Raw genomic sequence first — 63,554 nt, 5'->3', positions numbered from 1 at the left:
GTCAGGAGGCCAGACTGGACTCTCAGCCTGTGGGTCTGGGTGCTCAGCGGGAAAGTTCTGGGAGAAAACCACCCCACTCTGAGGAAAGCCAGTGGCCTAAGGTAAGTGCTATTAGAAGGAAGCAGGGGATAAATAATAGTAGGGAAAAGAGCAAAAGGGGAAACGAGTTGTCTGGGAGCTTGTCGTGGTTGCCCAGAACCAACGTGTCCAGCCACGGTTTTTGCATCACCTTGGACAAGGTCTGAATATTGTGACCTCCTCATGAGTTCCCATCCACTGGAAACTTTGAGCCTTCGCATCAACACATGTTTTATATGTATGTGTGCTTGTGTGTGCATCTGCCACAGCAGTCTTTTCTAGCATTAAAAATATTGCACTCAAAAATGTTTGTCTTCTGTTTTTACATCCCCCTTCCTTTCTGAATTTGGCCTTTCCCCACTCCCTTAACCAGAGAGCCACACCTTGTAACAGAATAAAAGGGGGAAGGGGGAGCAGTGCAGCAAAACTAGCCCACTCTTCAGCTGGGCCGATGCAATGTGCCCTCTTCATTGGCCCCCCTCAGCAGGGAGTGACCCACCAGCACATAGCGCTTCTCTCATAACCATCTTTCATCTTTGATAATGTACGTACCTAGAAGAGGAAACTGGTTGGGGGAGATAAAGAGCCTGCCTTGAAGCTAGGAGGGCACTTCAGGCAAATCTTAAAACTAAGAGGTAGCATCTGTATGGGTTGAGAGCTTCCTCACTCAGGAGTTATCTAGATGGGTGAAATCACGTCTAGGCAGGAAGGGGGAAGAGGCAGGAAGACCTGAGTACAACAAATCCAACCTCAGACGCTTCCAGGTTGTGTGATCCTGGACAAATTACTTAACCTCTGACAAAAAGATCCATGATCCACTGGAGAAGGAAATGGCAAACCACTCCAATATCTTTGCGAAGAAAACCCCATGGGACAACTAACTGGTCCATGGGGTCACAAAGAGTGAGCACAAGTAAATCAAAAAATGGTGTGTGTGTGTAAACACAATACAATAGATCAACAAATTACATATATATATGTATGTATATACATGCTATATAATATACATGAACACATACATATACGTCTTCCCAGTTAGAATCTAAAGCCCCCGAGGGAAGAGCTTTCACTGTCTTTATAGCTCTGGTACTTAGCACATCTCCCATAAAGTAGACAATAAGTGTTGCCATTGACTGATATCCTATATGATACACCCTCCCTACCCCTCACTGTACCAGCCTGTGGTCCTGGCTTTGTCTAGAATTTCCTGCAGTTTCTCAGGCCTTTGGATCTTTTCAAAACCCTGTTGATAGGATTTTGAGAGAGCATGTTTAGTTGCATCAATTAGAGCCTGTTCCCTGCAGGGCAACGGGGAAGAAAGTGAGTCCCTTTGGTCAGGAAGCCATGGGCTTTGCCAACTTCTGCCCATTCTACCAGGTCCATACGAGAGGAATGCACTACTGCTCACCAGATTAAGTAGCTCATCATGCATACTCCAGGGGACATATGGTGAATATTTCTTCTCATGGTATGGATGGCAGTCCAACCACATCTCATCCCAAGGGGGAGAAAGGATTTCCCAGGCATAGGATATAAGTAGCTCAAGCAAAGACATACACATCAGGAACATTAGCTTGGCTCAAGCTTATCTCCAGTAGAAGTGAGTTGTTTTAAGCTGGGAGGGTGCAATGATCCCAGGCTGAAAAAGGACCTTAAAAACCAGGTTGAGGAAGGAGAGGTCTAGAGAAAGGATCTGTGATTTCAATAATAATAGGGGATTCCCCTTACCTATGTGACCTGGTAACTTCCCTGCAACTTTTAGTCTAACACAGCTACCTAGAACAGGGGTGGGGATCCTGTGCTTTCAAGGCCACATGTGGCCCTCTAGGTCCTCAAGTGTGGCCCTCTGACTGAATCCAAACTTCACAGAACAAATTGCTTAATAAAAAGATTTGTTTTATACGCCTTCCATACATTCTTATTTGATCCTAATGACCCTACAAGGTGACAGCTCTGATTATTTCCATGTTATAGACAAGGAAACAGGTTGGGAGAGATGGAGAGACCTGCCCTCACACAGCTTATATTTCTGCATAGCATGCATAGTTCACACTTATGGAGCCCTTTAAGGTTTGCCTAGTACTTTGCAAACATTTTCTCATTGGTAGCAGATGGAGGCAGGTTGTACATCAGGTTCTAGTTCTAGAACACAAAGGGACCCCAGAGATTATTTAGTTAAAAACCTTTATTTTGCCAATGAGCAACCTGAGATCCTTGGGAGGTTATAAGCAACCCCCAAAGTCAAAGTACCAGAGGCAAGATTTCAGTCTAGGTCATCTGACCCTGGGGCTACACGCTGTTCACTACAATGCGGCAAGTATTTATTAAGCACCTACTATGTGCTTGGCACTATGCTGAGCGTGGTAGATATGAGCAAAACCAATCCTAAGGAGCTCACAGTCTAATCAGGAAATCAACATGAAAACAGCTCTGTATATACAGGAGATGAGTGCAGTGAGGGAGGAGGTGGGCAACAGGGTCAAGGAGGTGGGACCCCAAAAGAAGGCCCCCAAAGCATATGTCATTGGACTTGCTTGATGTGTTAGATTTCCTGAACTGCTATTTCCCCCCCTCTTTCTTTTTTTAATAATAAAAAAAAAATTCTGCAAAGAAAAAAACCAGTGGATTTAACTATGGATAGGTCATTGGTGACTTCGGGCAAGCAGTCTGGGCAACTTCAACTCCTATGTTTCTCATTCTGGTCTCTGCCTAGACTTTGTCATTGAATATAAGGTCTTTTTTTGAGAATCAGGGCTACTAAACCTCTTGTCTTTGCAACCCCCACACCAGCTACCAAGGGAGGTGATAAATACCTGGATTGATCTGATTCATTATCCCCTGAGCATTCATTGGGAACCAAGAGGAGATACAGTCCTGGCTCCCAAACCATATGCATTGAAAGGGACTGATGCAAACCTCCACCTCGAACTGATAGCATCAACACAGCCTTCTTTCTCTGTTCCATTTTTAAATCTCTTTGCAACCTTGCCTGGATCCATCTTTGCTACTTCATCATATGTTATTTCCTCTCCTACATTCTACAATTCTAACTGGTCTCTCTCACATGCCGCTTAGCTTACCTTCATGCTTTGGAATTGGCCATCTTTCTTGTCTGGAATGTTCTACCACCTCCCTTGTAACTCAGCTTCCCCAGCTTCCCCCAAGTCTCAGCTTTGTGTCCACGTTCTGTAGGAGGCCCTTCTCAGTCCCTCATTCTGCTTAGCGCCTTCTGAGATCACTTTCCCTTCACAGTGTCTGTATCTTGTATGTACCATCTTTGACATGTCTTCCCCCAGTTAGAATGTGAGTCCCCTTGAGGGCAGGAACTGCTGTCTCCTGAGCTCTTACCCCAGTGCCTAGCGCACTCTAGGTGTTTAATAAATGTTTGTTAACTAATTGTTTTCCTCCTGGACACAACTCAAGCCACGCCTTCTGCTTGAAGCATTTCCCGATTCCACAACGGTGTGCGCCCTAGACTAGCTTGTATTTTTTATTTACTCTGTTCATTGTATTTAATCTCACAGTCTTTTATTTATATTCTCTTGTATCTATTCTTCTTATTTTTCTAAGGACATGTACTTATATACATATGAATTTACCTACATCTATACACACATGCGTATACACACATATATACATATATACACATACATATGTATATGGGTAGAGATGTCTATGATCTTGTCTCCCATCATTAGAATTTAAGTTTCTTGCAAGCAGGGATGGTTTCATTCATTTGTGTCCCCTGGACCTACCACCATTCCTGGCACAGAGTATGGTCTTAATAAATACTTGATGATTGGTTAATTGATTGAGGGAACTCAATACTGCTGCATGAGGCGGGTCACATTAATATCCACCAGTCAGGGAGTCAGTAAGTCTGAGTTCTACTCCATTTCTGTTCTGAGTTTTCTGTATGACCTTGGGTGAGTCTCTCCCTGTCTGGGTTTCACTTCTCTTCATCTGTAAAAGGAGGGGTGTGAACTGGATGTTCCAGGGTCCCTTTCAACAATCAACCATCAATAGTGTTTCTTCTAAGCAAGCACTTTGGATCTAAGGATCAAATGTTGTTTTTGAAAATCATGTAGACTCTGCCTTCAGGGGGCTTACCTTCTCAGTTCTGTGATCTATGACAACATGCATTTATTAAGCACTTCCTGTATGCCAGGCTGTAGGGATACAGAGGATGGCAAAACACATTTAGGGTTAGTCTACAGTCTAATGAGGGTCACAACATGAAAACCACCCAGGGACAACAACAGACAAAATAAAGTGGAGAGAATCAACAGAGGGAAGACGCTAAGGCTTCTTGCAGATGGAGGACATTTAGCTGGAACTTCAATAATAGTAATATAGTCTTGCTTTCAAGGAGCTTATATTCTACCTGAATGCTTTATGAAGGGAATAGGCTTTTGTGGGAGGGCAGAGGGTTAAAGTAAAAGCCATTACTTTGTGTTGGATGGAGCGGTGTTTAAGCTAAGAGGCAAACCAACATAGCTTTAACATCCTTCCAACCAAAGCAGGCACACCCCTCATGGTGCTCTTCAAAACCCACAAAATACCAGCTTTGCTCTTACCTCAGGAGCCATGCTATTTCATCCAGCAACAGTTGAAAAACAAGGCTTTGACCTCAACCTAAACAACTCCATCTTCTGGACCGTTGGATTGATGCCATTTCCCCACTACCCATCACTCCCAGTTGAGTTGAAGAAATAGAAAGCTGTTAAGGTCTCATGGTGCCCATTCAGGGTAGCTTCCCCTACTTTGACCAGTTCTGGGGGCCACTCCTAACTGTTGGCACCATCTAGTGAATTGTCAGTAAATTCACAGATGGATTTTGGTGATCTTGTGATTAAACCACAGGGAGCTGCTTTGGAGCTTACTGTACTCTTCTCTAAGGATGGAACCTTTCAAGGAAAGAGGGAAGCAGTTGCCCCTATACATACTGATCAGAAGCTCACACAAAGCCAGGAGACAAAGAAGTGACCTTTGATTTCACTACAGAGAAAAGGGGGGAATCTATTAGAGTCTGTCCCAGGAGGACAGGACTAGTGGAAAGCACACAGAATTTGGAGTCAGAGAGCCTCGATTTGAACCAGCTCTGACACCTAACCAGCTGTGTGACTGGGCAAATAATAATGATAATACAGCTAACGTTTAGACAGCCCCTATTATGTGCCAAGCACTGTACTAAGCACTTTGCAATCATTCTCTCATTTGTCCTCAGCAACCTTGGGAGGAAAGTTGGCCTTCCAGCAGTCACAGATCTAGAGCACATTGAGAGGGCCTCACATCCAAGTTTCCACACTCAGAATAAACCATCAGATAAATGGGGGGAAGGGGAGAAGCTTCAGGGACCACACTGACAGATTCTTCTGAAGTTGCAAGTCAAAGATTAGAACTTCAAGCTGTGTGAAAACACCTGTGAATCATAGACTTAATTTATTTTTCTGCCCCTACTGAGGATGTGTTTGTGTATATGTGTGCTATGAGTGTGAGAAGACACCACCTCAGGATAAAAGAGAGTGAACATTGCCACAGTTCATTATATGAAATGCTAAAAATGTTACCTTTGGGGCACATGCATAAACGTATTATATCCTGCCTTTTCCCCATTTCCAAATTTTGGCAAGTGGTATTTGTGAGCATCCCATCTTATAGCTCCAAATGGAAACCCTCGTTAATTCATGAGGTTGTTGACATCAACGGTCATTTGTACTGAGCCGTGTTTCTGCGATGGTGGGCATCATCAGCTCAGAAAATTCGGTTCATCAGAATATTTCATTTTCTGACCATACTGATGAACTGCAGAATTTCCTACGTGTATCTGTTCATTTCATTTGTCCATATTTTAAGAAAAGAAACACTTTCTCAGCAACTCTGCTCTGGTAATTAGCTGACTCATAGCTGCCAACTTTGTTTGTCTTGTTACACTGAAATCTCCTTGACTGCTTCTTAAATTTCCCATCGTTCCTTACCACTGGGCGCTGCCACAAAGAGATGAGTTTCTATGGTAAAAGCGCCAACAGCCCCCAGTGCTGTTCCACCCTATTATTATTACTGTGGGTTTTTGTTGTTGTTAAATATAGTAACTATAGCCTCACAATTCAAGCCAGAATCCTTTTGTCATCTCATCCTTCTTCAAATCGACCATTTTCTCATTGCGGGACATTTGTAATACAAACATGAGTTAATTTAAACCTGACCTCAGTCTCCTAGGATCACAGAATCTTGGAGCCCAAAGAGCCTTCAGACTATCTAGTTCAAACCATACCAGAATAGAAGTCCCCTGTATGACTTCCCGTATAAGTGTATCTAGGCTCTACTTGCACACCTCTGCTGATAGGGAGCTCACTCCCCTGGGAGGCAATCCATTACACTTTGAGAGAACTCTCATTATTAAGATGGTTTTCCTAGTGTGAAACCCATCTCTTGTCCCTAGCTCTGCCCTTTGGACCAACCAGGACAAGTCTACATGACAGCCCTTCAAAGCCTGGAAGACCCACCCCATTCTTCAAGTTAAACATCCCAAATCTTTCAACTCCAGTCTCTTTACCATCCTCTTCACCCTACCCTGAACCTGCTTGAGATGTTTGCTCTCTTTTCTAAAATGTGGCTCTCAGAACTGAATACGGTCTGCCCAGACCGGATTGCAATGGAACTATCACCTCTATTGCTTCTCATCCTTCTGGAGCAGCATGAAGTTTCCATGAGCTTTTCTGTTACTGTGCCATTTCTTTGGCTCCATTGGAGCTTCCAGATTGCTAAATTCTCTGGATCATTTCTTTTTCAGATGAGTTGGTCTGTAGCTATCCTTTCTCCTTCTTATACTTGGGAAGCTATGTCCAAGTATAGGTCATTTATTCCTATTCTATTTCATTTTGTGAAGTCAATCTTATCATTCTAACCTGATGAGTGAAATCTTTCTGGATCCTAGCACAATCACCCAACATGACACGTAATCTGTGGAATTCATACTATTCCCTCATCCAAGGCATGGACTCAAAATGTCAAATAGCACAGAACCAAGGACAGATCCCTGAAGTCATTCAGCAATTGATAGGCATCCTTTTAATTTCCAATTCTTTGCCACCATGACAAAAGCTGCTATAAATAGTTTTACACATGTAAGTCTTTTTCCCTCTTTTGTAATTTCTTTGGGATACAGACTTGGTAGGGGTTTTGCTAGATCAAAGTATATGGACAGTTTTGTAGCCTTTTGGGCATAGTTCCAAATTGTTCTCCAGAATGGTTGGATCCATTCACAACTCCACCAACAATGCATTAGTGTCCCAATTTTCCCACATCTTCTCCAACATTTATCATTTTCCTTTTCTGTAATATTAGCTAAACTGATAGGTGTGAGGTAGGACCTCAGAACTGCTTTAATTTGCATTTCTCTAATCAGTGGTGATTTAGAACCTATTTTCACATGTCTATGGATAGCCTTAATTTCTTCTGCTGAAAACTGCCTGTTCATATCCTTTGGGGAATGACTTGTATTCTTATAAATTTGACTCAGTTCTCTATATATTTTAGAAATGAGGCCCTTCTTCAGAGATACTAGCTGTAAAAATTGTTTCCCAGCTTTATATTGGTTGTATTCTAATCTTGGTTGCATTGGCTTTGTTTGTGCAAAATCTTTTTAATTTAATGTAATCAAAATTATCCATTTTGCATTTCATAATGTTCTGGCTCTTGTTTGGTCATAAATTCTTCCCTTCTCCATAAATCTGACAGATAAACTATTCCTTGCTTTCCTAATTTTGTTTATGGTATCACCCTTTATGTCTAAATCATGTACCCATGTCAATCTTATCTTAATACATAGTGCAAGATGTTGGTCTATGCCTAGTTTCTGCCATACTGGTTTCCAGTTTTCCCAGCAATTTTTGTCAGCTAGTGAGTTCTTGTCCCAGAAGCTGGGGTCTTTGAGTTTATCAAACACTAGATTACTCTGATCACTTACCACTGTGTCTTGTGTACCTATTCTATTTCACTGATCCACTACTCTATTTCTAAGCTAGTCTCAGATAGCTTTGATGATTATCACTTTATAATGTAGTTTGAGATCTAGTATGACTAGGGCACCTTCCTTTGCATTTTTTTTTTTATTAATTCCCTTGATGTTCTTGCCCTTTTGTTTTGCCAGATGAATTTTGTTGTTATTTTTTCTAGCTCTATAAAACAACTTTGGGTAATTTGATTGGTATGGCATTAATAATTAAATTAATTTAGGTAGAATTGTAATTTTTATTATATTGGCTTGGCCTACCCATGAGCAGTTGATTTTTTCCATTTGTTTAGATCTCACTTTATTTGTATGAAAAGTGTTTTGTAATTGTGTTCATGTAGTTTCTGAATTTGTCTTGGCAGGTAGACTCCCAAGTATTTTATATTGTCTACACTTACCCATCCTTTTTTTAAAATTAATTAATTTATTTTTAGTTTTCAACATTCACTTTCACAAGATTTTGAGCTCCAAATTTTCTCCCATCTCTCCCCTCTGCCCACCCTAAGACAGCATGCATTCTGATTACCATTTCCCTCAATCTGCCCTCCTTTCTATCATACCTCTCCTTTCTCTTATTCCCTTTCCCTCTATTTTCTTGTAGGGCAAGATAGATTTTTATACCCCATTGCCTATATGTCTTATTTTCCGGTTGCATGTAAAAACAATCTTTAACATTCATTTTTAAAACTTTGAGTTCCATCTACTCTTCCTTCCTTCCTTCCTTCCTTCCTTCCTTCCTTCCTTCCTTCCTTCCTTCCTTCCTTCCTTCCTTCCTTCCTTCCTTCCTTCCCACCCATCCCCTCTGAGAAGGCAAGCAATTCAATATGGGTTATACATGTGTAGTTACACAAAACACTTCCATAACAGTCATATCATGAAAGACTAACTATGTTTCCCTTCATCCTATCTTGCCCCCCATTTATTCTATTCTCTTTTGACCCTATCCCTCCTCAAAAGTGTTTACTTCTAATTACCCCCTCCTCCCATTTGCCCTCTCTTCTATCATTCCCCCAAACCCACATATCCCCTTCCCCCCTACTTTCCTGTAGTGTAAGATAGATTTTCATACCAAATTGAGTGTGCATATTATTCCCTCCTTAAGCCAAAAGTGATGAGAGTAAGGTTCACTCTTTCCCTCTTACCTTCCCTACTTTTCCCTTCCATGGAAAAAGCTTTTTCTTGCCTCTTTTATATGAGATAGTTTGCCTCATTCTATTTCTCCCTTTCTCCTTCCAATATATTCTTCTCTCACCCCTTTAATTTTACTTTTTTTAGATATCATCCCTTCCTATTCAACTCACCCTGTGCCCTCTGTCTATATGTATATAATCCCTCCAAGTACACTAATACTGAGAAAAATCTCAAGAATTACAAACAAGATCTTTTCGTGTAGGAATGTAAACAGTTCAACTTTAGTAAGTCCCTTATGATTTCTCTTTCCTGTTTACCATGCTTCTCTTGATTCTTGCATTTGAAAGTCAAATTTTCTAATCACCTCTGGTCTTTTCATCAAGAATGCTTGAAAGTCCTCTATTTCATTGAATGACCATTTTTCCCCTGAAGTATTATACTCAGTTTTACTGGGTAGGTGATTCTTGATTTTAATCCTAGTTCCTTTGACTTCTGGAATATCATATTCCAAGTCCTGTGATCCCTTGATTTGGAAACTGCTAGATCTTGTGTTGTCCTGATTTTATTTCCACAATACTCAAATTATTTCTTTCTGGCTACTTGCAATATTTTCTCCTTGACCTGGGAGCTCTGGAATTGGGCTACAATATTCCTAGGAGTTTTCCTTTTGGAATCTCTTGCAGGAAGCGATTGGTGGATTCTTTCAATATCTATTTTACCCTCTGGCCCTACAATATCAGGGCAGTTTTCCTTGATAATTTCTTAAAAGATGATGTCTAGGCTCTTTTTTGGATCATGGCTTTCAGGTAGTCCCATAATTTTGAAACTGTCTCTCCTGGATCTATTTTCCAGGTCAATTGTTTTTCCAATGAGATATTTCACGTGGTCTGCTATTTTTTCATTCCTTTGGCTTTGTTTTGTAATTTCTTGATTTTCATAAAGTCATTAGCTTCCATCTGCTCCATTCTAATCTTTAAGGAATTATTTTCTTTAGTGAGCTTTTGAACTTCCTTTTCCATCTGGGCCAATTCTGCTTTTTAGGGTATTCTTCTCCTCATTGGCTTTTTGGATCTCTTTGGCCATTTAGATTAGTCTATTTTTTTAAAGTGTTATTTTCTTCAGCATTTTTTTTTGTTTACTTTAGCAAGCAGTTGACTCTTTTTTCATGATTTTCTTGCGTGATGCATTTCTCTTCCCAATTTTTTCTTTCCTTCTCTTACTTGATTTTCAAAATCCTTTTTGGTCTCTTCCATGGCCTGAGACCAATTCATATTTTTCTTGGAGACTTTGGATGGAGGAGCTTTGACTTTGTTGTCTTCTGTTTGTGTACTTTGGTCTTCCTTATCACCAAAGTAAGATTCTATAGTCTGATTCTTTTTCTAGCTTTTGCTCATTTCCCCAGCCATTTACTTGACTTTTGAACTCTTTGTCAAGGTAGTTCTCTGCTTCCAGTGGGGGGGGGGGGGTGTATATATATATATACCACAATCTGTGGGCCTAGAGCTCCAGAAACAGTGGCTGCCACTGCCCTGCTGCTGCTGGGGGCTCCTCCTCAATGTACTCTTCCACCCTCTCTGCTGCCCTGGGGCTGTGGCCAGACCACTCTACTCTCACAGAGGTCCCACAGGTTTTTTCCACTGACCTTCCAATTTGTCCTTAGCATTTTGGGGTCATGAAGTCTGGAAACCACCACAGGTGTGAGAGATTCAGTCCCCCCAAGGCCTGCTCAGTTCCCTTCTGTGCCAGCACAGCCCACACTAGACTGCATTCTGCTCCCAGCCTGGCACTATAGACACTTCTTGGTGACCTTCCAGGCTGCCTTGGGCTAGAGATTCACTTCACTCCATCATTCTGTGGGTTCTGCAGTGTTGCTACTCCTCCATCTTTGCCTCTTCTCTCCATTCTTTTTTTTTATTAACACTTTTTTATTGATATCTCATTGTATCAACTGCATTTCCAAAAGTATCCTTCTCTATACCCTGCCCAGAGAGTCATTTTTTTTTTGTAAGAAAAAAGAAAAAAGGTGGGTGGGGGAGGGAGCAGTTCAATAAAATAGACAACTCATCAGCTGACTCAAATAGTATACAAAATGCTCTACACCTATAGCACAACGTCTCTGCAAAGAAGGGAAAGAATACATTTTCTTCTTTCGTTTTTAAGGACAAGCTCAATGCTTTGGTGGTGTAGTTGGTGGTTTCCATTTGTATGATTATAGTCATTGGGGTTTTTTCTCTGCTGACTCCACTCTGCATCACTTTGTGTAAGTCTCCCCACGCTTCTCTAAACTTTTCGTAGACCTCATTTCTTAAGGAACAGTAATAGTTCGTTGAATTCACGTACCACAGCTTCTCCATTCCCCAACTGATGGGCATCTACTTTATTTCTAGGCTTTGCTACTATAAAAAAAAAAGTGTTGCTATAACTATTTTGATTTACATAGGACCTTTCTTTCTCTCTTTGACCTGTTTGAGGCATATGCCTAGTAGTGGGATGTCTGGGGCACAACCCAATCCATATCAGCCCTAACAGGTGACTTCTTCCTTTTCTGAGCGTTCATAGACGAGCCTTTCAGTAATCCATTTCTGCATTTTGCTGGGATTCAAGCTCACTAAAGAAAACCTAAAGAATTGAATAGCTATTAATTCTCTCTTTTATCCTTTATCACCATTCCATCCACCCTTTGATTAAGCTCCTCTTTCTTTAATCATCCTCTTGCTACCAGCAGAGCTCAAATTCATCAACCTCCATTCTGAGCTTTCGCCCTCATGACACCATTCTTACAGCATCCTACTCTCCTTTGGTATTCTTCGTTTATTGCATACCTTGGCTTCCATCTTCCGTACTTTTCTTGTTAGATGCCATTATTCTCCTTTAGAAGATTCCTGACTTGCTTTTCAATGGAATTGCTTACACTCTTTGTGTCTTTAGGATTTCATTCTTAAGGGTTTCCCATCCTTCCTGGACCAACTTCCCCTCTAGAATTTCAGGCCATGGAGAATATCCTTTCTTTAAACTCAAGCTGGAATGTGCTTGGCTTTCCTCTACCTATCAAAACTCTAAGAAGGCATGGTCTCTTTCTCCTAAAGTTCCCATCATTTCTACTTCATTAATGAGTTCCTCCTTATTAGCTGGGATCAGCTTCAGACTCACAAATTTCCTTTTACCTTTTGAAGAATAAAATTAAAACAAGTGAAAAATTTATTTGTGGCCTTTTTATTAGGAAAAGATTAATATATTTGCATAGTCAGAGACCCTCATCCCTGTGAGGCCATGTCTCAGTATGAGATCTGTGACGCTTCCCAATTCATCATCCATTTCCTCTATCTGGCTTGGAGGTGTATAGTATAATATTTCTGTTTCTTTTTTCTTTCAGTCTCTCCTGAATGCTCTCTACTACACTTCTCTCCTCAGGTGCCTGGATTTCTTCTCGTGAGCATATTTTTGTAAGATACAATGTTACCCTCTTTTGTCTACTTTGTTGCTTTGCAATGTTACAGCTCTTTAGAGGTCCCACCAAGTCTCCATGCTATGATGTGGGATTTGCCTTCTTGAATTAGAATCTCTAGATCATCTTGTTTACTACATTATGTGTATATATGTATATGAAAAAGGAGGAGTGAGAAAGAGATAGAGGAGAAACAGAATGGGAGACAGTGAAAAGAGAAAGAGAATAGACTGTTAAGAATTAGGATATACAATATATTCAGACATGTGTGTATGTGTGTGTAGAGAGAGAGAGACATAGAAAAATATGAAAACCAACAATACTGACAAAAAGTCATTGGTCATTTCTTGACCAGGTGTGAGTGCCAATAAATCTGTCCCTGGTCCCAGCACATGCCTTAGCTCTCCTAAGTAAGCTGTACGCTGCAGGTTGAACATCCCATAAATCTTAACCTAAAGGAACGCACTTTTTTTGTGTGCCTATTGAGTTGATCCCACCATGTCATCCACAGCTTCCCCTTCTCTGTTGCTCTGCAAGGTGATGATATCCAACAAACTATTATAGGCCTGAGAAAGCTCCTCAAGTTTCCTTTCCATCTCCTGAGCCTGCTCCCTAAGTTCTTCTGCCATCTCAGCCTTGGCCCCCTCCAGTAAATGGTGCAGATCATGTATGAAGGTAATCATGTCCACCAGAACCAGTGCACCTGCTGAAATGGCGCTCACCATCCTGGAGCCTTTGGTCATGGCTAGGGCTGTACCACCAAAGGCTTTCTCCACCTTTTGGGCACTCTGAGTTGAGAGGTTGCCAGTAGTCATGAAATTTTTGGCAGTCCTAGTTAAACAGGGATTGGCTTTGGCCAAGCGGAAGGCATGGATGTTCTTTTTTATTTCTTCCATAACTTGGTTACCCATAGAAACACACTTCTGAGCGACAGAAACAACATGGGGTGCCTCCCTACACAACACTGCCACAGCCGCTTGTCCCCTGGTCCCCTTGTAGTTGCTCACTCGCTCTCTTGCTGCTGAATTCCTGGCACGTTCAATGACGCTTGAGGAAAGGCTAGTCATGGAAGCTACTGCCCCCAAGCCAATCCCAGAAGCTGAGAGGATCAAGCTTCCTCCTGCTGTGATTGGCACAAGAGCCAAGCCCAGGATGCTCATGACACCAGAGAGGACACTGGCGGAACCTGCTATCACATTGGTGATGGCGCATTTCTTGTGGGTCCTGTCAATTTGGTCTGCAGCAGCATGGAGGCCTTGGATACGCTCCTCTAGTTCTGTCTTCTTCTCAGGAAACTCTTTCAGAAAGATTTTGTCCTCAGCTGAGAGACTGTCATCTTGCAAAATGATGTCACCAAACAGCTTGTCTCCATGTAATCCACACAGGGTCTCATAGAGTGCATTAGCTTCTGCCCTATGAATGATTGATGATGATATTAATAATAATAGCTAACATTTATGTAGTACTTATTATGTGCCAGGACTGTGCTAAGCACTTTGCAACCACCCTGGAAAGTGGATGCTATTATAATCTCCATTTTACAGATAAGGAAACTGAGGCAAATAGTGGGTAAGTGACTTGCCCAGGGTCACACAACTAAGAAGTATCTGAGACTGGATTTGAACTCAGGTCTTCTAACTCCAAGCCTGGCATGTTATACCTCAGGAGTTGCCTCGCTGCCCAAATAACAAAATAAATTGCATTTCTATACTCAGATCATAGAATTTCAGAGCATAAAAGAAGTCTGTCAGAAATGGAAATCCTCTTGAGTCCTGGGCATTGGAGGCACCATGGAACAGGGGAAAGTGCACTTGACTGATATGCTGAAATTCCAATTTGGACCTCTTCAATCAATGGATCAGGTATTCATTAAGCCTCAACCATGTGTCAGGCATTATGCTAGGTGCTTCTACAAAAACAAACAAAAGTCCCTGTCCTCAGGAAGGTTATAATCCACTAGAATTCCCTTCTCTGATTTTCAGGTTTCTCATCTGTGAAGCGATGTGGTAGGATTAAATGAATGTTAAGGCCCCTTCCATCTCTAAACCAATGATCCTCTTCATGAAAGGCAGAGTGCTGGCCACTGGGGGAAGGAAAATACAATCCCTGCCCTCAGGTCTAATAAGGAGAATTCTGAAAGCTAAAGGGGTTGATCTTTAGGGCTTCCTTCCAAGTTCCCCAATTTCAAATAATTGATTTTTGGAAGAAGAAGTCAATTCTATGTGCCTGAGCAAAAAGAAGATTGCTTCCTTGGGGGGGGGGGGGGAGCATGAGGTAGGGAATGGGGACCTGGTATCCTTCTTGTTAAGGACCTCAGACCAGACCAAGGAGGTGGGGAGAAGGGTACTTTCCCTCTTTTTTTATGCTAAGCTCTGAACTCTATCCTAGCTCAAACTTTCTACAGCACAGAGCCCCCAGTACAGATATTTAAGAAATGTTTGCTGCCTTGAATTGAATGAAAACCTCTGAAAGGTTCAGCCTGATCCCCAAGTCCACTCAGCCTTCCACTGAAGACTACTTTTAGCTGAGGCACTCTCTTGGGGTACACAGAGCTCCCCATTTCACTTCTACCTTCATATCCCCATCACCTGGCACATATCGCAGAGGAACCGGATCAGTAATGGCACCAATATGGAGTCCCATCATGAGGAAATTCCTTATGCCAGTGCAAGTTGATACCTTCTCTATGTAGACTCAGAGGATTGCCTAAAGAGCACTGAGAGGGAAATGATTTGCCCAGGGCCACAGAGACAGCATTGTGAGAGGTGGAACTTTTTATGTATTTTGTATGGACTGATTTATGTGCACCTCATTTCCCTGACAGAATGTAAACTTTGTGAAAGGCAGGGCCAATTCACTTTTGTCTTTGTATCCTCAGTCTCTAGCAAATAGTAGGTGCTTAATAAATGCACATTGATTTGAATTAAATTCAGCTCTCTCTGTTGTGAAGTGATCTCTAGACTTTCTCTCTCTCTCTTTCTCTCTTCCTCTCTCTCTCTCTGTCACACACACATACACACACACACACACACACACACATTCTGCTTTTCTCTGTCTGTATTTCATGGTCTCTGTCCCTCTCTATCTCTGTCTCTATGTTTTTCTTCTTTCTTCTTCCCTCCCCCCTCTTCTTTCTAGCATTGTCTTCCTTTGTATCTGAACTTTATTCTTGGTCTACATTGATGTGACATCATGACCCTGGTAACTCTCTTCAGCAACTGAGATTAGTGTGGTAATTAATAATATCATTCTTGAACAAGAATGACTGCTTTTTATCAATGACTAGGGAATGAGCAGATGGATGGTTATCCAATTGGCAATGAACATGAAGATAGGAGGGAGAGATAACATGTGAGATGCCAGAGTCTGGATATAATTTATAGGATCATAGATTTAGAATTTAAAAGGTCCTTAGGTACCATCAAATTCAACCCAATCTTTTTTATAGATGAAGGAATTGAGTCTGGAAGAGTTAAATGACTTTTCCAGGGTCACACATTGAGTAAATGTTTGAGACAAGATTTGAACTCAGGTCTTCCTGCCTCCAAGGCCCAGTGTTCTATCCACTGTGCCACCTTAGTAGAGGCACATAGTAGATATGCAATAAGTGACTGATTGATTGATGGTGTTGGGTCATCAAGTGCCTCTCCAAACATGAGTTTAAAACTTTCTATTGTTATAAAGTCCATTGTCGACCTGTGATCAACTCAATTGTTGAACCTCTTCATGCTTGGCTGTCCTTGGACAGCAGATAGAGAGTCTTCACATAACCAATGTATATCTGGCTTGAAAAAGTCCTGCTGGAGCTCATGCTCTGTTGATATAATATCTAAGGACCCAGAGTCACTGCCACCCTGTGCCATGGCATTGGACAAGGGTGCAGTGAGGTGGGTTGGGATCCTGGACAGTATCACTCATGGTCAGTGACAGAGAGAAAAATTATTGCATTCTTTGCCCCGATCAGAAATCTGAGACACTGTGCTACCTTGTGCTACTTCATTATGGAAAAGAAGCTGACCAAGATGGCGAGACACCATATCATTCAATGACTGTTTCTGGAGAAAAGAAGACTCTGATCCCTCTGAACTCTGCCATTCCATGTTCCAAGGCCCCTCCCAACCCTGACATTCCCTGTTCTAAGGCCCTTCCCAACTCAGCATTCTATGTTCTTAGATCCCTTCTAGCTCTGATATTACATGTTCTAAAGACATAAAAGTTATTTTTAAGTATGTAAGGATTTATCATGCAGAAAAAGAATTAAACTTATTCTCTATGGCCCTAGAGGACAGAAGAACACTGGAAAGAACAGTGGAAAGAACAGTCCACTAGTTCTTTGACCTGGACAAATCACTTACCTTCCCTGGGCCTCAGTTTCCTCATCTGTAAAATGAGGGGGTGATATAACCTCTAAAATCCTTTCTAGTTCTAAACCTATGACCTCTAACTTCCATGAGTCTCAGTTTCCTCATCTGTAAAGTGAAGATAATGATAGCATCTATCTCCCAGAGTCATTGTAAGGATAAAATGAGATATTTGGAAAACTTTTTGCAAACCTTAAAGCACTCTAAAAATGAGCTATTATTAGTGCTGATTAGTGCTATGGAACCTAGGAACCCAAGTTGAACAAAAGGGCGCCAGTAGGAGTTCATGGCATGCCTGATGGTGACACCTACTGAAAAATTGTGAGATTGCATCCTAGTTTGATGAGACACTACAAAAATTCAGGCAAAAGGAAAAGGATAGATACATTAATTACAGATCTTTAGTGTTGCAAGGCTCCTTGGAGGTCCTGAAGGCCAACTCTCTCATTCTGCAGGTAAGGAAACTGAGATTGAGAGAGAAGACGTGACTTCTCCACCACCACAAGTAGCAGAGGTAGCATTCGAATTCAGGCCTTCAAACTGTGGTGCATTTCTACTGAATCAGACTTCTTTTACTACATGATGTTTTCTGTAAGCTGTAGTGGGTCACATATGAAGCCACTCAACCTCAGTCATCCAATGGGATACCCCACTGAACACATCATTACAAAGCTCTTCCTGGTCCACCTTTCTTCCCGCAAGCTTGAGAACGTTTTCATTTAAACCATGATATAACTCTGAAGCCTTTGGATGGCTTGAGCTTCAGATTTTGGGGTTACTTGCCTCACCACTCTGAGCCTCAGTTTCTACGTCTATCAAATGGGCATAGTAACACTTATAGCAACTGCCTCACAGGGTTGTTATGAGACTTCGATGTAATAATGTATGTAAAGAGCTTTACAAGAGCTTTAGAGTACTATAGAAATGACAGCTTTGTGTGCCATGGTCACCATTATTCATCAAAGTCAGAAAGAACAGTCTAGAAAAACTGTCATTCAGTCTACCTACAATGTATGTGTACAGCCCTAAGCTCACTGGGCACTGGGGAGCTATAAGATGATTAAGTCACAGTCCCTTCCCTAGAGTCCTAAGAGCTAGTGCTGAGGGAACTTTAAAAGGTCATCTAGTCCACCCTCTCCTTTCACAGACGAGGCCACTGAGTCCAAGAGAATGGACTCAGGTCCATACCCAATGTAATGCAGATAGGAAGTAGTAGATATGGCAGAGGGGATTCCAAGCCAAGTCTTCTGACTAAATCCAGTGCTCTTTCCCCTAACCCAGGCTTTACCACTGAGATCTCAGTCTAGTGAAGAGGGCAGCTTCCCAGGTAGGAAGTCCCCCAATGAGCCTCCTTAGGGACACCAACACCCTGGGCCAGTCACCTCTTTGAGATAGAATCAGCAAAGAATCTCTCCCAAGCTTCATCTTCAGAGAGCTCATTCTGACTCAGCTCTTTCATGCTTTTGGAGTCTGGCATATCCTCATGGATGGCAGATAGAAGGCAGTTGATTTCTAGTGGATGAGGAAAAAAATGGTCAGAGGTCTTGCTTTCTTCTGATCCTTACTGTCTTGGTAACGTTGACCAAGACCTGGCCGACTCTCAGTGTCTTCAACTATGAAATGGGACAGTACTTCTAATACCTATTTATATTTCTCAAGATTGTTGTGAGGAAAGTGTTCTGTAAACCCTAAGGATTGATGGTAATTTAAGCTGTCATTATCCATCATTCAATCTTTCAAGACTTCAGTTACTCAAGTTGCAAAATGAGGGAGTTGGAGTAAATGCTTTCTAAAGCCCCTCTCCCCTCTGACATTCCATGTTCTAAGGGTCCCTCCCACCTCAGATATTCCATATTTTAAAATCCCTCACAACTCTGACATTCCCTATTCTAAGATACCTCCCAGTTCTAACATTACCTGTTCTAAGGGTCCCTCCCAGCTCTAACACTTTGTGATCCAAGGGTTCCTCCCACCTCAGACATTCCATATTTTAAAACCCCTCCCAACTCTGACATTTTGTGATTCTGTGACTGGGTCCAGAGTGGTACCTCTCAGGGCAGAGACTCTGTGGTCTCAAAAAATTTTGGAACCTTGGATTTGAATGTTATCTCTGACCTCTGCCAGCTGTGTGGCCCTGATCAAGTCACTGGACATGTCTGAGTCTGGCTTTCCTAACATATAAACCAGGGGAAATAAGACTTGCTCTCTCTCCCTCCCAGAGTTGTAATGCAAGTGTTTTGTAAACCTTGGAGCCCTGAGAAATGAGAGCATGGTCTCCAGGGAACTCTCAGGATAATAGCTCTGGTTCTGCTAGTGCTCCAAGGTTTACAAAACACTTGCATCACAACTCTGGGAGGGAGGGAGAGCAAATATTGTTTTCCCTGGTTTATATGTTAGGAGAGCCAGACCCAGCCATATCCAGCAACTTGCCCAAGGCCACACAACTGGCAGAGGTCAGAGATAGCATTTGAATCCATGTTTCCAGAGTTCTTTCTGCCACACTGACATCTAATGAGTGATGATGATACTGAGGGCCAGATCTGTGTGACTTGACATCTCTAGGTCTCAGTTTCCTCATCTGTCAGACAAGAAGTTTGTACGATTTAAAGCTCTAAAACTCCTGTCAGTATAGAAAAAGGAAGTATTTGGTACTTGGGTTTTTTGTTTTGTTTTGTTTTGTTTTTTTGAGTAAAGGGCAAAGTTTGCTAGAGGGATGTGGTGTCCATCCATCACAAAGAGCCTGAGCCTGTTTCCCCATCTGCAAAAATGCGTGGGTTGACTCTGAGGTCCCTGAAAGCCTTAGAGCTATATCTGTGATCCTGTTAAAACTCTAAGCCCTATTTTCCTATCCCCCCAATTCCTCCTCCCCTCGTAGTTCAGAGTTCCTCTCCTTGTGGAGAGCCTTTCCCCCTGGAGGAATCCCTAAACAAAATTAGCTGATTTGGGAATCAAAGGTACGGGTTTCAAATCTTGCCTTTGCCACCTACTCCCTGTGTGACCTTATCCAAGTCACTTCAGTATTCTAAACCTCACTTTCCTCTTATTTAAATAATGGGGTCTGACTAGAGCACCTCTGAGATCCCTTCTAGTTCTAGGGTTTTATGGGAGGCTGGTCTTTGGGGACCCTTATCAGCTCCTTCTCCATCCTCCTGCCCTCCTCAGGGCACTGATTCTGCTATGTGTCTGTCCCCTAGGACCTTGACCTTAGCAATGCCTACTGGCATGATCTGATAGAGCTTCACACATGCTGAGTTCATAGGAGACCTTTGACTAGACATTGTAAGTCCCTGTGAGCCCCCTGGAGGTGGGGCCCATGAGATCAAGACTTTAAATATATATAAGTACTAAGATGTTCTAATTTCTAATACAGCAAATATCTAGAGTTACAACTCACATAGAGAAAAATTCTGGGGCAGAGTTCTCAATAATTTTTAAGCATGTAAAGGGGACCTGAGACCAAAATATCTGAGAGCCTCTAGAGTCCAGCATGACTGAGTTTTCTTAGATGAGTGAGAGGCCATACGGCCATACAGATTTCTGGCTGAGATAGATATTCCTCAAGCCCAGGGAAAGGGGCAGGAGGGGAGCTTTGGAGATTTTCATAACTGGACTGAGAATTCTAGCTATTTCCTTGTCTGGGGTGGGATATATATTGTATCTTCAAAGAAAAATGGAAGCAGGGAATAATTCATTTTCATTTTTGTAATCTCAGAACCTTGCACAGAGCCTCACACAAGGGAAATCCTTCTACATGCCCGTTGAAGTAAATTAGTTGAAATGAAGTGGATCTTTCCAAGAGTGACATTCAGACACCATTCTCCCCCATCCAAACTCTCCTGCCATTTTTTCAATCCATGTGGAGACTGAGTGACTAGAACAGGTAAACCCAGGGCTATAGGCTGATGACCTTTATTTCCAGAACTTGATAATGCTAAATCATTCTAGATTTGGACTATTGCAAGTCTCGATAATGTTCAATTATCCTGGGTCTGGGTAATGTGGAATTATTTCAAGTATGGATAATGTTGAACTATTTCAGCTCTGGATAATACTGAGTCCCAAATCTGGATAATGCTGAATTATCCCAGTTCTGGGAAATGTTGAATCATTTCAGGTCTGGATAATGTTGAATTATTTCAAGTCTGGATAATGTTGAACTATTCTACTTTTGGGTAATGCTAAATGATCCCAGATCTGGATAATACTGAGCCACCTTGAGAAAAGGAAAGTGATACCTTGTTTGCATTTCCAGAACTTTTGAGTAATGGTATCCAGAAGGTGTTCCATTATTTTTTTCCTGTGTAGCTTGACTAAGTGAGTTGAGGATGAAAGAAATGATATTTCTCCCTTTAAACAAAGAAAACAGAAAACAAAGATTAGGAGTAGAATCTGTTAAGGAAAGTATGTTTATATATGTATGTGTGTGTACATTTGTATATGAATGTGTATATATCCATATCTATATGTAAATATGTCCATACTTAACTGAAGCCTTTGGTGGGGATGAGAAAACAAAGTAAAAAGCGTTCAGCAAAGAATAAAAGAAAACTTACAAGAAAGCAAAGTAAAGATGGACAGCTCACAGCACAGCACATACTATTTATTAGTGCAGGCTTTCTTGAAATGGAAATTTCACAGTTTTTTTCTTTTCTAATTTTATGTTTAAGTTGTAATATTTAAGTATGTTTCCTTTCTTATTATGCATTTAAGTTTTAGTATTTAAGTCTAAAATTTAAAACAAGGTAAAAAATTTAAAAACCCAGACCTTTTAAAGTCTCTAATATATGAATAGGTGTGTCCCAGAAATTGATTCATAAGATAGTTGTTGGAACTTGAAGTATATTTTCCTTTAGCAAGAATGTTACAAAGGTTCGATTCCCAGACTAGCCCCCCAAATCCATATAACAAGTCCTTCTTTGAGACATTATCATAGTTTGTGGGCAGCTAGGTGGTGCAGTGGATAGAGCACCAGTACAGGAGTCAGGAGGAGCTGAGTTTATATCTCACCTCAGACACTTGACACTCACTAGCTATGTGACCTTGGGCAAGTCACTTAACCCCAATTGCCTCATCCTGGGTCATCTCCAGTCATCCTGATGAATATCTGGTCACTGGATTCAGATGGTTCTGGAGGAGAAGTGAGGCTGGTGACCTGCACAGCCCTCCCTCACTCAAAACAAAGTCAAGTGCAAGTCATGTCATTATTTCTCTGATGGCATGGTCTTCTTTGGCAATGAAGGATGAACACACACTTCATAGTTTGTAAGTGACACTAGGTAATCAAAGTCCCTTTCAGTAGAACATAAGCCCTGACAGGGCTGGTTCAGATACTAGCTTGACAGAAAGCAAATGTTTCCATTATCCACTGACCAGCCTAAATTTGGGAAGGTTCATGTTCAGGTTAGCCACCTTTGGTCCTAATAACTCATGAATAAGAAATAATATGGCACTAAGCAATTAGGATCTACTCCACAAAACGAATAACAAAATTTAATGAAAAAAAGAAAAAAGTACATAGATATATAGAAATATAGCACCTAGGTGGTACAGTGGTTAGAGTGCTGGACCAGTACGAAAGACCTGAGTTCAAATGTGACCTTAGTAGCTATGTAACTCTAGGCAAATCGCCTGTAGTCTTTCTGCCTCAATTTCCTCATCTGTAAAATGGGGGTGATAATAATAGCACCTCCTTCCCAGGGTCATACTGTAGTCCATATACTTTATTTGATTTTATTTTAAATTATTTTTATTGATGCCTCTTGTTTTGATAGCCCAATCATTTTTAAAATACTCCCCTTCATCCAATCCCCAAAAGGAACCTTCTCTTGTAATAAAGAAAGATAGTTAAACCAAAACACCCAGCATGTGACAGGGTCTGGCAACGTATGCAGCCTTCTGCCCTGGTTGTTCCCCACCTGTTTACAAAGAGGAGTGAGATTGACCTGTTTTGTTTTTCATTCTTTAGAACCATTCTGGGTTTTTTCAAATTCTCAGTGTCCAGTTCCCTTCTCTAATCTTTTCATTTACACGGTTACAGCAATTATTTTAAAGCAGTCCTCTCACTTTATAGATGAGAAATCCAAAGCTAGGACAGGGGAACCAGTCACACAAGGAGGAAGCAGCAGAGGTGGGCTTCAGGTTGGGATCGCGTGACTCCAGATCTGCAGCTCTTGCAGCTGGGGCTGTGGTTCTCAAAGTAAGGAATCATGGGATCTTGAGGGTCATCTGGTCACATATTTCTCTTGTGCCTTGGAACCATAGATCTTAGATCAGGAAGGGACCTCAGGCCCCTAGTTCAAGCTCCTAATTTTACATCGGTGGAAACTGAGGCAAAGGTAGGTGAAATGACTTATATAAGGATTTGAACTCAGATCTTCTGACTTCAGATTCATATGCTCTAGGACTCTTGTTGTATCGTCTTAGATAGGAGGGGGTTGGTGTTGTTGGGTGGTATGTCTAGCTGGGGAGGAGAAGAGGGTAGATGGGGAGGGGAATTGGAGAAGGGGAAAGAAGGGGAAGAGAAGGGAGAAGAGGGGAGGGGAAGAGGGAGAAAAGCAAAAGAAGGGGAAGACAGATGAGAGAAGGGGCAAGGGGAAGGGCTGGGAGAAGGTGTGGAAAGAAGAAAGGGAGGAGAGAGGGAAGGAAAAGGGGAGAGAAGGGGAGGAGAGGTGAGAGGAGGGGAAGGGTAGGGAAGAGAGGGGCAGTGGTAGGGGAAGGAGGGGGAAGAGGAAAGAAGGGAAGGAGAGGGGAGGAGAAGGGAAGAGAGAGGAGGAAACAGAAGGATAGGGAAAAGCAGGGGAATGGAGCAGAGAAATGACGAAGGGGAAGGAAAAAAGGAGGGGAGGCAGTAAAAAGAGAAGGAGGAGAGAAAGGAAAGGGGCCCCACTTGGGGCAGAGCTCTCAGGTGCCGGGGGTGGCTTAGAAGTTGGTGGGACCAGTGCCAGCTCCTGAAGCCTGAAGCCCCAAACCTGTTCCTCTAGGTGTGGGAGCAAGGGCATCTCTGTTTACAAAGCCTGCAGAGAGAGCTCGAGCTCAGTCCCCTGGGGGCTGCCTCTGGAATGTCTCTGGGGCTAGAGCTAGGGCTAGCCTAGGAAGGCCTAGATGGTTTGGTTCAGGAACTAGGAGAAATGACATCCGAAACTGTGACACCCAGAAAGCCTCCCTTCCCGCTGCTGGCAGCAGGCATAGTTTCTGCCCTTCCTGGCTTCCGAGGCTTTCCACAGCCTGGTACCATCTGGCCTGTTTGATCTGACCTGTCTCTTGCAGGGATAGGGCGCTGAGCTCAAGGTCAGGAACATTCTAAAGGGTTGGACTAGACCATCTGAGTCCCCACCAGTGCTAAGTCAATTGGCAAGCATTCACTGTGCTGTGTGCAGGGGATACAGAGACGGACATTCAACAATCCTTGCCCTCAACAATCTTCTATTCCTTTGAGGAGACAACAGGCACATCTATAAGTAGTTAGGAATTGGGGTCAGGACACAACTGTGAGTTCTTTGGTATAATAGTGATAATAGCTAACAGTTCTCTATGGCTTTAAGGTTGGCAAAGTTCTTTAAATATGTTCGTGTTTGAGTTTTCTAATGCCCCTGGGATATGGGTGCTATTATCATCCCCATTTTATAGAGGAGGAAACTGAGAAAGCTGAGAAACGAGAAGTGACTTGCCCAGAAACACAGAGCTAGCACGTGTCCGAGTTAAGATTTGAACTGATGCCTTCCTGACTTAAGCTGACACTCCATCCACTGTGCCAGGGGGGGTATCTTAAGCCATTGATTGAGAAAATGCAGAATGACAACAAATTACTCTAATTCCAGGGTTCTAGGTGGTTTTTTTGTTAGGTTTTGACCCAGTCCTAGTCTCAGGGAGCTGTCTGGGCCACTAAGGGGTCAGATGCTTTGCTCAGGGTCCCCCAGACAGTAAATATCAGCTGGCACTCAATGCGCACGCGCACACACACACACACACACACACACACACACACACACACACACACACACACACACACACACACACACACACACACACACACACACACACACACACACACACCACCATCAGCACCAGCAGCCTCACAAGCCCCAGCTGACTTCTCTCTCCATTAGACCTCATTCTGCTCCTATACAGGCATTGTTAATTCCATGTTATTGATGAACAGATTTGAGAGGCACAGAACTTCCTAACTGCAGGTCTAGAGCTCTATCCATCCCCTCTTTCTCTGTTGGTACTGAAGGGAGCTCTGGAAGCCCCCCAGGGAAGGGCCCCACAGCCAGTTGCTTGTAGCCTTGGCCTCAGGCCCTCTTTAGAGCCTCCTAAATATATTTGGATTCAAGTGGCAGCTGCATGGAATGCGGTCTCCAAGGAGTGGGCAGGCAGATGGGGCAGGTGGGCAGGCAGGCAGGCTGGCTCCTTTCTAAATATAACTGCAGCAGAAGAAGGCCAGAGTTCATCTGGACCCAAGGGCCTGTCACCTTCCCTACCCCCAGCCACGTCAACTCAGGCACTAAATAACAGAGCTAGACCCTAACCCTTCTTGTGTGGGGGACAAAGGGGAGTAGTGGGAGGCCTCCCTGGCAAGGAAAGAAAGGGGCCTGGGCTCTGGCCCCACTTGTATCTTCCTTACCTTTGGGCCTTAGTCCTTTTATCTAGGAAGAGGAGGGGGTTTGGAGGGAACACAGTGTCACGGAGACAGCCCTGAATTCAGACAGAGAACTTGAACTCCGCTCTGCTCCTTAATCCTGTGTGACTTCAGGCAGGTGACGTCCCTTCTCTGGGCTTCAGCTTTCTCATTTGTAGAATGAGAGATCTGGACCACATGGCCCTTTCAGCTCTAAATCTACGACCCCTCTACAACAAGGGTCCCCTTCACCCAGAATCCCCTGCCCCCCACAAGGAATCCTTGGCTAGCTTTCAGTCATCTTGAATGGGGGGAAATGACATCTTTATTGTCTCCAGTCTCTAAGTGAAGCGAACACATTCTTCAAAAACATGGCTGAGAAGTCTTTAAAAAATACATCTTCAAGTTTATTGAAGATGACAGATTGGGATGACATTTCTACATCTAAACATCTATTGTTTCTCAACGTAGTTTAGACTTTACATCATCCTTTCATTATGAAATTAGATTAGGCACTTGGCTCATGTTTTGTTTCGAAAGAAAGAAACCACATTTACCTGTAAGCAAACTAGTAGATTTTAAGAGTGTTACAAATCTTAAATATCTGCTACAAATCTTATCTTAATATTACATTATAATTAATCATTCTAATAATGAATATTAATCATATAAACATAGAATTGTGTTATGGAAAATAATTAGGCACCATTATTAATATCAACACTTGTTATAATTAATTATTGATGTTAATTAATACTTCAATGTTATAAATCTTAATATGAATTACAAATCAAATTTTAATTATTATTTTCACTTGCCTTCTTCACTAGACTGACTGCTGTGGGGGGTGAGAGGTGGGAGGGGGTGGTCCTAGCTCTCTCCAGTCAAGCTTTTTCAAGCTAGGCTGGACCCTTCATCATCCTCTTCTTCTTGGACTCTCCCCCATTCCCGGAATATCTGACTACAAATAGTCTTTCCTGGTTGGATTGATTGGATCATAAACTGAGGATTCTAGTATTTCTGCCAAGAAAACCCCAAATGGGGTCACTGAGAGTCGGACACGACTGAACAACGATAGCCGCTACCTCCTCCGGTTGTTGTGAAAATCAAGTGAACCGATATTGGTAAAGTGCTTTGCAGACCTTAAAGGAGCCTCATAAAAGTTAGCTGTTATTAAGAGTATCCAAATAAGTAGAGATAAAGGATACAGATGGTGAGGACTGAACCCAATGGCATGTAACACACAGGGCCTGCTTTCCTGCGTGACTCAAACCTTGATACCGTAAGATTCACTGAGGTATCGCACAGTGTAACTTGTTCCGAGCCGGATTATTGAATCCGGAAATGATCCTTTCTCACCTCTGTCTATGAGATTCGAAAGGGTTTGCTAAAGTGTGATGTTAAATACATCTTTGGGAACCAAAAACTTTTCCTGGGGGAATGCTCCTTCAACTTTCCAATTTACCAACATTTTCCATAAAGTCAATCCTGAGAAAAGCCTGTGTGTTCCAACAAGTGAGATACGGCTGTAAAAGTCCTCTAGAGGAGAGGAAGGAGTCATTAGTCAGGGGACAGGACAGAAATGGAGAGTGTCTGCCAGTCATACAGACTGGATCCCATACCAGGTTAACTAAGCCCCAAGCCCTATAAACGTGTTTCCTGCTAGCTAGAGGAGTAACCTTGGGAACTAGCCAGCTCGCTGAGAAACTCCTGGGCTGAATAGTTTTCTTGATTTTAAAAGACTCCCCTAGAGCAGCCCCTCTCCTTTACGAGCCACCCACCTGACTGCTTAGCTACGTGGCTCTGTACTCACTCTCCCTCCACAGATCCCTGCTGAGTCCTGGCAGGGGGTCCATGCGCCCCAGTCAACAGCATACAAGGTACAAGACAGGTGTTCTTACCTCTTCAAGGGCTGCTCCCCCGTCAGTGGAACAGTATGCGTCTGAGTCTAACAGACACCCTTGGCTGCCTCGGAAAAATTGATGAACCTAGACAGAATATCAGTTGGTTTTTGGATTTTTCCCTAGTCCACGGGGAGTCAGTTGCAATGTTTGTACAGCCACGCCCGGCAGGGTCACTTGGCACTCTCAGAGAGGGACTTGCTCATTTCTGGGGCAGCCTTAAAACCTCATAAAGATCTCGCTTTGTGAACAGGAGAAAATAGGAATTGCTCGGTAAAATGAGCTCCGATCTTATCTCCCCCTTCCTTTCTCAAGTCTCCTAACCAGGCGTTGCTGGAAGGAGCTCAAAGCCTACATGTGTAGACACACAAACAGCACCTGTGCTGGGGGGATCGCTAGACTATTTGTAGTTAGCCCCAGTCAGCAGCCCCCGAAAGGCCCCAGAGTGGAGAGAGCCCCCACAGCAGAAGCTAGCAGAAGGAAATAAACATCTGGCTAAATTGGAAGAAAAGTCACAGCATGACTCTGTTGTTTTGCCTGGCCATGAACACATACTTGGCTCCTCTTACAATTCTGGGAGGCTTGGACTTCGACCCTGAATCTAGGCACACATTTGTTATGTGTAGCAGGGATAACTTCACATGAAGTATGGGGGGATGTAACGTGGAGGGAGCAGTAGAGAACCTGGGTTCAAAGCTCAATTATTATTCTTATTAGGAAACTGTGCCTCATTTTTCCTCAATTATAAAATGAAAGTTTGGACTAAGAAAATTTCCAAGCATCCTTCCAGCTACAGATCACATTTGGGTAGCTCTTTCTACCTTTCCCCTAAAAACACATGCCTGAAATTCACTATTTATAATTTATTCCATTGGCAAAGGAATTGTCCTTTCCCTAATGTTCTTTTTCATAAGCAGGAAACCAGGAGACAGAGCAAGTAAGATATTATAATTATTAACACAACGTAGATAGTGTGAGATTTGTGTAGCTGGGGTACTATCTCTCACAGCTGCCCCAGATTTGAGGCTCTGTAGGGGTCAGTGCCCACGTGAAGCCCCCACTGCTGTATGCACTAATTACCTCCCATCTGGAGGACAGAGGCAGCTAGGTGGCTCTGTGGGTAGGGCATTGGACCTGGAGTCAAGAAGATCTGAGTTCCTCAGATTTTCACTAGACTAGAATTTAAATCTATCCTCAGACTCTCACTAGCTGTGTGACCCTGGGCAAGTCACTTAAACTCTGTTTGCTTTGGGAGCAGCTAGGTGACTCAGTGGGTAGAGCACTGGACCTGGAGTGAGGAAGACCTGAGTTCAAATTCAGCCTCAGATACTAGCTGCATGACCCTGGGCAAGTCACATAACCTCTGTTTGCCTTAATCCATTGGAGGAGGAAATGACAAATCATTACAATATCTTTACCAAGAAAACCCCATATGGGGTCATGAAGAGTCGGACATGACTAAACAATCTGGAGAACATTTTAGTTAAAAACAGAGCAAATATATACAAATATATATAATAGTTTGGAAGATAATCAAAAACATGTTGATGAAAGTAACAATAAAAAAAATCAGATGTAGCATTCTATCTGTCCTACAATTTGCCACCCCACTAATGAAGGAAGGTACTCACATCAGGAACATTTATAACTGGGGAACACAGATTAAGAGGCACACCCTTCAGGACACATAAGGGTCCATGTATGGTCAAGACAACTCAAACTTCTAACATAGCTGGGTTGCTGACATCACTCTGCTACTCCCTGGTGGGCAGCTCATCTTACTCTCTGTGAGTCACATTGATGGGTGTGGAAGGCTCCTTGTCTATGCTGGGTATCAAGTGTCTGTTCTCTACTGAGTATTGTATTTCATCTTTCTTTCTTTTGATTGTCTCTGCTTAACACATGGATGCTAAAGCTCTCTCTGCTACCATCTTCTGGACTTGAGTTCTTCTGAGCTAACTTAGGTTTGCAGTGCCCAGCTGTGAATATATAGCAAATTGAAAGTTCTTTCACCAGGACAAGCTGATCACTTTTTAGTCCACAGCCAAGCGTACAAGTCATAACACCTAGACCGGGGCGGCCAAAAGAAAGCTAGCCAGAGCTCCCCAGGTGTTCATTAAATCTATTGCTTTGATTCTCTGTGTCTGGTGTGGATTCAAAATCAGGGGTTTCAGGCAACTATCTGATTTAGGGTTAGAAATTCTTTGTATTTGGAATTATGCAAATAAAGGGACTAAAATGTCCTTAACTTTTGACTCAGAGATTTCAATTATAGGTATATCCACCCCACCTCCTGAAGAAGTCACTGTCCAAAAGAAAGTCCCCATATACAGCAACATATTTATAGCAACACTTTTGTGTGAGGGGAGGGGGGTAGCAAAGAATGGAAAACAAAGTCAACACCCGTTGACTAGAGCATGGCTAAACAAGTTGTAGTATGTGATTGTTATGGAAATCTTACTGATTTCAAACCTTATTGATGACAAATGTGATAAAGACAGAGAAACCTGGGAAGACTTAACTTGAACTGATGCAAAGTGAAGCAGAGCCAGGAGAACAATATACATGATGGCTACCACATTGTAAATGGAAAGAGCCACCCCCAACCCAAGAAATTTTTTAAAAAATGAAAAAATCATGAAGAACAAGATTAGAAAATGTTTGAAAAGATACAATTTTGCGGAGGTGGTGAAGGGGCAGACAGGAATATTCTGTGAGTATGTAACATTGCACATAATGTCAGAATTTTTAATATATCAATTGGTTTTGTTGGACTGTTCTCTTCTCCCTCTTTTAAAAAAAATTTTTCCCTATAAAGGATGGTTCTCTGGAAAAGGAGAAGGGGAGGAATAATGGGGTAAATCTAGGCAGTATAAAAACAACAATAAAAAATCCATGCAAATCAGTTTAAAAAAGGAAATTTCTTGTAACTCTCATTTAACCTCTCATGGTGTTCCCATGTCCCCCCAAGCCAGATTAGGGTTTCTGTCCCTCCCTTGCTCTCGGAAACTCGATAGAGGCTGAGGCTATGAAATCCACTTTGCCTGGATGATCTTTCAGGTTCAGTTGTAAAGGAAACTGAGTCAGAACCAATATTAAGCAGAGGAGTTCATTGCCTTTCATTCTTGGGTCCACCTTCTCACCTGTTTCACAACTTGGGGAATGGCTGGCAACCAAACCCTTGACTTTGGTGCTCTGTTCTCCCAGTGCAAAACCTCTGTCTCCCTACATAGAATTTTATTTTAGATTTATAAATTTTTTATAATTTAGAAATTACTTTGCAACTCAATGGCAGAGATCTCTGGGAAGAAAGAGAATATCTCAATAATAGGACAATCTCGAGAATGATTGAGAAGTCAGACAGTCCCTACACTAAGGGAGAGCACATTCCAACAGAGAGGTCTTACAGAGGTTTCAGGGCAAGTCTGATGGAAAGGTCCCTTAGTCCTTAGGTTGTAGGGGCAAAGCAGATGGGAATGATGTTTCATTAATGTTATTTCCACTGATAAAATCCTGTCAGTTTCTGATGTTGAACCATTTGACAGAGCCAAGAACTTTAGTGGTGAGAGGTTTCTTTCTGGGTCTTCAGAGCTGTGCAGGAGCAGTGGCCAGTACTAATCTGGAAGGGGAGAGAAGGGCTACCTCCTCTAGCAGCTTGGACTGGAAGCGGGACCAGTGATTTGGGACTGCTGCTCCCAGGGGCTCTTGGACATACCCATTGGGTGTTAGTGGTGGTAAGGAAAAGCAAGGGATGGAGTTTTTCTCAAGTGATTGCTCCCTTCAGTGATGGCTCAAGACCTGTGCTGGAAGCAGGACTGGTCATCTGCAGGGCTTCATTATTCCCAAAATTCTTTGGTTCAAAGGTTCAAGTTGTGTCCCTTTAGGTCTCAGGGCCAGAGGATTTGACTTGCCTGGTACAAATTCCTTCCCGTCTTTCCCTCAGGATACCCTGATGTCATCCCTGACACCTCAGAGCGAGTAAATTTACCAGATGCTTCTCTTTCTTTCTTGCAAAAAAAAAAAGGATTATTTATATTTAAGATTTAAAAATTTTTTTTGATTTTATTTTTAACATTTAAAAAAACTTGTTCCAAATTCTCTTCTTCTCTCTCACTCTCCCCCATCCACTGAGAAAGTAAGCAGTAAGATATCAATTATACATGTGAAATCAGGCAAAATCTATTTCCATATTGCAAGAAAAAAAGCAAAAAAAAAGTGAGAAAACTAGACTTCCATTTGCATTCGGAGCTCAGCAGTCGTCTCTCGGGAGGTGGAGAGCAGTTTTTCACCATGAAGTTTTTAGAATTGTCCTGGATGATTGAATGTATTGTTCAGAGTAACCAAGTCTTTCACAATTGATCATCATTACAACATTACTGTCGCTGTGCACAGTGATGTCCTGGTTCTTCTCACTTCACTTTGCATCAGTTCATATAGGTCTTGTCATCGTTTTTTCCGAAATCACCCCCTCATCATTTCTTCTAGCATACTAGTACTCCATCATAAGCATATGCCACGACTTGTTTAGCCATTCTCCAACTGATGAACATACACTCAATTTCTAATTCTTTCCCACACAAAGAGGTGCTATAAATATTTTTGTACATATAGGTCTTCTGGTTTTTTTTACGTCTTTGGGGCACAGACCTAGTAGTAGTATTGCTGGGTCAAAGGGTACGCACAGTTTTATAACTTTTGGGGCATACTTCCAATTTCTTCTCCAGGATGGTTGGAGCAGGTCACCACCCCAACAGTGTTTCTATTTCTCCATATACCCTCCAGCATGTGTCATTTCTGACAGGGATTAGAGTTGTTTTAATTTACATTTCTCTAATCATTAGTGATTTAAAACATTTTTTCATATTACTATTGATAACATTGATTTCTTCTATGGAAAACCGGCTGTTCATATCCTTTGACCATTTATCAGTTGGGGAATGGTTCTTATTTTTATAAATTTGACTCTGTTCCCTATATATTTGAGAAATGAGACCTTTATCAGAGAAGCTTGTTCCAAAAATTTTTTTATATTGGAAATTGGAAACAACAGTTGTGTTGTAATGCTGACCAGTTGTGAAAGACGTGGTTACTCTCAACAATACATTGAATCATCCAGGACAATTCTAAAAACTTCATGGTGAAAAACTGCTCTCCACCTCCCGAGAGAGGACTGCTGAGCTCCGAATGCAAATGGAAGTCTAGTTTTCTCACTTTTTTTTTGCTTTTTTTCTTGCAATATGGAAATAGATTTTGCCTGATTTCACATGTATAATTGATATCTTACTGCTTGCTTTCTTAGTGGATGGGGGAGAGTGAGAGGGAAGGAGAGAATTTGGAACAAGTTATTTTGGAAAATTTTTTTATATTATGTCATTGTCTATTGCATTTTTTTAGCAAAATGCATCACTCTCCTTTCCTTTCCCAATTTTTCCTCTACCACTCATTTCTTTCTTTAATTCTTCCAGGAATTCTTGTTGGGTTTGTTAGCAATTTGCATTTTTCTCTGGCGTTTTGGCTGTGGTAATTTTCTCATTGCTATCTTCTTCTCAGGTTGTATCTTGGTCTTGCCTACCATGTAGTCATTTTTAAGGGTCAAGTTATTGTTCTTATCGTCACTGTTGTTTTTCATTCATTTTTCCAACCTATTTCTTGACTTTGACTTTTATGCTAAAGTTGGGCTCTGCTCACCTGAGTGGGGAGGTACTGTCCCATTTCAGAGCTAGTTCAGGCTTTTTGGTGTTGCTGTTTTCAGAGCTAGTTCAAGGGGGCTGCAAGTTTTCAGTGCTTCCAAGGTGGTATGATTCTGGGAGAAGTGTGGTCGCTGCTTTCCTGGCTTGTGGTTTGGTTTTTACCCAGGAAGTGCCCTTGTTCCCCTGAAGCTTCAAGCACCAGTGCTCCTCTCCACCCTGGAACTGTGACCCAGAACTACATACAGGCAATAGAACTACCAATCAGCACCAACTGCACCCAGCAGCAGCAATGGGTTCCTTATAATCTCTTTCTGACCAGTTGTCCAACCCTCTGGGCTGAAACTACTACTGCTACTATTGGGACCACCTCCAAGGTCCACCATTGGCTCTGCCACCACGTGCTCTCCTGTCTGACCTCCACCCCAATGCCACAGACCTCTCCTGACAACCTTCTAAGTTGTCTATGGCTGGATAGATGTCTCACCTTGATCTTTGGTTGACATTACCACTCCAAAATTTGACTGGAGGCATTGCTTCAAAGTTGTTAGGAGAGTCTGGCTTTGTTGCTGCCTCTACTCTACCATCTTGGCTGCACATTGTTTTATTCATGTTCTTTTTATAAAATGTACTGTTACTTCCCAATAGCCCCTCTCAATAGAACCTTCCCTTGTAACAACTAAATGAGGCCAAAGAAAGAAATTCAATTTGTTGACTAGTTCTGGAAATGTATGCCCCATCCTGTACCAGTGGCTCATGACCTCCCTGCAGCAGGCAGGACACATCCTTCACATCCAGCCATATTCGAAACTTTTCCTAGAATTCTAGAGTATAAGAGCAGGAAAGTATTTAGACAATATAATGTCAGAGCTGGGAGGGGCTTTAGAGCAGGGGATTTCAGGGCTAGGAAGGACTTTAGAACAGGGGATGTCAGAGCTGGGATGCACCCTAGAACAGAAAATGGTGGTGGGGGAATGCATTTTATAGATTAAGAAGAAGAGGGCCCTAAGAAAAGAAGCAGGCTGGTGGAGTCACACAGACAGGTCAGTTCAGAACTAGGACTAGAACCAGGATTTCTGGACTCCCAGGTCAGGATTTTTCCCCTCCAGGGGGCTACTTCTGTGAGAGGAAGAGCAGCCAGAAGCCCAGTGGGAGCCCAGTGGGAAGGAGGTACTGGAAAGCTAGGGGAGGGTGCAGAAAGAGGAGTTTGGGGACCAGAAACACTTGGCCCATTTCAAGCATTGCCCAGGGCTGGCCTGGGATAGCAGATTAAGAAGGCCTGTCGGAAGTGGGGAAAGCAAGAGGGGGGTCAGGACTTAAGAAGCTGTTGTGTTTCTCTGAATACCACCCTGGGTTCAGGGCAGGTTCCAAAGGGAGCCCATATCTGAGGGACAAAGAGAAATCCTGAAGGAGTCAGCTGAGGGACCCCCTAGGGTTACAGCTTCATTGCCTGAGAAGAAACCTCCTTTGTTCTCATTGGGAAACACTGTCCAGGGGAGCTGGCTGGCCTCCCAGGCCTGGGCATGAAGAGCAACTGAACATTATGTATTGAGTTTTTAATCAGATCACTTGGGTTCGGATCCCAACTCTGCTTCTTACTACTTGTGGGGCTTTGGATAAGTCACTTCCCTGCTTAAGCCTCAGTTTATCCATCTGTAAAATTAGAGAGATAGACTAAATCAGAGGATCTTAATTTGGGTTCTGTGAACTTAAAAAATATGTATCTATTTCAATATAACTTATTCTTTATGCATTTAAAGCATGATTCTGAGAAGGGCTCCACAGGCTTTACCAAGTTGCCAAGTCTAATCTACCACAGCCCCCCAATCTGGGGGAGGGGCCAGTCATGGTAAGCTAAGGTAGTTGTTCTCTCCTCAGCTCCGTGCCCTATGGGACCCCTCTCTACAAAAGGGAGACAGGAATGAACAATGACTCACCTCACTTAAGGCACTACAGAGAATTAGTACCAAGTAAGGGCTGTGATCTGAAGCAAGGAAGGTGACATATGAATGCCAGCTGCTTCCCAGAGGCACCTTGGTGATGCATCAAAACAGACCCAAGGGCTCCCAGTCTTGGCTCAGGAAGAGAAACTGGATCCTGCTCAGAGCAGGTGGTGAGGCCTCCCACCTGTACCTGAGCTCTGAAGCCTGTCCCCAAATGGGTGCTCACTGAAGACCCAGTTCTGACTTGGACATCACTCAAACGATAAGAAAGGGATTTCTGAGTTAATTTCTTTGCTTCACACTGAGTTGGGAAGGTCAGTCCCACCTAGGAAAGGTAGTTTAAGTATATAATAAAGATCCTTGGGACATGGAGTTAGAAGATCTAGGTTCCCTTGGTAAGTCATCTTAGAGTTTGTTTTCTCATCCATAAAGTGAAGATCACTTTATTGATATATGTAAAGTTAGAGGTCACTGAGTTGGTAAATCAGTTGAGGTAAGTGATAATAAGCTGTGCCTGATTACATTTATCAGGTGAAAACACATCTCCTTTTTTTGCTAGGGCTAAGCAGGCCTGGCCACCTCCCTAGGTATCATAAGAAATCGGTTTGGATTGACTGAAGGACTTGGCTCTTGCCTCCTGAGTCCTGTATTAAATTGTTAAGCTAGTTGGAATCAGAGAAGTGGTGACAGAGAAGAAAGTGACAAAATTCTCTCTTTGGGAGGTGACAGCTTCAACCTAGGCTTCTTCTCTCCACTAATCCCACTTTTACTCTCTTGTCTGGAAGGGGGCCTTGTGAACTTTGGAGAGCTGGAGGATTTCAACTTTTGTATGAGCAGCATCCCCAGAATAGCTGATTGCAAAGCCTGCATCAGTAGCCAAGGACAGACTTAAGGAAGATTCAAGACTCTACAAATAGCCAAGCAGAAAAAACAGGACACTTTGCCTAAGGGGAACATCTTGAGAACTCCAACAAAAGGACTTCAAGGAGGTGTGAGTTACTCCTTTGTCACTTGTGTTTGAGTCTGCTCTATATGTTGTTGGGAGACTATGTACATAGGAGAGTGTTCACTGACTTTAGAGCCTTTTTTGTTTTTTTTTTTAAAAACAGTTATAGAGACATAATAAAATACTCCCTTCTAAAAACTAATTAAGTCTGCCTGACTGATACCAACTGAAAATCATAGCTAGAAACACACGAAAGGGGCTTGAGAACTATGAAACATTAGAGAAAAATACACCTAACCCTTCAGGGATACCCCTAGACTTTGAGAGGATAAGAATTAGCCACTTAAGCTCTGGGAGCCTGATCTCCTAGTGTGCATAGAGATTGTGGTGATAGTTTCAGAGTATGTGCTACACGATTATGGGTTTAGAGCTGGAAATGAACCTCTAAATCAATCTAGTCTAATCCTTTCATTCTACATATGAAGAGAATGAGGATGAGTGACTTGCCCGAGGTTTCATAGCTGTTGTTTTATTCATGATCCCATTTTGGGGTTTTCTTGGCAGAGTGATTTGCCATTTCCTTCTCCAGCTCATTTTACAGATGAGGAAACTGAGGCAAATAGGCTCAAGTGACTTGCCCAGGGTCACAGAGTCAATAAGTGTCTGAGATCAGGTTTGAAATCAAAAACATGAGTCTTCCTAACTTCAGGTCTAGTGCTTGGTCTAGTACACAACCTAGCTGCTCCTAGTAGCAAGTACACTCCAAAGTACTAACTCCAAATCCAGTTTTCTTTCGATGTTACCAGACTGCTTCCTACTTGTACCCCTTACTTACAGACGTTTTAGGGAAAGTAGGTTGTAAACTGGAAATCATGTTAGAGCTGAGCTGGTATCTTGACAACTGTGCTCTCCCGGAATGTGCCATTCACCTGGAATGAAGAGACCTGGGTTCTAGTCTTGACTGCATCAACTGGACCTTCCTTTAGACCAGCTGGCTTTGGTGGCCCTGGGCAAATTGCTTTGTATCTGAGAGTATTTCCTCACCTACAAAACAGACAAAATAATACTATGGATCCTACAGGGGAGATAGAAAGCATTTAACAAACTTGAAAATATTATATAAATGTGAACTTTTATTATTCATATGGTTGCAAATTTTTCAGTGATAGAAGCCAGACCTAGGATTTCATTGGTATAAGGAACTCCCATTGAGAAAGTCCTTTCACAAATACAGATTAGTTACTGTTTTAATCACTGAATGTTTCTGATTGACTCAAAGTCATGTAGCCAGTATGCGTCTAAGGTGATACTTGAACCTAGAGCTCCTTGGCTTTGGAGTCAGATCTCCTCTCTCTTATTCTCTTATTGCCTATGGAGCAAAATTCAAATTTAAGGCTTTCCCCAATCAGATCTCCCTTCATTTTCAGCCCTGCCTCCTACTACCTCCTCTGCCTCCAGCTGATGGTGGGTACTATCTGCCATCCCCTAAACAAGCCCTGCCTTTACTCCCTCCACCTGCCTTTCCTTAGAACGTTTCTTGTGCTGGGACTGCCCTCCTCTCTCCCTCGCTGCCTGATGGATTCTCTAAGATCTCCCTCAGCTCTTAGTCGATCATACTGTGATCTCATTATCTGTCTATCTCTCTCTCTCTCTCTCTCTCTCTCCACCTAGGACTCTGTCGTTTTTTCTTTTCATGTCTCTCTCTCTCATGCTCTATCTTTCTTCCTCCCTCCTCTTTTCTCTTTCCCTTTCTTTCTTCACATGTATCTCTTTCTTTTTCCCTCTCTGTCTCTATATCTCTGTCTCCTCTTTCTGACTCGCTGTCCCTGTCTCTCTTTTTTTGTGTGTCTGTCTCTTTGTCTCTCTCTGTGCATGTCTCTTTCATCCTCTCTGTCTCTCTTTGTCTCTCTCCCTTCCTCTCTCTATTTCCATGTCTCTGTCTCTGTCTCTGTCTCTGTCTCGGTCTCGGTCTCGGTCTTGGTCTCGGTCTGTCCTCCCTTCTCCCCACACACAGACATACCCATCACCACCATCACAACTGGCCACCACTAGATGGCAGCAGACACACCCCTGCCATCTCTCTCATCCTTCTCTTCCCCTTGACCTGGGAGCTTGCACCTACCGTCCCTCAGCAGTCACAAAGTGACTCCAAGGGTCAACGGATGTTTTCTGGTTTGGTGGTGGTGGGTTTTCCCTGACTCCAGGCCCCAGGAACTCAGCTTGGCCTCTCCAGGCTGGGAGGTACCGATGGAATTCATCATGGTAGACCCCTCCATTGGCTATACAATTTGCAAAGCACTTTACAGTCACCATGTAACAATGGCCCTATGACATCAGCTCTCCAGGGCCTCTTACACCCATTTTGCTAAGGGAGACCTGCCACTGAGGCTGAGAGGGAAACTGACTTTCCCAAGGTTACACAGCCAGTGAATGGTTGATGTGGAATTTGAACCCAAGCCTTTCCTAGGAGCCCATAATCCAAGAGCACCTTAGTGATGGAGTCAGAGGGCTTGGGTTTCACTCCCTGCTCTGTTGCCACCTTTGGATGAGCCCCTTCCCCTCCCAGGGTCTCAGTTTCCCCTTCTGAAAAATGAAAGAGTTGGACTCAAAAAATCTCTAAGCTTCTACCCATGGCTAAGATCTCTACTCCCTTGCTACTCAAGATGGGCGGAACCTACTCTTTTAAAACTGTATTTTTAGTTCCCTGTATTTCTCCCCGCCCCCACCCCTAATCCTGGAGCTCTCAGGGACACCTCTCCCCACCCCCCACTTGCTCCCGGGGAAGCTTGGCGGGGTGAAGACAGTGAGGTGAGGACAGTGGGTCTGGTGGTTTGGCATGGTGGTTGTTATGGAGCCTGGGCAAGTGCAGAGGGAGAAAAGGCAGGGGGAGAAGCTCCAGCTCCTGGACCCACCAGGGGGCTGAGGGCAGGGGGCCTTCAAACGGGGGCCTCCAGGACACATCTGGGAAGGAACTGGCCCCCAGCCCAGCTGCTTGGGGCTGCCAACAGTGGGCTGAGTTGAGGCAGGCAGGGAGGATAGGAGAGGGGAGGGAAAGAGGACAGCCCAGCTAGGGCTTACAAGCTGAATTTGGGGGTGGGGAGCGAGAGGAAGAAAGTACAAGCTGGGCAGGGGGTGGGGATGGCTGCAGCTGCTGGGTGGGGGTGGGGGAAACTGGTCTCTCTTGGGTCTGGCTTCCACTCTCCTCCTCTTCTTTCCCCTCTCCTCTCCTCACCTCTTTTCTCCCCTTTCCTCTTGCCCTCCCCTCTCCCCTCCCTCCATCTCCCCTCCCCTCCTCATCTTTCCTCTCCTCCCCTCTCATTTCCTCTCCTACTCTTTTGCCCTCCACTCCTTTCCCCTCCCCTCCCAAATGCCTTGACTCTGAAGGCAGCTCCTTTCCATTACATTGCCATGTGTAGAGATGCCCAGAGGGCATTCAGAATGTGGCCTGGGCACAGGGAAGGCCTGAGTTGGATGGGACACTATGTTAATGAGGTGAGGCCAGAAGCTCTGAAGTGGCTTCCTGGCATCCTTCATGAAGGGGCCCTGAAGGCCAGTCTCAGAGAGGGAGGGGTCTCTCTGTATGCTCTGAACAGTAAAGTCTCTTTGGAATAAGGGTAGACTCTCAAAGAGAAGACTGGGAGGGGAGGCAGGAGCCCTAGGGCTCTTGGCAGATGTACTGAGTTACTGGATGCCTTCCCTTGTGGTGAGCCTATGAAGCTGGACCTTAAAATCCTTGAGGACAGAGAGGGAATCCTCATTATCTTTGTAATGAGCACTCAGAGGATCCCAGACCTACAGCAGGGAGGGACCTCAGAGTCCAACCCTGTCATTTTACACAAGAGGAAACTGAAGCCCAGAAAAGTGCAGCATTTGAATCCAGGGTTCTACAGTGCCAAAGGAAGGGCTGTTTCTCCTGTCATGGGCAATTAAAAATAGCTGCTAAGCGAATTTGTCCTTAATCTTTTTTGGAGTTTTAATAACCCTCAGTTCATGTGTTGACCAAATCCCACTGGGGTGGGGCAGCAGGAAAGAGAGAGAAGGAGGAGGAGGAGGGACGACTAAATCTACAATCCTATGAAGTCACTTCATTTTTCTGTGCCTTGGTTTCCTCATCTGTAAAATGATAGACTGGATAATCTCAGGTCCCTTCCAAGTCTAGCACTCTGCTCCTAAAGGCCATGTAGTGGGGGAAGGGGGGGAGGGAGAGAAAGAGGAGGAGGAGGAGAGATCCTTACAAGACTTTGTAAACAAAAGTGGATTCAAGTTGTGTTTTGAGAAGACTGGTTGAAGGAAGTGGAGATGTCTGAACTAGAGAAGTTCAGATTCAGTCGAGGGATAGCAAGCGTGTTCCAGAATTAAAGGGCTATCAAATGGAAAAGGGACCATACTTGCTCAAAGTTCCCCCTAGAGGTAGAATCCAGAACAAAGGGTAGAAGCTACAGAGAGACAAATTGAGGCTCAGGAAAACTTTACCAGATCCCTGGAGCTGTACTTAGCTGAGGGGGCAGGAAATAGCTGCAATCATGACTGTAGCCAGACATTCTGGGAGGGTCTCAAGCCCTCCCGTCTCTGCCCTTCTCCCCCTCTCCCCCCAGTTCTCCTCTCAGAGATCACTTGAGGTGTATATGGAGAGGGAAAGGACGCAGTAAAAGCTGGTTCCTTTACAAAATCTTGCTCTGAAATCTCAGAGCTGGAATTCTCAGAGAGGACAAAATGTAAACTGCCCAGGGTACAGGACCTTCCCTCCTGGAATGGGCCAGGAGGGCCAGCTTGCCAATGAATCTAGTCTGTGGTGCTCTGTGAAAAGAGCACACATCTAGGAATTAGGAGACAGTTTGAGTCCTGACCCTTTACTTATTAGCTGAGTAACTTCCTCCCTCTGGGACTTATTGTCTTATCTACGAATGAATCATTTTAGATTATAGCTGGAAGCAAGTTTAGAGATCAGAAAGTCCAACCCTCTCATTTTACAGATGAGGAAACTGAGGCCCAGAAAAATGAACATGTTTACCCAGTATCACACAGGAAGCAAACAGTAGAGGCTGGATTAGAGCAACGCACCACACTCAACCTCATTTAAGCCTCACAGCATCCCTGTCAAAGTATTTTATCCTCATTTGATAGACAAGTAAATTGAGGCTCAGAGAGGTCAGTTAGGTGACTAACTCTTGATCACAGAACTAGTAAGTGTCGGAGGTGGGATCTGAATCTAGGTTTCTTGATCCATTATACCATGTGGCCTTTAGGAGCATAGCTCTAGAGTTGGAAGGGACCTGAGGTCATCTAGTCTATCATTTTACAAATGAGGAAGGTGAGGCACAGAAAAATTAAGTGACTTCATAGGATTGTAGACTTAGAGGTGGAAGGGACCTCAGAGACCATCTAATCCAATCCCCTCATTTTACAGAGGAGGAAACAAAGATCCAAGGAAGTCAAATAATTTGCCCAAGGTCATACTGGTCATGAGAGAGGTAGGATTCAGGTCCTCTGAATACAGAATGAAGATTCTTTGTACTTTACCTCTCTCATCTAGAAACCCGCCTAAATAATAAACCATCAGTGGAAAATCAAAGATTGTGTAAGAGCCAGAGGATGGAAGGGGAGAGTTTTTTCACTGAAATTCTGGCCCCTTTTCCAGAACCTCTCTTCCCCCACATGCCTGATCCTGGCATAGTGAGAGCTGCCATTCTGGTAATTATATGATAAAAACAGAGCAGGAGGCTCTGAGTCTCTATGGCAACCTCTGGGCAAGGCTGCTCTGTTGTGGAGATGGAGAAATGGAAGTGGGTTTTAGGGTATTTCCATTCACTTAAATGGTAAAAGTGGATTCTCTGTGCTCACGGGTGAGGAGTCTCTTGGGTAAGGACTTGGGAGCAATGAGGTGACCAGTTGGCCTTAAACCAGCTCATTGTTAAACACATTCATGGCTGGGCCAGGCCCTGGAGGCCTCAAATATTCTCCCCTTCCCCTCTGGATCCTCTGGAATCTGGAGGCTGCCGAGATCACCAGATGTTATTCAATTTCCTTCTGGGGTTCTTCAGCCTGACTCGTTCCATTCACCCCTGACTCCCTGCATTCTGGGCTCAAATGTGTCCTCCATTTCCCCTTTAACAGGGAGCCTCCTCTTTTCCTAAAGGCCCTCCTTTTTGGAGCCAGAGCTAGGAGGGACCTCATAGGTCATCCAGCTCAATCCCCTCTTTTCAGGAAATGAAGGAACAGACCCAGATAATTATGGGGTCATCGATTCAGATGTGGGAGGGACCTCTGAGGTCCCTGACTTCACCTCCCTCTCTCCTGTCCTTTCTATAGATACAGAAACTGGGGCCTATAAGGCTCTGGCACCGACTTGCCAGGTGACTTTAGACAAGTCACCTAACCTTTCTGAAGCTTGGTTTCTTTAGCTGTAAAATGAGGGGGCTGGATTCAATAACTTTTGGAGTCCCTCCCAAGATGCCCATCCTGGAGAAATCTTGGTTTGGAGGTCCTGTCCTCATGACTGGAATTCCTAGGGAAGACCACCATTTCCTGGGGGGCCCAGTAAGTTCGCTTCACTGTAGGCTGAGTGCTCCTCTCCTCTCTGGCCTCTCCTTATTCATCCCCAGCTGCCTTGGCCCGTCTCCCAGGACCATGGCGATACGGCACATACAGGGATAAATATAGTCTTAGACAAAGCTGGAGGGGTCCTTAGAGAGCTCAAAGACTCACAGACCCCAGGACTTTTAGGGCTTTGCTCAAGGCCATCCAGCTAGTAAGTGACAGAGGCCAGGATTGGAACCCAGACCTCCCACATTAGACTGTGAGCTCCTTGAAAGCAGTGACTGGTTTGGGGCCTTTCTTTGAATCCCCAGTGTTTACATAGTGCTTGGCACATAGTAAGCATTTAATAAATGCTTGGTGACTCAACTTAACTTCCTGTCCAGGGCCTGGATCATGGTAGCTAACATCGATAATAGCTAAAATTTTGATAAATGCCTTAATAGCCAATGTTTTGATAAATCACTTTCCATGTATTATCCTCATGTCTACCCTGTGGGGATAGGTGCTATTATTATCCCCTTTTTACAGATGAGGAAACTGAAGTTGGAGGGTCATACAGTGTCTGAGGTAGGGTTTGAACTCAGGTCTTGCTGATGCCAAGTCTAGTGGCTAGCTGCAGTATACACTTAAATTCTTGTTTACGTATTGATTTCCACCTGCATTCTTATTCATTGGAGGGATCATGAAGTAAAGTGGAAAGAGTCCTCTATTTAGACTCAGAGACCTGGGTTTAACTTTGGATCTGCTATTTTCTTACCTATAGGACCCTGGACATTTTTTTCTTTTCTTTGCCTCAGTTTCCTTATTTGCAAAATCAGAGAGGGGGTTGGATTGGATGACCTCCCAAGTTCTTTCCAGCTCCAATCTATGATCCTCTGACATAGCTCTCTCTCCCATGCCAAACAGTCTTGCCCTCACATAGTAGGTGCTTAGCAAAAGTTTTTTGAATGACTGAATGAAGGGAAACGCCTGGCAGAAAACAGTTGGTTGTGTTGGGGGAAGAGGGTGCCTTCCCCCTCTCACCTTCAGAGTTTTGAGATCACTTAAGGAAGGTCAGGGAAAGGGTTCTAAATAAGGTAAGCAAGTCTTGTGGCCCCAAAGTTAGGGCCAAGAAGTTGGAATCCCAAGCTTGGAGGCCTGCTGTGCCTCTTCTAGTCCCCTGCCAGAAGGGTAGAGTTGAGTTACAGGTTTCTGGCAAGGGACTGGCCAGTGCCCTTTCGGCTTGCCTCAGGAGGCCACTAGCCCTAGGCTCGCTGCACCCCTCCCCCAGCAGGTGGCCCGGGTTCTGGGCAGGCCCACAATGGCACTGGACCGAAAATAACTTCCATGTGAGCATGAAAGAAAGAGATTAGAACCCAGACTGGGATGACAGGGAGAGCAAGTCTGGGGCTGTCAACTGAGAGGAGGGGCCAGGCCCCAAGGCGAGTATAAAGGCCCCTGGCAGGCTGGAGCTGCTTCCAAACCCACCTCGAGACTTGGGGACAACTGACAATCTTACTCATCTTCTTTGGGCAGCATCATGGGACTCAGTGATGGAGAATGGCAGCTGGTGCTGAATATCTGGGGAAAGGTGGAGACAGATGTCGGTGGCCATGGGCAGGACGTGCTGATCAGGTAAGGAGGGGGCAGACCGTGGCCACCCACCTACCCACCCACCAAAGCTGACTGCCTTGAGTGAGGATCTCAAGGCAGACCCTCCTCCCTTCCTGGCCATTGGGTCAAGAATTGGTGAGCTGGAATGAGCCTTAAGGGAGCATCTGGTGCACTCCTCCCCACCCCTTAGACAGAGAGAGGAAATGAAAGACAGAGAGGTGAGTGACTCGTTCGGACACTCAGCTATTCAGTCCTAGAGCCTAGATTCAAATGCTTATCCTCAGCCTCCAAATCCAGAGTTTTTAGACTTCTTCAAGATCATTTAGTCCAACTTCATTTAACACACGGAAAAAATGAGGTCCAGGGAAAAGAAATGGCTGGCCCCAAATCACAAAGAAAGTTGGGCAGAACCAGGATTTGAACACAGGACTGGTTGGAGTGCTTTCCGATGCAATATGTCAGATATTCATAGGCAGGGCTGGGGACCAGACCCAGGAGTCCTAGCTCCCCAGGAGGCCTAATCAGAAGAGAGAATGAAGGGGTGATACACAGATGTGTTTTACTGCCACTTACTTGATCTTGGTAGGAGCTGAAAAAGCTGTTCTCCCTTTTCCATCCTGGGCAGATGTCTACTGCATTTTACTTATCAGTTGATGAGCCTCTGCAAAGGCTGTGAGCACCCTCAGTCTTTTGTAGATCAGTCTCCAGGTTCCTGGGTCACTTATTGTGTGGTTTTGAGCCAGTTCCTTCCATTCTCTGGGCCTCAGCTTTCCTGTTGTGTTAAAGGGAGAATATTGGCCTATTTTCTCAGTGACTTCCACCATAATGGTAGAGATGCTTTGACTTGGTTCCAGATCGGCCTTTGTCTTTTGTTTCTAATTAACCTTCACTTGTCTTTGTGTTGGGTCTTCACTAGTCTCTAGCTGGAACCACATCAGCTCAGAGATGGAGCTTTCCTTCCCTTCCCTCCTTCCCAACCACGTCCTCTGTGGGCCAGCTTGGGATCTCTTCAGTCACACTGATACAAACATTAACGTTCTTTAGATGTGGAAATTATTGAGACTGTTATTACAACATGTGGGAGTGTTCTAGCTTTCCCATTTCATTAGCTGAAATTTGTATAAAGCGTTTATTATCACATTTATTATAACATGACATATACTATGGTATTGTAATAAAATATATCATATATATATATGCCATAAGCAAATAGTTTCATATATTTATATATGTGCATGTGATCTGTCCTTTGGAAAATGCACACAAACACTCACACAGACACCTGACTCAAGCCAGGAGGACCTTGCAGCACATAGTCCAATACCTCATTATATAAATGGGGAAATTGAGGATTAGAGTGCAGATGTAACTTGTCCAAGGACACACTGAGTTAGGGGCAGAGTCAGGTTGTCTGCCTCAGTTTCCTCATCTGTAAAATGAAGGGGTGAGACTAGCTGGCTTCTGGGGTTCCCTCAGGTTCTAAATCTATGATTGCTTCCAAGCTCTAAATAACAGGTGTCTGGCTTGGGGATCCAATGCACATTCTCACTGTATACCCAAGGAGGGTGGCTGGGCATCTGTTCCTAGCTTGAGCTCATCACTGAAATTTTCTTTCTCCAGGATGAAGGGAAACAAAGAATCAGTAGGTTTGGTGCCAGAGGGCCTGGATTCAAATCTTGGTTCTGCCTCTTATCACCTGTGTGATCCTGGTTAAGTCAGGTCTGGTCTCTGGGCCTTGGCTTCCTCCCCTATGAATCTGTGAGGTCCTTTCCAGACCCACATATATGAACCTTTGATCTTGGTAGCAGCTGGAAAAGCTATCCTTTTCCATCTTCCGTCTTGGCCAAACGTCTTCTCCAGTTTTCCGTTCTCTCACCTTGAGCTTCCCTTAACGTCTGGGTCATTTCCCTGATAGGAGGGCAGCTGGCCAGACTTCAGCTGACCTGGGATTGGGGGGATGAGCTGAGGCCTTCAGAAAAATAGGAAAAAAAATGATCCCTTCTTCTTCCTGGACTTGGGAAGCCTCGGGAACCAAAGCAGAAAGTCAAATTGTGGTGGAGGGAACCAGGAAGCCCAACATAGGGGCTGTGCAGAAATCTGAGGACCCCCAGTCAATCTCCAGCACCTTAGTGGAACTTGGCTGTTGCCCCCGTGGAGCTTACAAGCTAGTACCCATCTCTCCCTAGGTCCATTTCCTTTTCTGAGAAATAAGGGCATTGGTCTAAATGATTTCTAGCGTTCCTTTTAGTTCTGACATTCTGTGTTCTAAGATCCTTCTCAGCTCTGATGGTCCACATCCTAATGTCTCCTAACTCTGACATTCTCTGTCCAAGGTCTCTCTTACATCTGATATTCCATGTTTTAAGGATCCTTCAAGACCTGATATTTTAGGTTCTAAGTTTTCTCCCAACCCTTCTATTCTATGTTCTAAGTTCCTTTCTAGGTCCCATAGTCTATGAACCTCTGAATTCTAGTGTGAGGATGTGGGGGGGGGCGGGTGGCCTTTGAGCTGCTACTTTTTGGGTGGTGGCAACAATAGGGTAGAGATCTGGTTGGAATCTTCTCCCCTGCTCGAAGAGTTTGTGCCTTTTGAAAGGACATTGGTTTAGCAGCTGGGCTGGGGACCCAGAGGTCATTGCCTTTTGAGAAACATTTTTCTTCCCCCCTGCCTCCCCCAGGATCATTTTGGACACAAGAGATAGGAGGCTTTCCAAAGGTCTTAAAAGCCCATGCTTTTAAAAAAAGCCCAGGAAAGGACGACTCTGGAAGTCTGCCGAGTCCTTGGGGTACCACTTGTTTGTCCCATGGCTCAGATTATAATGGCAAAGGAGTCATCAGGAATGCCACTCTGTCTCTGTCTCTGAAGGAATTAAATTCAAGAGTGGCTTTCTTTGGGAGGTGGCCATTTGCATTTCTGAGGTGAGGAGGTGAGGAGGAGGATGGCTCAACATTCTCAGTATCAGAACTCTTGGATCCTTGCTAATATCCATTCTAGGCTCATTCCCACCTTGGCTACTGGTCTTACTTTTGGACCTTGGACAGATTATTTTTTTAAGTGCTTTCTTTTTTTTAAATTAATTTTATTTATTTTCAGTGTTCTACAATCACTACCATATAATTTAGATTTTTTTTCCCTCCCTCTCCCCTAGCTTCCCCCTCCCTCTCTGAGATGGCATACAATTTTATATAGGTTCTACACATACATTCCTATTAAATACATTTTCACTATAGTCATGCTGCATAGAAGAATTAAAATGACTGGGAGAAATCATATAACAAACCAAAATGTAATACACAAAAAAAGAAAATGATCTGCTACATTCTGCGATTGAATTCCATAGTTCTTTCTCTTGATGTAGAAGATATTTTGCCTTAAAAGACCATCAGGAATTTTTTTAAGTCCTTGCATTGCAATGAAGTTCCAATACCAGAAAAGCTCACACACTGTGGTTGTTGCTGTGCACAAAGTTCTCCTGGTTCTGCTCCTCTCACTCAGCATCAGATCATGTAAGTCTTTCCAGGCCTCTCTGAAGTCTTCCTGTTCATCATTTCTTGTAATGCAATAGTATTCCATTACATTCCCATACCATAATTTATTCAGCCATTCCCCAATTGATGGGCATCCCCTTGATTTCCAGTTTTTGGTCACCACAAAGAGGGCTGCTATAAATATTTTTGTACATGTGGGACCCTTTCCCATTTTTATGGTCTCTTGGGGACCTTGGACAGATTATAGGAACAAAGAATCTCCACCTTACATTCTTTCATTTGACCAATTTTAGAATCACAAATTTTGAGCTGGAGGGGATCTTAGGAGCCATGTAGTCCGACCCCATATATTGTAGATGGGGAAATGGAAGCAAAGAAAGATCATAAGAAAATAGATACAGAAGGGACCTTATGGACCAGGTCCTCACTTTACAGAGATGCGCAGGTAGTGAATGTTTGGAATAGCTCACAGACCTCAGATGGAGGAAGTCACTTGACTGGTCATGCAGGGAGTAAGTAACAGCGAGAATTTCTGCCCCCAGGTCATTGGATTTGGAATGCAGGCTTCCTCTTAGCAAGCCACACTTCCACTTTTCCATTTGCCCATGGAAAAAGAACTTTAAAGACCTAGATAAAAGGTTCAAGTTCTTTATTACGGAATTTGGGAGTTGAGGACGATCTCAGAGGTCAACTCATCTCAGATGCAAGGAAACTGGGACCTGAAGAAGGAAAATGATCTAGGGCCACACACTGAGTTAATATAAAAGATGGCACTAGAAACCAAGCTTTAATCTTTATTTCTCAGGGGCAGGTGGGAGGCTTGGAAGATAATGAATGGAAAGCATTTTGCACTCTAGAGATGTCAGTGATGATGATGACGGTGCTATTACAGTTCTACCTTTATTATAGTATCACTCAATATCGGAGCTCAAAGGGAACTCAGATATCACTTAGTTCAATCTCCCTATTTTGCAGAGGAGGTTCAGGCAAGTTAAGCAATGCATCCAAGGATACACAGCAAGCTGGTGGGAAGAAACAACACTGGAACCTTCTGTGCCTCTCACTTGCCCCTATGATGAACACAGGGATGGTAGATTTGAGAGGAGCGACTTGAGAGATCATTGAATCCAGCCCTCTCCTGTAATAGAGAAGGAAACTGAGGCTCACAGGGAAGAAATAATACAGTTATAGAACCGGGGGCAGAGAGAACATCCAAGGTTCCCCTAGTCCAATGCTCCCATTTTACAGGTAAGGAACCAGAATCCTTTTGTTTTCACTGGGTCTCTTGAAGGGATTTCTTTCCTGCATCTGTGGAAGCCTAGAAACTTCTTGGGGATGGGGAGTGGGGTGTCTCTCTACTGCCTCCTGTCTCGTCTGTCTTTGTTTCATGGGTGTCTGGGAGGCTGACTCCCCCACACTAGCTTGTCAGAAGGACTTTCTTGCCAGCTACCAGGGAGACAGTGGGATAAATAACAGAAAAAAATGATTCAGGATTAAAAAAATAATCTTTTAAATTCCTTCTGCCCATTTACTGAGATGAGCATGGTTGGATTCTGCTCTTCTAGGCTCCCCTCCAGCCCAGCAAGTGTCCTCCTGGGTCCATGGCCCATGGTCCGTGTGATCCTCACCTCTCATTACCTTGTTATGGCTCAGAGGCACCAGCTGTGGGGTGAGGGGCCACAAGGGAGGCAGCTGTGTTTATGCGGGATCGTTCAGCAGGCAGGGAACCAGGTGCTCTGATGAGCCAAGTCCCTCCCAGCACACCTTCAAAAAATAGGCCTGAGTACTCCCAGAATGGGGGGGAGGGGGGGAGGGAGGGGCTGGCTGGGATGTGAGCATGAAGAGGGAGAAGGGCTTAAGAATCCTGGAATGGGAGGCCTGAAAGGGACCTTAGAGGGCACCTAGAAAGTGGGGGTAGGGTGGTCCTCTGGTCTATATATTATAGAGAGGAGTCCTGCAAGGAGATAGGTGAACAAAGCAGCCTACGAGATCCTTTCTCCTCTGAGATCATCCAGTCCTTTCCTTTGTCCAGTTAGGAAATGGAGGCTCAGAAAAGGACTGTGATTTGCCCAAGATCTCCTGGGTAAGCTGTGTACGTGGCTAAACTGAGTCTGGAACCCAGGTCCCTTAGACTGTACATCTCCAATGGTCTCTGAGAGAGAGAGAGAGAGAGAGAGAGAGAGAGAGAGAGAGAGAGAGAGAGAGAGAGAGAGAGAGAGAGAGAGAGGAAGGGAGAGGAGAGAGAGAAAGAAAAGGGGAGGGGAGGAGAGGAGAAGCGGGGATACAGGGAGATAGAGAGACGGAGTGAGACAGATAGAGAGACAGAGAGAGAGTGAGACAGAGAAAGTACAAAGAACAGAGAGAGACAAAGAGAGAAATGCGACTCCCGAGCCCTGGGTTTTGTCTCTTTTGTGGTTTGTGTTTCCAAGGGAAACGGGAGGCGTGCCTGAAAACAGATGAAAACTCATAAAGCTCCCTAATTATTTGTTCTGCCTGGCTCTGCCCTAGCCAGTAGGTATCATAGGCCCTTGGCCCCTTATTTTTGGACCAGGCTCCCTCTGGAATGAGAGGCCAATCCCTTCCTCTCCTTAAGCTCTGGCTTCTCCCACTGTCAGAGCAGGATAAGAATAGTGGCTGCCTGATAATATTAGTAATGAATTTGAGACCCTTGGGTGAAAGGTATAGGCTGAAAGTAGACAGTGATGCATGTGGCCTTTGGAGGGGGCTCCACTGGGATCAGCTAACATCGGACACAGTTGCTGAGAGGTCCTGTCTGGCCTGAAGCAGAGGCTCAGTACCGAAAGCAGAAGATTGCAGAAAATGTGTGTGTGTGTGTGTGTGTGTGTGTGTGTGTGTATGTGAACAATAGCTGTGTGGCTGTGTCAGTGTGACTGTAAGGATCATTGTGTATCTTTGTATCTTGGTGCCTATTTTTAACTGTATGTGGGTGTCTAATAGACTCACAGAAGCTCAAAGATACAGGGTCCTCCAATGCCCTGTTGTCCAAGGCATGTTGAACAAGGACCCTTTCTACAACATTTATCTATGCATTCATTAATTTCCTCTACAAGCAGTTATTAATCACCTAGGGAACTGAAACTAGAGTCAGGAAGGCCTGAGTTCAAGTCCCTCCTTGTACACAAAGTGTTTGACCTGGGGAGATCTCCTTAACCTCTCCAGCCTCTAGGCTTCAGAGCAGGCATGACTCTTCATTGGTAGAAGAAGTTTCCCTACATGGGGTTCCATATATCAATGAAATCACATATCCAGGGGCAAATGTTCTGGCCACTGTTAGACACTAAGAGCATAAAAGCAAAACTAAAACATTCCTTGACCTGAAACTCTCTCAGGAAGGGAGGCAATAAGTGTCCAGATATAATAAAGAGTGACATTCACTGATGGATGGTCATCCAGGTGATGTTGGAGAACCTCCACTGGGGAAGAATGTCCAGCCTTCTGAGTCAGCCTGTTCCACTGCTGGACAGTTCAGAAGTTTGTCTCTACAGAGCTTAAATCTTCCATTGGGCTGCTTCCACCTGGTGCTGACCCCTTTGGCCAAGCAGAGCCAGTAGAGACCTTTGTCCCGGAGGTGGGGGGTGGCCTTTAATATCTTTGAAGACAGTTCTCATGCTTTCTCTAGACTCTTTTCTGGGCTGGATGAAGCCCTGGAAGAGACCTGACAAGTCATCCAGTCAAACCATCATTTTACAGGAAGAGGAAACTGAGGCAGCCCCAGAAGGAGATGCTAAGGTAGCATAGATAATAAGTCAACCCAGGATTTGAAATTCAAATCTAGGGTTTTCCCCAGGATGCTACTTTAAAAGTATTGCAATAGCGAATTGAAATAGTGTATTTAATTAGAAACGAATGAATAATAATGATGCATCTGTTCTGATACTAATAATCATGCCTGTGTGTATATTTATGTCTGAGATAAAAGCTTGGGATTTGGAAAAGAGATTTGGTGACTGGGAGTGATGAGAGATGGTGAGAGGTAGGGAGGGGGACTGGATTTGGAATTATAAAGACTTAGGTCTGACTTTCTGCTCTATCTCTTACCTACGAAATGGCCTAAGGCATATCACTTTAGCTCTGACCCTCCGTTTCCTTGTCTGTGAAATGGGCATAATGATATTTGTCCTACCTAAGATAGTGGTTGTTCACAGTTCTGTAACCCTTCACAGTTTACAAACTGCTTTCCTCCTGACAACCCCATGAAGACTGTAGATAATATCAATAACAAGTCAATAAGCAATTAATAAGCACCTACTGTATGTCCCAGGCACTGTGCTGAGCTCTTGTGATCCAAAAACAAAGAATTCTTTGTTATAATTATGGCATAATTATTATTATCTTCAATCTAATCCAATCCAGCAAGGACTTTCTAAGTACCTCATACGTGCCTATGGGCCGTTTAGGTGCCAAACACTGTAGAAAGATAAGATGATAGACCTGCCCTGAAGGAGTTTATATTTTAATGGGCTTAGAGTCCCCACTTGAAAGATGAATGACCTAAAAAAAGGGAAAGGACTTGCTCAGGGCCACACAGCTAGTAAGTAACGGTGCGAGACATGAAACAAATTCTTGACTCCCTTGGTGTTGAATATTAAATGAGATCATTCATCTAGGTACTTTGTATAATACTGTGTAAACGTAACTTACTTTTTGCGGTCTGTGTGTTAGTGTTTCTCTGTCTACATATTTGTCAACAGGTATCTAATATATCTCTTTCTCTCTGCTGTGTATGTGTGTGTGTGTGAGATCTGAGCCATAACTAGGACAGGTAACCGGGTCTTTGTCCCAGGGCTTTGCCATCTGTGAGCACTCCCTTCTCAAGGTAATTTGGGGACTCCTGTCTCCTCACCTTTTACCATGTGTCTCTAGATCATGATATTTCTAGGGTCCTGTCACTAGGGCACCCAACCAACTTCTAGGCTGGCACCTTCAGCCAGCCTATCCCTGTGTACCTGCCACCACCATCCCACCACCCCATGTGAAAATATTTGAATGACATCTCTGTGTAGGCTTGAAAGTGGACCAAGCCTCAATCTTAAAGCCCCCCTAGCCCTGTTTTTCCCTCTGTTCTCCTGTTATTTTAAGAATGTAGGCAAGCTAGTCCTGGGTGGGGGGAGGGGGAGGCTAGCTCAGAAGGTGCACTGCCTCCTCTTCCCAGAACTGGTGACAGCTCCCAACATGCCAAGGGAGATTAGAACCAGACAAGTGGCATTCCTGGCCAAGGTGACTGCTGCAGGCCTGGACAGATGGACAGGAGACTGCTGGATTGGGCCCCAGACCCGGCATAGCTTTAGGCTCACGATTACTGTTGAATAAATACTTGTTGGTAGCCTGGTAAACAAATTACAGGGACAATAAAACTTCTGCAGGCTAGCGTTCTGAGGGACTCATTGACAGGCCTAGCTTAGCGTGTCGGTGTCTCTGCTAGGCTGTCAGGATGACACAGAACACGTGCTTACATTCCAGTCAGCAAACACCATCCAGCACCTACTAACTTGGTCATTTCATTAAAGCAGCACCAAGTTAGCAATGAGAACCATGGTGTGCCAAATGAGAACCATGGTGTGCCAACAGCAACTTCAGGGCGGGGAAATGCTTTAAATGCCTCCCATGGCTGTCGTCATCACCATCATCACCATCACCTAACATTTTTATAGCATACCTAGTAGAGTATATATGTAGAAAATTTATCTCTGTCAATGCTACGATGTGCCAGTAACATTTACAGAGATAATATATATATGTATATACACACACACACATATATATGTACACACATAGATACACACATTAAATACAATCAGCAAACATTTAAATGCCAAGTTAATTTAATAGAAAATTAAATACAATATAGAAAATTATATTTAAATATATTCATAAATATATAGACACATACACATATATACATACTTAAACGCATTAATGTAATCAACAAACATATAGTAAATGCCTAGATAATTTAATAGAAAATTAAATACCGTAAATAAAATTATGTATAGACATACACACACACATATATACGTATATACACATATATACATAGAAAGATAGTCTATTATCAGCTCACTTTACAGATGAGGAAACTGAGACAAACAGGGTGAAGGGACTTGCCCAGGGTCACAGTGTCTAAGGCTGGATTTGAGATCTCAGTTCCTCATCTGTGAAAAGAGAGGTTGACCCTTAGAGGAGGGTGGAGGAGGCGGTGACTTGCCAAGTTAACAAGGTTCATGGCTAGTAGAGCCGGACACTGAACCTACATTCCATGATAGCCAAAGTGCTTGAAATCCCATGATCCTTGGCCTCCCATGACCTTCCCTGGCCTTCCCCAAGCTCCAAGGCCCTCCCTGAGTCAGTTCTCTCTTTTGATTCCCAGACTCTTTAAGGGCCACCCTGAGACCCTGGAGAAATTTGACAAATTTAAGCACCTGAAGTCTGAGGATGAAATGAAAGCTTCGGAAGACCTTAAGAAGCACGGCATAACAGTACTCACTGCCCTGGGGAACATCCTGAAGAAGAAGGGCCATCATGAAGCGGAGCTGAAGCCCCTGGCCCAGTCCCATGCCACCAAGCACAAAATCCCCGTCCAGTTCCTAGAGGTCAGAAGCTAGAGCTGACTTGTAGAGAAAACAGCATTGGGAGGGGGGAAGGAGGGAAGGACCTGGTCAACACTACACAACACAGACTTCTCATGGTGGGGCCATTGACTTCAAGTTGGAAAGGGCCTTATCTAGGGCAAGCCTCTCATTTTACAGATAAAAAAACTGAGGCACAGAGCAACATGCCTAATGTCAAAGAAGGAAAAAGTAGTAGAGCTTCTCTGACTATAAGTTTGACACTCTTTCCAATGTGCTCTTTCCTCCTGATGGTCAATCAGACCAATCATCTTGTGTTATAGATGGGGAAACTGAAATCACTTACTCCAAGGTCTCCTAGGTAGTAGAAGGCCAGAATTATGCAGTGTTGTAGACTTAGAGCTAGAAGAGACTTTATAAGCCTTTGAGTTCAACCTCTCTCATTTTACAGATGAGGAACTGAGGCACAGGGAAGTTAAGCCACTTGCTCAATTTGAACAGGTCCTCTGACTTCAGGTCCAGTGCTCACACCAATGTTCTCTGCTGCCTCCTCTTGTTGCTCACAGTCTCAGACCTTTCACGGGCCTGATTTCAGGGCCAGTTGAACAGAGCTAAAGTTCTTAGCCCAAAAGTACAAATGTTTTCACAAACAGGAAGCAGCAATGCTATTGCTGTCCCCAACATGAGCAATAGATACTGGTCTTGTGAGGCCACCTGAGAAGCTGGTTAACATGGAGAGACATAGGTATTTTATTGCTAGAAACCTGTTGGACAAGTGGAGGCCCTTAGGCTGGAGATGAAATGCACTGTGGGGCAAGAGCTATCTCCCAAGGGACACAACAAGAAGGCTGCCATGTGTGGCTACTTCTCCTTCCCACCTGTTGCCAGAGGGTTTGTTTTTAATTTTTAATGCAGAGACCAACTTGTTTGACAACCCTAGTGAATTCTGCCCATCTGTTCATTCTATCCAACAGTTCTCCCCAGGAGCCCTGAGTCCCCATCTGAAAGCCATCCACCAATGTACAGCAGGCTAGGAACCCTGCCTCAGGCACTTAATCACTGTGTGATCACAGACAACTCATGTCTCTTTGAGTCTCAGTTTTCTCATCTGTCAAAGGGAGGGGGTGACGATACTTGTCTCAGAGGGTTGTTGTGAAGGGAGGTGCTTTGCAAACCTTAAAATGCCTTAGAAAGGAGACTGGTTACTGATTATAGACTATAAATGACCTTCTCTGAACTCCCGTTTCTTCACCTATAAAATAAGAATGATAAAACCTGTCCTAAGAGAGGCTGCAGTGCCCACAGAAATCAGGAAGCTCTGGGTTCAAGTCTCATTTCTACCCCATACTGGCCATGTGACCCTTAATCTTTCAGTGCCCCCAAGTCACTCTCTAGGAGTAAATTTCAGAGATAGTGCTGACCTGCATTGACAGATTGACTTTCTCCAATGGAAGTATCCTACACAGGCACCATCTAAAAAAAAAATAGAAAGATTTTATACACACACACACACACACACACACACACACACACACGCCAGTCAACTAGAATTGATTGAGTGTCTTCTATGTACCAAGCACCAAGTACCAAGCCCTGGGGGAACAAAAAACCCCCAGCAAATCCCCAAAACTTGCAAGGTGCTCACAAAGTCTAGCAGGAGTCAGCATTTATATAGTGCCATAAGGTTGGCAAAGCACTTGTATCTATGTAATTCCTCCCATCGACCCTGGAAAGTACCCATTGTACAGATGAAAGAACTGAGGCTCAGAGAGGTCATTTGACTTGCTTAGTCAAGAATAATAGCCAGAGCTAACATAACAGCACTTACTATGTGCCACACCCTCACTCTAGCCATTGTACCACCTAGCAGAGATGTTGCTTTGCTCTTTTTTTCTAAAGTGCTGGGATCTGTCTGCTCCTATATTTAAGTCCAGTTAATACTGTCTGTAACTTCCCCAAGAGTCCAACCTCCTTCCATTTCCTGTGGTCAAAATTGGTTCCATATGTTCTGACTGTAATCAGAGAACCCTATCCGTGAGGCCCTTTCCCCATTCAGCTCTGTCTTCCACCCCTCAGCTCTCCTTCCAGATTTGGAATAGGAGCATCTGGTCCTGCTCCCCCTCCCTCCCCTTTGAATTCCGCTGGTCTCACCACAGCTCCCCCTCCTCCCACCCCCTGGATCTTTAAAGGCTTTCCTCCCAACATTGGCTGATACTGAACCCTCAATGACCCTGTCTTTCCTTTTCTCTCTCTCTCTCTCTCCCCATACCCTTTTCCCTTTTCTCTCCTTTTCTCCACGTTGGCAGTTCATCTCAGACGCCATTATCCAAGTGATCCAGAGCAAACATGCTGGAGACTTCGGTGCAGATGCCCAGGCTGCCATGAAGAAGGCCCTGGAACTTTTCCGCCATGACATGGCGGCCAAGTACAAGGAGTTTGGATTCCAGGGTTAGAGCAGGCTGAAGATGGAGCTAGCTGGTGGTCAGGACCCCCCCACTGGCTGTCGTCCTTCTTGCCCGACCCCTGAGTCAAGTAGTTAGCTTCTACTCAAGTAGTACCTTAGCTTTGGGTTTGGGGATACCCTAACAGACTGAGACATGGGGATGGAAGAAGAGGGGAAGGTGCTCAGGGGATACTTCTTATCTGTTACCAACTGGCCAGAGTAATTCTGCCAAGGGTCCATGATTTTCATTTTCTCCTTGGCCTTCCAAAGGTGGAGACCTGAGCCCTTGGGAGGGGTAGCTGGTCATCTTTCCTGGAGGCACTTTTGTGGATATACCCCTTGGCTTCCTTTTTGGGGGGCAGTGACAGTTTGCTTTTTGCCAGGCAGGGAAAATCAAAGAGTGGAGAGAGAATCAGGGGAAGGGATAGTGACATGGTTCAGACCTCCTTCTTCCCACCATCTGGGTCCCTAATGGCTTCCATTCTGCCTTTGATTAGGTCTTCAACTGTGGACTCTGTCTTTCCTTTCCTCTTTTTCTTTCTCTCCCCCAAGGCTGTCACAGTCAGTGCCCCCAGCATTCCTTGGGGATGGCAGCTGTGACAGATGGTTCCTGAAAAAGTTGGAGACACTCAAGACACCATGGGGTGGAGGATGGGAGGAGGAGGAGGATAAGAGAGAGAGAGAGAGAGAGAGAGAGAGAGGGAGAAGAGGGAGAGGGAAAGAGAATGTTCTCAGTTAATGGGTGTGACTCTCCTGGTCTTAATAAAGGACCTGAAATCAATTTGTCTGTCTGGATCTGGTGCTTTCCTCCCCTTGAGAAGATGAATGAGACTTGGGAGGAGAGAGATGACAAGGGAGATGGACAAGGCTGGGAGGCAAGGCAGACAGAGCCATTGATGTCAGTCCCAGAGAACCTTGTATGTGGGCAGGAAAGTCATCACAAGGCAGGCAGCCTTTTAAAAGAAACAAATAGATCTGAAATCTGAGCGCCTGAGCAGGGCCCAGACCAGTAGGGGCCAAGATGCTGCTTGGCAGCCGGGCAAAGGAGAGAAGGTGGGGGATATTTGCGGGGATGGAGGGAGGTGGTGGATTTCCTTACAAACCAAGTCTCACTCTCAGTCTTCCCTTGACCTCAATCTGAGGGTCCAGAGTAGAGAGTCAGGGAGGGAATCATGTGGGATGGGAGGGATGGGTAGGATTAATGGGCAAGAACTGGGAGGAAGCCCCCCAGATGTAATCCTCTCATTTTACAGATGAAGAAACTCTAACTCAGGATGGAAAAATTAATTGCCCAAAATTACACATAAGTGATAGAAGAAGAATTCAAATCTGGGGATTCTGACAAATCCAATATTCTGACTTTTTAAAAAAATTCTTATTTGCCTTCTTTCTTCCTCTTCCAAGAATGTTCCCCTGTGATAAAGAAATTAGGTTAAGCAATACCAGTAAGAAATGGGATGGTGTGGATAGGAGAAAATCTAGTCTCAGATTCCACCTCTGAAAATTACTAGTTGTGTGACCCTGGTCAAGTCATTCAACCCTTCTGAGCTTCAAGTTCCCATCTGTAAAAGGAGATAATAATAGCTGATCCCTCACAGGACTGTTGTGAGGATCAAATGAGATAACATTGGTAAACTTCTTTTGAATTTTTTTAATACTAGATAAATACTAGCTATTAATGAAGCCATGTAAATGTCAGTTGGCATCATGGCAGCTAAGACAAGGAGTCAGGAAGACCTGGGTTCAGTTTCATCCCAGTAGATGAAGGTCACCAGTGTGACCCTGGGCAAGTCGCTTAATTTCTTTAGGTTTCAGTAACCTCATCTGTAATGATGACCTCTAAGGTTCCTTCCTGTTCTAGATCTAGCATCTTAGAATTCCACACATTGGACGTTGTTGATGGTGTTTGGCTCATCCTGGACCCATATTTCTTCCCTCTCTGTGGAGGCCTATGAAACCATGATCAGTGAGTCACTGGCAGAGCCTCCACTTGTTATATGTTGTTGACTGTGGCCTGTTGCTGATCAACCCCCAAATGGGAGGCAGTAAGGAACTATGAAAAGACATTTGACCTTGGAGTCATGGGGCCTGAGTTCGAATCCTAGCTCTGACACTCATTCACGTATGTGACCTTGGGCATGTTCTTTCCCCTCTCTGGGCCTCAGTTTCTCCTTATCTGTAAAATGTGGGGGTTGGATCAGATGACCTCCAAGGTCATCTAATGATGCTGCTATTCTATGAAGTATAGCAAATTTAGAACCTGAGAATCCTTGGCAAATTCAGCCCCTCCTGTGTCTGGTTCCCTGTACTCCTTCCACAGCTGAACTACCTAGATTTAATCCAGTCCTGAGACGGCTCTTGCCAGAGGTCTTGACTCTGGAACCCCTTGGGCCTTCAGCTCCATTCAAAGGATTCCCAGGAAGTCCCAGTTTGGAATTTCCCGGATAACTCCAGCCGAGATGACATGAACTGGTCTGGAATCTAATTGGATTTTCTAGTGACCCCAGCATTGGGCTGCTTCCAGGGCTGTGGGCCAAGGCCAGTGTGGGATCTCCCCCCACTAAGGAGGCTGACTAAATTCCCATAACACTGGGTCACCAGGCACAGTTTCTGAGGAAACAGACCCAAGGCAGATCTTAGGACTCTGGTTACGGCTGCTCCAAGAGACATTGGTGGCAGAAATGGAAGTCTTTGACCTCTGGACTCAAGGACCATCCACCTTGAAGAGTTAAACGCTGGTGGTTTAACTACCAAAAAGTGTACCAGTCTCTGCTCTCAGGGAGTTCACAATCATCGATCCAATCATGATACTCCATGTATATAAAGAACTATGATATTAGGGAGAATGAGATCAGGGCAAAGGGGACACTGGCAACATGCTTTCAGAAAATTCAAGGACAGATCACTTCTATCTGGGGGAAAGAAATCAAGGAGGGCTTCATATTATGTACCTGCTGTATATCAGGATCTGACATTGGACGGTATGAGAGACATAAAGTTTACAAGACAGAGCCCCTGTCTTGGGGAGCTCAGAAGAGAAGAGGAAGGATAAGCTGCAAACACAGACAGGATGTAATGGACACCAGGATGTGATTTCAGAAGAGGGTAAAGCAAAGGGCTATGGGAGGCCCAGGGGGGTGGGGGGGTGGGAGCGAAGGTCATTTATTACCCAGTACGCTGGGAGTGGGGAATAACAACTGGGGTACTAGGAACATGAGAGAGACAGAGAAAGAGAAAGAGAGACAGAGACAAAGAGATAGAGACAAGACAGAGAGAGACAGAGAGAGAGGCAAAGTGACAGACAGAGAGAGACAAGAGACAGAGACAGAGAGGCTGAGAGAGAGTGAGTGAGAGAGACAGAGAGACAGATAGAGAGGCTGAGAGAGAATGAGAGAGACAGAGAGAGAGAGAGAGAAAGAGAGAGAGGAAAAGACAGGCAGAGGAGTAAAGCCTCAATGACCTCTAGTCCCAGATTTCTGGGTTAGGCTGGAGGGTTTTGAGGTAGAGAGGGTTCAGGAGCTGGGAGCAGAGGAAATTGGATGCATCTCTTAAAACAAAATTAGAGAATGTAAATAGTAGAAGAGACCTTAGTGGATAGGAAATGTGAGATGAAAAGGACCTTAGTACAGGGAAGGTCAGAACTAGGAGGGGCCTGAGAAATCATTTAGTTGAAAAAACAAAGTCTGAACTAAACGGGCCTGGGAGCCGCCCAGTCCTCTCTGCCTCCAGTTTTCCCTCCTAGTCCTCTCTCAGCTGCTTCTCGGGTTCACTACCAGACCAACCAGTTGCCAAGTTCTCCTCTTCCTCCTCCTTCTCCCCCTTCCTCCTCCCCTCCTCCTCCCCTTCCCTTCCTCTTCTTCCCTCCCCCTTATCCCTTCCCCCTCCCCCCCCACCCAGGGCCCAGCCCTGCCCCCTCCAGCCCACCCAGCCCGAGGCTGCCGTCTGCTCTGGCCAGACGGGGCTGGCACAAGTGGGGTCTGGCTCTTGCTTTGCCTCCTGAGCAGCTCACAAGGCCTGGTGGGTGGAGCCGGCAGCCTTGGGGGCCTGGCAGCCCCTGCCACAAAGGACAATAGCCGCTCGGGCTCCATTTTGCCAGGCTTGGAGGCGGGCCCAGGCGGGCTGGGCAGCTGCTCCCATCTGTCCATGCAGGCCTGGAGAGAACGAAGGAGGGAGGGCGTGATGGAAAGCAGCAGCAGCCGCCGCAGCACGGACAGCTCCTCCAGGCTGTCTGCGCCCCCTCATGGAGGACAAGCCCATTACAAGTCAGCCTCGAGGCTGGACCAGAGGCTGGTCTAGCCACCCGCTGGTCTAGCCACCCACCGCTCTGCAGCCAGCAGATCCTAAGGGACCCAGCACATGGGAAAAGTGCAGGACTGGCTAAGAAGCCCAGCCTGGCCACTGGGGCGATCTGAGCCTCAGTTTCCCCTTTGGGCCCCCCTAACAGGAACAGTGGTGTTTGGGTTACTTAACCTTTTGGTTCTATCGTCTAGCACCTGAAAGGGATCTTCTAGGTCATGTAGATGAATTCGGTGACCTTATTAAGGGAAGGGAGGTTCACAGCCGCTGTCACTACCCCAAGGTCACTCAGGGAATAGAAAAAGCAGAGTTAAGACCAGCTTTTAAGTGATTTATGTATTATTTCATCGGATCCTCCCAATAACCCCATGAAGTAGGTGTTATTGTTATCCCGTTTTACAGATGAAAAAACTGAGGAAGACAGAGGGTACATGATTTGCCCAGGATCACACAGCTAGTAAGTGTCAACTCCAGTGCTCTGTCCTTGGAAGGGACCTTGAGAGTCACCTCATTCATCCCATTAATCTCATTTACCAGATGAGAAAACTGAGGTCCAAGAGGTGATATAACGTGCCCAATGTCACATCTGGTAGGGCCAGAGGTCAGATCAGACTCTTGTGAGGTTGGTCTCCCTGTTCTATTACTTTACTACATTTGTTTTCTCATTTAGGAAGAAGGAAGGGATAGTCCTTTTGCGTTCTGCTCAAGTCTGGATTGGCCTACATCGTCTCTGAGGTCAATTGTGTTATTCTGAGGTTCTGAGTCATTGGATTCTGTGTGTATGTGTACTCCCAGCTGCCCCAGTAGTCCCAAGTCCAACTTTCTCCCTCCTGTTCCTTTGGGCCCTATATATCAGTTCCCAAGAGACAGCCAAGGTAACTTTATGCATGTGTGAAGCTCAGACTTGAGCTGTCTTGTGCCTGTCTCACTAGGGGCTGCTGGGAGGAGAAGGGTAAGAAGACTTTGAGATAGCTGGCATGAACCTGGAAGGCTCCAGTATCTGCCAGGAAGGAAATTTCCCCTACCTGCTCCCTAAGAAGGAGAGAAGGACCTTGGGAGGTTATCTTCAAAGGGCCCTCCCTGGGCAGACCCTCATCCCCAGGATGTTGCACCCAAAGAGCAGGCCCAGTCTTCCTTGCCAGCACATCCAGCTCACCAACTTATACTAAAGGGCAAGGCAGCCAAGGAGGGGATGGTCATCCCCCTTTCTGTGGTGCTCCCAGGAACTCTTCCTTCAAAGCCCTTGTGGGCTGTGTCCAGCAAGTACCATCATTCTTCTCCCCTTTGCAGGTGTGGACATTGACCTCAGAGATGCTTGCCCAAAGCCATCCAACCCACTGAGTGGATTCAGGAACCAAACCCAGGTCTTGAATTCCAATCTCCCTCTGGCCTCCTTTTGTTAGCAGAAAGTTTGCAATCCCAAGAAAACAGGATCCTACTAGGAGGGGTGTCTCATCACTGGAGAGGGTGGCCCATGGGCTCTGGAGCTCATTCATGCTTAGTGCTACCTCCCACCCCTTCTCCAGAGGCACTTCTGAAGGGCAGCCCAGTGGAAAAGAGAAGTTCAAAAGTTAGAAGGTTTGGGTTAAAATATCACCTCTGACACTAGCTGTGCCACCTTGGGCAAGTCCCTTCTCCATCTAGCACTCTGCTGCCTGACTACCTCAGATGGAGAAACTAAGCCCCAACAAGTTATTTGTTCAAGGTCAAGGGAGGCAGAATTGGGGCCAGATTCTAGGGCTCCTGTCCACCCTGATGCCTTGTTTGTTATCTCTTTCCCTGGGGTCTTTAGGTTTGTACCTCCTGGCTCTTAAAAAAGTTCCTATCTCCCCACTTGCTGTTCTGAGTACACTGGGTACACAGAGTGACTGCTGGAATTCTGTCTGGCACGGATGTAGGCCCAGGGCCTACGTGATAGAGATCCTGTCACCCTGGCCACTGGGGCACCCTGGAGTGGTCTGAATTGATCAGCCTGTCTGTCACTCTGCTCTGCAGACAAGCGGGAGCATGGCCATTGCTTTTCTCCATGAGGAGGTTATTGCCTATGAGGCCTGGAGTTGGGGGGAGCAGGGGCCTAAGACGAGGGACAGAATTCTGCCTTGCTTCTTATTAGCTGCCTCACCCTGGGCAAATCACGTCACTGAGCTGGGCCTCAGTTTCCTCATCTGCAAAATGAAAGGTGAATGAGATGATCTCTAAGGCCTCTGGCTCTTGTTCTGTGAGAATTCCCCTCAATGGCCTCTCTTGATTCCTAGTTTCAACTTTAGGGTTAAAATTATCTTGAACCCTCCCCATCAAATACAGTGGAATGAGAACCTCCAGTTTCCTCACCTATAAAATGGGGATAATAGTAGTTACTGCTTCCTATGGTTGTTGTGAGGATAAAATGAGACAATGTATTATAATGTTTTACATGCCTTAAAGTGCTCTAAGTTACAACAAGCGCTAGGCATTCCACCTAACTAACTGTGTTCCAGATACTAAGG

At 44.4% G+C, this 63,554-nt stretch overlaps 2 protein-coding genes across 7 annotated transcripts; one reads left to right on the top strand and one right to left on the bottom strand.

Moving 5' to 3' along the window:
- Positions 1 to 7,123: 7,123 nt before the first annotated feature.
- Positions 7,124 to 38,400, bottom strand: LOC140534643 (apolipoprotein L6-like). 6 transcript variants are annotated; one of them, XM_072655881.1, is made up of 6 exons: positions 38,246 to 38,385; positions 36,959 to 37,167; positions 27,548 to 27,634; positions 21,265 to 21,376; positions 18,412 to 18,541; positions 7,124 to 14,081 (listed from the first exon to the last, which is right to left on the bottom strand). In XM_072655881.1, exons 2-6 carry the CDS (start codon positions 37,046 to 37,048, stop codon positions 13,148 to 13,150), a joined length of 1,353 nt encoding a protein of 450 aa, XP_072511982.1. In that variant the 5' UTR covers positions 37,049 to 37,167; positions 38,246 to 38,385; the 3' UTR covers positions 7,124 to 13,147. The 6 variants fall into 6 exon arrangements, with proteins under 6 accessions (XP_072511982.1, XP_072511983.1, XP_072511986.1 ...); XM_072655882.1 differs by having other exon boundaries at positions 36,959 to 37,052; XM_072655885.1 differs by having other exon boundaries at positions 37,053 to 37,167; positions 38,246 to 38,384.
- Positions 38,401 to 44,090: 5,690 nt separating this feature from the next.
- On the top strand, positions 44,091 to 57,553 carry MB (myoglobin). Its single transcript, XM_072655880.1, has 3 exons — positions 44,091 to 44,274; positions 54,131 to 54,353; positions 56,636 to 57,553. The coding sequence occupies exons 1-3, from the start codon at positions 44,180 to 44,182 to the stop codon at positions 56,780 to 56,782; spliced, it is 465 nt and encodes a 154-aa protein (XP_072511981.1). The 5' UTR covers positions 44,091 to 44,179; the 3' UTR covers positions 56,783 to 57,553.
- Positions 57,554 to 63,554: the final 6,001 nt, after the last annotated feature.

The sequence above is a fragment of the Notamacropus eugenii genome, chromosome 3, assembly GCF_028372415.1.
Source record: "Notamacropus eugenii isolate mMacEug1 chromosome 3, mMacEug1.pri_v2, whole genome shotgun sequence".
NCBI lineage: Eukaryota > Metazoa > Chordata > Mammalia > Diprotodontia > Macropodidae > Notamacropus > Notamacropus eugenii.
Note: the sequence above shows the minus strand (reverse complement) of the source record. Positions and strands in the feature narration are given on the sequence as shown.

Excerpts from the sequence above, each read along its gene's own strand:
- LOC140534643 (XM_072655881.1), bottom strand. The coding sequence starts at position 37,048 with ATGGCACATTCCGGGAGAGCACAGTTGTCAAGATACCAGCTCAGCTCT. Across the intron at positions 21,377-27,547 it reads GGGGAGCAGCCCTTGAAGAG|GGAGAAATATCATTTCTTTC; the intron begins GTAAGAACACCT and ends CTTTGTTTAAAG. Across the intron at positions 14,082-18,411 it reads GCTGATTCTATCTCAAAGAG|GGCAGAAGCTAATGCACTCT; the intron begins GTGACTGGCCCA and ends AATCATTCATAG.
- MB (XM_072655880.1), top strand. The coding sequence starts at position 44,180 with ATGGGACTCAGTGATGGAGAATGGCAGCTGGTGCTGAATATCTGGGGA. Across the intron at positions 44,275-54,130 it reads GGGCAGGACGTGCTGATCAG|ACTCTTTAAGGGCCACCCTG; the intron begins GTAAGGAGGGGG and ends TTTGATTCCCAG. Across the intron at positions 54,354-56,635 it reads TCCCCGTCCAGTTCCTAGAG|TTCATCTCAGACGCCATTAT; the intron begins GTCAGAAGCTAG and ends CCACGTTGGCAG.